The sequence below is a fragment of the Cajanus cajan genome, chromosome 6 (assembly GCF_000230855.2).
Source record: "Cajanus cajan strain Asha chromosome 6, NIPB_CcT2T_4, whole genome shotgun sequence".
NCBI classification, from domain to species: domain Eukaryota; kingdom Viridiplantae; phylum Streptophyta; class Magnoliopsida; order Fabales; family Fabaceae; genus Cajanus; species Cajanus cajan.
In genome coordinates, this window is record NC_138522.1 from 64,172,302 (window position 1) to 64,244,390 (window position 72,089).

A 72,089-nucleotide genomic window follows, 5' to 3' on the forward strand; every position below is an offset into this window, starting at 1 on the left:
CAATTCAAGCCTTAAGACATGCAGCTGGGCTAGCCATCCATTGATCAAAACTATAGCAGAATAGTTCGTTGTTGATCTTTAGCCATGACCAAACCATGTGATCAATGTTATTTTTCAACCTCTCCACGTCTACATTTTCCCCTCTGAAGATTTTGTTGTTCCTACAACGCCATATGCACCATATTACAACACTCCTTATAATATCCCACTTCGACCTTTCATGCTGGGTAAGACAGAGATATGGGTACTGACATACATTTTCAAGCGTTGATTGATGGAGAACAGTTGATATTGAGATCCAAGACCAACAATGGTGCCATACTTTATTGGTAATCCGACAACAAAAGAACAAGTGAGAGGAAGTTTCTTGTACTTCATTACAAAAAGCACAACGCCCTTGGGAGTCGCTTAATATAACACCTCTTGACTGCAAATTTTCTACTGTTGGTAGGGCGTTTTGAACCAATCTCCACATTAAAACTGCTGCTGTCGGTGGTATTCCCAGTTGCCAAAGCCCTCCACATACGCTATTTGTTTGGCTAATATGTTGTAAATTATGAAAGGCAGTATATGCAGAATGAACTGAAAAATCCCCCGTGCTATTTGCCAACCACACCCACTTGTCTTGATCTTGTTTTACTAGGTTTACTTGTGATAGTAGATGCTGGAAGGTAGACCACTGTATTTGGTCTCTTTGAAGCCAAGTCCTCCTCCAATAGAACTGCCACTTCCACTCATTTTCTACCCAGTTGTCCATGTCTGCCAATTTATTATGTTTTTGGTTAGAGTTGATATAGATCCGAGGGAATGCATTTATTAAGCTTTCACCTCCCAGCTAGGTGTATTTTATCTTTGGAGCTTGAGATATTAAAGGTTCAGCTTTGTGTATTTTATCTTGCAAAAAGGGGTTATAAGTTATCTAACTATATATAGATCCCCATTTGATTCCTGAAGTCAAAGATTGTCTAATGGATTGTAGGATGTCACGATAAACGTCCCGTGGAAGCACCAGTCGGATAGTCATTTGAAGATGACTTTTATAACTTGGTAGCTAGCCCAAAATATGAACCAAGTCATGTTAAGGGGGTTTCAGGAAACATATCAAACCATAAATGAAAGAAGAAAAGCATTGCCGAAATTATGGGGGAGGACAAAGATATTCATTCAAAAAGTAACTAGTTGTAAATTTGTGATTCTTTTATGATGATAATACAATATCTCACTTAATCCACAATGTAAGGGTTGGTGAAGTGGCCTTTGTAATGCAAATTTTAGTGTTGTAGACTATGGTATAACATAGTTATGAACCTATTGTTTGTATTACAAATAATGAACTTTAGATCAATTTTAAGAGAGTTTGAAAATATAATTTCTAAGTTATTTTTGGATAGATAAATCAAATTATATATCTAAACTCTTAAAATTGATCGAAAGTGCATCATTTGAACCAGTTTATATAATTTCATACTTATGCCAAAATATAGTTTACAATACTAAAATTTACATTACAAAGGCAACTTTATAAAACCTTACACCAATAAAATATTGTGGTTTAAGTGAGATATTATGTTATCTCTAGGGAATATGAGAATCACAAATTTATAACTAGTTATATTTTAAATGAACTTCTTTGTCCTTCCCCATAATTTTAGCAATGCTTTTTTTGCTTTCTTCTATGGTTCAACATGTTTCCTAAAATCCCCATAACATGACCAAATTCATCCAATTTTGGGCTTGTTCGCAAGTTATAGCAGTCTACTTCAAATGGCCCTTGGGCAATTGCTTCCATAATAATTTTACCGTGATCTCCAACAATTTCATCCATTAAACCATCTTCAACTCCAGGAGTTTTGATTGGGGATCCTAATAGTTAGGTAATTTATAACCCCTTTTTATAAGATAAAATGTAGAAAGATGAGCCTTTAGCATCTCAAACTCCAAAGTACTAGAATAATCAATAATTTTTGCAATCTTTTTAATATTAGAAAGTAATTGCATATGGTGGTTCAATTAAAACATCTAAAAGTAACTCTATTATACATTTTCAGGCACAATATAACTCCTTTCTTAATGCCAAAATTTTTGTTCCAATGGGAGAGTAAATTAGAACTAGTTTTCTTAGTAGCAAATGGGTGACTCAACTTCACACTCACAAACCCCTTTCAACCTTATTTACAGTTTCTTGCACAAATTATTAGCAAAAGCAATGGAGCTACTCTGTTTAACCATAACATCAAAGTTTTCCTCAAAAGGCTTAACTGTGATAGAAGGCACCAAGCAAAGGTTCCATTCCCAAATTAGGCAACTAGAAGTCTATCCTTTTGTTTAAGCTTCAATGCAATATGTGATGCATCAAATGAATCACAAACCTAGCCATACCACTAAGGATGATTCTCAATTTTGCCACATACAAAACCAACGCCAGCAAAATCACACCCTTAACCATGAAGTGCTCCACTTGTACATCCATGTTGTCACTTGTCTTTACAATTGGCACTAGTACAAAAGAGACTTTTTACGTCTGTATTTTTACGTCGGACCACAGCAAACCTGACGTAAAAACGACGCGGTGGTATTTTTGTAAATAATGCAAATTTTTTTACGTCTGGGGAGAAAGGGTCCGACGTAAATTCAAAAATCTACGTCGGACCTCAGCTACAACCGACGTGGATTTTTGAATTTACGTCTGATCCTTTCTCCTCCGACGTAAAATAATTTTTTGAATCTATTTAATGTAGCGCCTCTCCATTCTTCTCGCGCCTCTCCATTCTTCTCTTCACTTCCCGTAAAAATACATTCTTCTCAAATTTGAAGATTAGTTGTGTCCGAGATCAATAACCAACACATAGCATATGCATTCTTCTCGCGCCTCTCCATTCTTCCCGTTCTTCACCAGATTTCCTTCCCGTTCTCCATGCTTCGCACGTCATGGTTGGGAGCGCTCCATGCTTTTCTATTTTCTTTATTCACCAAATTACATGGTATCCTAATGTTTATCTTTGGCTGCAGACAGGAGCAGAGTATGACACGACTCTCAGGAGAGCGTTCTTTCTGGATCTTGAATACGTTCAAGTTAGGGACACGATTCTCAGTAGGACGGGCCGTTTTGCAAGGAGAACGGGCCGTTCTACTTGCAGAACGGGCCGTTCTTCTTGCAGAACGGGCCGTTCTCCTTGCAGAACGGCCCGTTCCAGCATAATTTTTTTTTGGGTTCTTGCAACTTTTTACGTCGGTGTTTGCCCATCTCCGACGTAAATTTACGTCGGTCCAGAACGCTGACGTAAATTTACGTCTCTCGCTTTTACGTCGAAAGCTTTTCTAACGTAAAAAGTTTAAAATAACCGACGTAAAAAACATCTTTTGCACTAGTGTGGAATCTCTATAGTCACAATATTCCCATCACAAGCTTCATATTTTCCTTCCTCCTCAATTCCTCCCCCCCATCTCTTTCCTTCTTCCCCACCAATCCCTACCAAACAATCCACATTCAAAAGAGAAGCTTTTGCTACTCTTCTCTCTAAAACAATATTCACAATGTTGTCACAATTCAGAGAGCAACCACTCCACAAAGTTAGTCAAATTGCCTAATTAGTTATTAGAATACTTAGAGAGCATTGACACACTAATGTTGCCACAATTTGTCATCTCCATCTTCAAGTTTCCTAACTTAATTTGCATTTAATGTTAAAAAAGAACCTTCAACAATTCCCACTCAATGTTCAAAATAAAACCCTACAACAAAGCAGATAGTTCAACACACATTCTAGATCGAGAGAGAGAGAGAGATAAAAAGCACTTGTAACCACTATTGTTGAGACAATTCCATATCGAGAATGATTGAAAAAACGAGCACAATCAATGGTGAATAGTTAGGGTGTATGGAGAGGGGGTGAATGATGTCGGCATATGAGTTCAACATGGCATATCAAAATAAGAGAACAAACATATCTATAGAGAGAACGTTCAGATTAGTGAAAAGGGGGACAGAAGAGAGAAGGGTGCAATAGTGACGAGAAGATGGGAAGAGGGAAGAACTAAGGAAGAGAAACTCTCACTAGTGTTAGGTGCGTCACTGAAGAAGAAAGGCAGTAGTGTTCTCTAGCGAAGAATAATTGTGAGAATAGAGTTTTGAGAGATTAAGCATGGGGGAGAAAATAACGGTATAATTATATATGTTATGATTTGATATCCTTCAAAACTCAGTTTGCCTTGTAATTGCACTAAGTAAGGCACCTGGTGCCAGATAGTACTGTATGAAACCAAATATTCATCCCAATTGTTTCACAGAAAGTATCTATCTTTTTCTTTATAAAAAGAAAGTATCTATATTATTAAATGCCTCATCCATATTATACTACTACACAAAATACATGTACAAATCTCATACAATACAAGCATTTCATCAAATAGTACAGAATACACAACCACTAATCAGAAAGAACCTATGCAGTGTCTATACCAAATTAAACATACCTTGTGTAGGAGTAAAATTAATGGAAAAATAACGCTTTGGTATCTTTTTCTGCAATATTTCTGTGTTAGGGAATACCAACAAATTCATGCCCTTTATTATTGTCTTGCTTCTCAAATCAAGTGGCTCAAACCCAAAAGCATCAATCCACGTATTTTTTACTGTTGAGACAACAGGTATGACCAATAACTCGACTTCTAGAAAGCTGAGTGCCTGGCAAATAGCAACAATAGTCATAGAAACATTAGTTAATTTTGAAGCAAAACCAAAATGATGTTTTAAAATTTTAATTTGTACTCACATCCTTAAAAATTGATGTTTTAATTTGTATTCACATCCTTGAGATAAGGGATGACAATGAGGTGAGATGAATAGTAATTCTTTCTCGCTCTCTATTTAATGTGAGTATTTATTTAATAAATATTTATGAATTTTTATATATATTCCCATGTATTTATAAGTATTTGTAGATATTTGTTAAAATGTAGATTTTTAAATAAAATAAAACTAAAGATAATTTTTTTTAAAATATAATTTTATAACATATCTATACTAAAATAAATATTTATGACATATACATTAATAATAAAAATAAATTAAACTAAATTATTTTATATATAATTAAAAATATTTTTAATATTTTTTAAGTAAGCATATATACCTACGAGTACTAATACCTTTCTGTTCCCGTTTCATTATTAAATAATATTTATTTAATTATTCATTTATAATTTATAAACATAGCGGATAAAATCTGCAAATATCTGCTGATACAAGGTTTTTAATCTATCCCTACTTGTGATTCTTAATATTGCAAAAAGTTGTAAAAAAGAGTACAATAAATGTGGCTGCAAAACAAATGGCAAAAACCTCAAAAATCATTTTTATAGCTGCACATTGATGTTGTGAACTTGAGAACAATTTTTCTTGTATAGAGCATATACATATAACAATAGAGACAGATAACGTTAGCTATGAACTCACCAATTCAATGGAGCTTAAAAGTTTGCTGCACATTCCTTGTCGCCTGTAAATCGAGCGGGTCCCAATATATGGCATCTCAGCTAGTTGGTTCCCATGGATCCTATAAATAAATTTTATAATGAGCATATACATTTCACTCTTCTCATTTACCCATATAGAAGCTTCACAAACTATGGTGGATTAGACATTTGCCAGCATGCTATCATAAAAAAAAAAAATCCACTATTATGATATGATGACATATATATTTAACCTCATCTTCAACTGAAGAAAGTAACTTAGCATAAAGGAAATTTTAAAAACAGTAAACAAGCTATATTACTGCTTTGCAAAACACTCTAAAACATGATACCTAAACATTAAATAAAAGAGAAGAAGCATTCGGAAACCAATTAAAATTACAAACAGCAAAGCTACAAGTGAGTTTTAAGCTTGAAATTTTAATAATCCTATTCTTAGCCCCCTTGCAAATAATATACATCGTTTTTAACCATATTCAAACGGCTTAATTGGATAAACTTCTCTGCATACATTTCTAGGAGAAAAAAGAAAAAGAAAAAATTAAATAAGTTTCTCTAGAGTTAAAATTAACTTATTTATAAATCAATTTTGTAAAAAAAAAATTCTTATTATCTCTTTAAAAATTATATTTTTGACTCATACATAAACTAATTTTAGTTTATAAAAAAAATTATTTTGATTTCTTTTTCTATTTTTTCTATTATAAATTTTTTAAAACAATTTTATCCAAACTTAGCCTTAGTTTAAATACTCAATATAGTATATCAAATAATCTACAAACAATACCGTAAACAAATGAAGAAGACTAACTAAAGCTATCAAATATAAATAAAATGAAATGAATACACCAAAAAATTATTATGCAGTAGTTTTCTTAAACATATTTGTACTCTCATTTTTAATGATTGCCTGTTGCAAATTTCAAGCGATTATTTTAAATAAGATAAAATTTTGATACAATTGTTTTTAGTTTGTTTTTATTTATTTATTAGAATTGAAATTTCTATCTAGTAATATACATTAGTATTTAAGATAACCTTTTGTATAATAGACATTACTACAACAATTTCAATTAGAGTAATGCTACAAGCATTCGAGAAATTACATCTAACTTTTTTACAACACATAACCTTGTATCTGCACATGCCAATGTGTAAACTGATTGAGAAAAATCTTTGAATTATATTTTTTAATTTAAATTTGTACTCCGAATTAATGCTTTTTGGCATGGGCAAATTCCCGTCTTAAGAGTCCAACAATCCATCTATTTGCAATCATATTAAGAAAGAAAAGGCATATTGACTACAAACAGATGGAAACTGAAATAAGAACCAAAAATATTAAACCAAATCTTTTAAAATCCAAGAGTAATACTTTTGGATTTCCCAATACTACAAACACTTTAACATTTTTTTTTCTTCCTTTTCTTATAACATTGTATCATTTATTGTATCTACATTTTTCTCTCTTTTATTTTTTCCAAGTATCTAGTCACATGAAGTATCCATCCATTATCTTCAAATAATCCAATAACAAAGAGCGGGAAAAAAAAAACTCCAACATCAAAGAAAATAAATTAATCATTTGTGGGGTTCACAAGATAAATATATATCCAATTTTCTTTTTGTGCACATGTATGCTAATTATTATTAATCTCATATCATTTGTATGGAAGCATTAATTTATAAGCATATTTAAAGTTTAAATAGACATTTATACCTGATAGATGCAACACTGATAATCTCATCATATCTCTGTAAAATTGCAGTAACAAATCTCTTGAAATCCAGGCGACTGATGTTTGACCTGACCACACACGATATACACATTAGATTTTCATATGCATGAAATTATGATCCCATAACTTAATTACTTAAATTAGTGTGAAAATCAAAAGTATGAAAAACATTTAAAAATAACTTTTCCTCCATGCATTTTTTTATTGTAATGCCTTGTACAACATTTAAACCTCCCCTCAAAGGGATAGTTTGCTATTCTTCATTCTCCTTATCAAGAACCACAAATCAGAACCGTAAGTGAAAGCATCCCTTCTCCATTCTCTTAAGAACACAAATATACCTCAAACCTTGTATTTATGTCTTTATCTTAAATTAAGATATTGTATTTTCTATAGATTCTAAACAACAGTAATTAGAAATATATTCTAAAATTTAAATACATTCAGATGCCTTTTATAAAAATAAATATTAAAAAAGGTTTAATTACTCATTTATTCCCTATATTTTTACTATTTTTACATTTTAGTTCCTATGATTAAAAATTACACATTTTAGTCCTGATCACTTTTAATTACATTTTAATATCTGTCATCAGTTGTCTCTTACATGTTAATTAATACTTTCACAAATTTTTACGGGGATTAAAATTACCCCTTTTTTTCATTTTTTATTAATTTTTTAGACCAATTTCTAGTGATTTAATAATGACCAAAGATTTGTGTGGTGATTTTACACCGCCAATTTCTATCTTATGGAAGCATTAGGTGACAGCTTTAAGATATAATGGACGGTAGGATCAAAATATAACTAAAAGTAATCATATAATCACTAAAACGTATAGTTTTTACTTGTAGTAATCAAAATTTAGAAATGGTTAAAGCATAGACATTACATGAGTAATTAAACGTAAAGATAAATAAAAGGATAAAGGGAAAGAAATGGGGTCAAATAAACCATGGGAGTGAAGACAACTATGTTACTTAATAAAAATTTGGATTAGAAAAAAGCAAAAAAATAAAATAAAATCCATATTATAATACTTATAGATTATAATAACACCAACAAGAAGTTATTTGTTCAACTTAGCCTGCCATGTGATCAGCCATAAGAAAAATATTAAAAATTAAGCACATAAAAAATACTGGTAATTGAGTGACCTTACCCACAATTATATATAACACTGCGCATCAGATTAATCCTGCTTTTGTTAACTATGCATGGGAGGAAGCACTCATTCATTATTGACAATGCAACACCCAATTTGGAATTACATTCAACCATCCGGGGTTCTAGCTGGGAGGCATTAGAATCAAAATCTGTCCGACAAATAAAAGACCAAGAAAACCCATCTTCTGTTTGATATTTAACACCAAGAAGTTTTTCAAGTCTCTCATATAACTAGGAAGACAAAATAACAAAATACATGTTAGTTAGATTACCATCAACATGGCCTTATAATAACTACAACCAGATCCTTTTTTCAGTTGGTGGATTCTATTACACGAACTAAATAACAACCATATATAATATTTTATTGTGAATCTTGTCAATAATAAACCATTGACATCTAATTCTATTTTAATGGTTTCGCATACAATGTTTCTCTTGAATCAAATGGAAGGGAACACTTTCCTTATCAACATTATAACACATGCACTACTTCAAGCATAAATTTAATGAGTAACTGTAAGTTCACTGCAAACTATTTGCCAAGTCGGTCTACTCAGTTATAAATCAACAGCCAACAAATGTATGGCCAGTAAATAATTATAAGCTTGTGAGGCTGGAATGTATTGTCTAAACCCTATCTCTTGTTAGTTATCATAAAACAAGCTTCCTTTTTCAGATTTTCATAAACTAAAATATAAATTATATTTAATCTCATACAAGGCATTCTTTATTCTTTTATTCATTTTTATTTGCTCATACTCTTCATATTGAATAAGATAGATAAAAAAATAAATAAAAAAAATACGTAACATAGAAAATATAGATTATTCAACTAAAACGAGTTCAGAAGAGTGAGTCATGTCTAAATCGAGCAAAGAGAGAAATCCTGAAGAGGAAAGGATATTGAAGATCCTATTTGGAAAAGGTAAAAATATTAATTTCGATCATATTGAAACATGAATCTTGCAAACAAAACAACTTTTTAAATTATATCCAGGATTGCAAAAATCAGAAGATTAACACATGCAACTTACTATGACAGAATAACTTATTTCAACATAATAAATTTACAAACAGCAATCAAGATTCAAAAACATGAAATAAATAGATTATACCTCTTTACAACTGTTTCCACATAAGAATTCCTGTTTAGAATGAGCAGTATTGGCTCCAATGGACTTGAGACAGGACTGGTGATCTACAAATTAAGATAAAAGCTAGTATCCAACTTTGATGGGGAAAGAAAATAACTTCATAAATGAGTATCTAATTGATAAAAGAATATACATCTTTGCCCGCATATACGGCATGCATTGTTCATAGACTGGTGAAAACCCTCAGAGCTGTCCTTTTGCTTTACACAAAATTTGCAAGGACAACACTGCCAGTCACCTGTTGGAAGGGTCTGCAAGATAAAAAATAAAATAAAAAAGGAAAAAAGAAAAACAGATCTTTTAGATTTCGGTACAATAAAATTTTCATAGAAGTCGCTGGACACAAACCAATTCAAAGTTTAGATAGTATCCAGCAAAAATTAGATTAATCATTAATAATATGTTCCATTAAAATTCATATTTGCCTTTTCCGGTGAATGTTGGGTAATATTTAGATAGCTTACCCTATGTAGCAGTCAAAACAAGCTTATCCTAGCCAACTTAGAGAGCATGACAGTAAATGACAATAGATTATTATATAAGAAATTTCATCTCTACTCATATTTTTTTATAACCTTTTATATGATTAAAAGAATGGTTTGAGTACAAATGTTAAAAATATAAATGTAATTAAAAAAGGTGTTATAAAAATTACATGGGATGTTAAGAGAGGGAGGGAGACAAGTAACAATAATTTATTAGAATGTTAAGAGGAACATAATATATTTTAGTAAAAGAAAAAAAGAATTTAGAATAAAAAATTAAAAAAAAAGATTTTGATTAATTTTTATTATTATAATTTTTTTTATGTTTAATATAAATATATAATAATTTTATACCGCAATGATTATAATTCATATCATAACAGTCACAATGACACAACCGCTATTTAGAACCATTAATTATATATATATATAATCTAGTAAGAAAGTCACAATTAAAAAAATATAATAGAGTAAATTATATGAAATGAAATTAAAAGGGTCCCAAAAATTATAGGCTATATAATCATGTAGGAAGGTACGTACTTGTATATCCAAGCACCTTTCATGGAAAGTTGATGGGCAACCATCGCAACAGATATTATCATTTTGGTCATCACTCTCAAGACATACCAAATTAAAAAAATTACAAGCATATTCATCTTGCATACTCCATGTTTGTGCCAGGCATTGTAAGAGAGAACGTCCTCCCCCCACATATATATTCTTCAGTGGATCACAAATTTTGCTTTTTGAATGAGCTTCAAACTCCGAAATCGACACAATTAGATAACAGCAGTCACATAGAATTTGGCCTCCAACGATATCACCACAAAGTAATGCTTTTTTGCTTTTGTGATCCAAATAATAAACCCTCTCACGTGGCTGGAGTGTTCCCATATCAACCAACCACGAAAGCACAGTTTGTTGTCCTGTGCCTGGGACATATAGCTGCTTCTTGGTCTCATTATTTCTCGAGCAAACCTTCTCAGATTTAGTCTCTCTGACAAGAATTTTATCTTTTTGTCCATTGTTTGGAAGGTTTAAGTACAAGGCCTGTCTTTGATCCTCACCACTCCCGGATTCCTTGGGCCTTCTCTGAGACCGCAAAACCTCCATTGTTTCTCAAAGAAATTAACCTAGTTCTACAATCAATTTCCACAAAAAACAAAATTTAAATAAATTATAGCACAACAAACAGATCTAACAATTTATCACAAGATCTGACTTCTAAGCAAAATCTTACTTTATTACACGCATATAGCAGATGAATAGATCGGGTTCAAAAGTGCATGCAAATAGTTTTCTGGAAATTAATTTCAATAAGAGTCAGAGAAAACAAGACAGACGCTGACCAAAACAAAGAAAAGAAAACAAGAAAGACAGAAACAGATCGAAGATGACAAAGGTTACGAAAGAGAGGAACCACAGAGAGGAAAACAAGGAGCGACATGCGATGAGTCACCGAAGTGAAGGAAAAGGAATGGAGTTAGAGTGGGAATATAGAGACTGTGCTTTGTTTTTGGTTTTGTCTTGTAAAGAAACTGATCTCTCTCATGTGTAACTATCATGACTTTTTTCTTTTTGTTTTGAGTAAAATTAAATGTGCGTTTCGTTTTAAAGTTGTGATGTAGATGATCAAATTCGCATTAATAAACCTATATATTAATAAAGCTATAAATATCGAGATATTTCGTGCTTCTAATAATTACACACAAAAAAATATTAAAAATTATAAATAATTATTTAAAAGTGATATAAATTTTTATTTTTATATTTTAAAGAGTATAATAATTCACTAAAAAGTGGAGATTAAAAGGGTGGTTAGCAATAGTTATTTTTTTTTTAATTACTTTTAATCTTTATAGTTTAAAATAAATATTTTTACTCTTTATAATTTTTATTTAATATAAAAATATTAAATAAATATAAGTTAAAATATATTTAAATTTTTATAATTTTATTTACTTTATCTTTTAATTCTATAATTTAAAATAAATCATTTTAGTATAGTTATTTTTTTTAATTATTTTTAATCCTTATACTTTAAGATAAATATTTTCACTCTTTATATATATGTAGTTTTTTTAAAATTATTTTAATCTTTGTTGTTAATATTTTTTCGTAACATTATTTTTTTATATTGACATAACAAATGTATTAACTTTGTATGGATAATGTTAAATTCATTTTGTTGAAGCTACTTTAAATTAGGTCTCTTGACGCTTCATGTCTCATTTGTACTCTCATCTGCAATATCCATTATTGAAACACTATTTTTCTTACTTTTGCAAGATTGAAGACTTATATTACATAAATACAAAACAAAAAATGTTACAAAAAAAAAATTAATGATAAGAACTAAAAACAAATTACAAATATAGGAATTAAAAAAATTATCTTAAATTATAGAGATTAAAAGAGATTGAAAAAGATAAGTATAAGGACTAAATATGTATATTTTAAACTATAGGGACTAAAAGGTACACTACTAGAATTTCTCTTATTACATGCGACTTTTCATGCGAATTTACGTAAAAATTTGTAGCAAACGTTATTCATACGAATTTTTTTGCAAAATTTTATCTCTAGGTAATAACTTCGTTGATAATGTCTTTTTAAAAACACTTAAAATTCGCAAGAAAGTTCCCTACGAAAAAATTCGCAGGAAATTTTTGCAAGAAATTCTGCAGGAAAATTTCTTACAAAAATCAAAGAAACTACAACAAATTCTATTAATAATTCTAAAAGAGATTGAAAAAGATAAGTATAAGGACTAAATATGTATATTTTAAACTATAGGGTCTAAAAGGTACACTACTAGAATTTCTCTTATTACATGCGACTTTTTATGCGAATTTACATAAAAATTTGCAACAAACGTTATTCCTACGAATTTTTTTTATCTCTAGGTAATACCTTCATTGATAATGTATTTTTGCAAATTTTAAAATTTGCAAGAAAGTTTCCTACGAAAAAAATTTGCAGGAAAGTTTCCTGCGAATATTTTTGTAAAAGAAATTTTGCAGGAAAATACAATGAATTCATTTGAAGCATTAAGAAATTTACTTTCATGCCTCAACCATGTGATACATAACCTTTTAAACTTTTAGATTGTAAATTATAAGTATAACATTCAACCATACAAATCAACTTGTACAATAAGTGTTGCCCCCAACTTATATACTCTTTAATTGTTCTATTACAATCGATGTACATGTGAGACTAGAAGTTTTTTTAAATATTAATTAGATTATATCTTTAGAAAATGATTAATTCATTATATTGAACAACAAAATTATATTATTATAAATTATTTTAACTCTTGAAATATTTAATATTCTAAAAAAATAGTTTTTTTATTAAATAACTTTATTTTAAAAAGTACCATTAAATTAAAACTTATCATCATTAATTTATGCATTTAATTAAAATAAATATTTAATTTATTAATATTTTAAATTAACATTAATTTTTATGAAATATTTATAAATAATTTAGTAAAATAATATTTTATTAAGTAAATAATTTTAAATTTAAAATTTTATAAACTATCATTAAATTAAAACTCATTATCATTAATTTATCATATTTATCAAATTTTATATATTTAATTTAGTTAAAATTAAAATTAATTATAATGATATATTTATAAATAATTTAGTAAAATAACATTTTTAATTAAAAATCTTTTAATTATTAAACTTATAAATTTAAACATTTTCATTTTTCTTGCAGATTAAAATTGGCAGAAAAAGTTACCTACAAAATTTTTCTACCATTTAGTAAACATTACTTATGAATTTATTTTTACAAGAAAATATGCAAGAAAAAAAATAAGATTCTTACAACACTTTCTACAAATGTTTACCATGGAAATTTTTTTTATAATCATTTAAATTGTAGCAAAATTTACACAATATTTTTGTAGATTATTTTTCATAAAAAGTTTGTAAGAAATATCTACAAAATTAATTTTCACAAATAAATTCGTAAAAAAAAATTGTGAAATTATTATTGCAAGAAAATTCACAAAAAAAATTTGTAAATATTTTTTTGTAGAAAAATTTACAGAAAAATAACATTTTTCTAGTAGTGATAAAATAAATAAAAATATAAAAGTTTAAAAAGTATTTGATTCATAAATATAATATTATAATTTTATAACACTAAAAATTAAAATGAAACATTATTTATAAATTATTAACATTTATTATAAATTTTATAATATAATATTTAAATTAATTTTTTATGAAACATAACAATATCTATTAATATTAACAAGTTTACATTTAAAATAAAAAATATTAAATTAATATAATATAAATTATAAAAATAAAGATATTAAATATTACAAAATAACATAAATGATTAAATCATATTTATAAGACAAGTATTAAAAAAGGTTATTCTAATTTATAAATTTTTATTAAATACTATTTTATTAAAAATATTTTAAATTAAAATTTTCAAAAAATTATTTTGACAGGTACTCCATCAAATCTACCAGTTTGATATAAAATTATTATATAGATCAATCAAACTTAAAGATGTGCAAAAAATTCAAATTGATCCGAATGGATCCGATCTGTATTAAAAAATCTGATCCATTTAGAAAAAATTCAAACCGATCCATTTTACAAAATCAATTCAGTTATCCGATCTATTTTTACAAAGTGAATCGATTTGGTTTGGTTTGACTTTTTTTAAAAAATCGATCCATATATGAGTAAAAAATGGATAACTACATTGTACCAACCATTTCAATTTCAAAAAAATTGGTCTATATTTAAAAAAAAAAATCAAACCGATCCACTTAAAAAAAAAAAATTAATTAACCGATCCACTTTTATAAAACGAATCAATTTGATTTAATTTGAATTTTTCAAAAATCCGGTCCATGAACACCCCTCCTAATCAAAGTGGTTAAGAATCAATTTCTGACCAAACTAGTTTAATTAACCGGTTCTTTTGATTTTCAAAGCCATGATATTGACTCCTCTTTACTTCAATTTTTTAAATTGACAAACCCTACTCCATAAAAACTATAATAAATGTTTTCGTATGTCTTTTTTTTATAAAGATTAAGAAAAGATAATAAATAATGAAAAAAATAATAAATTTAAAAAATCAATCTTATTATTAATTTTTCACAAAAAACAATGCAACGCAACAATATATCCTAATAAATAAAATTATCACTACAACAAAATTGTCATATAATGACACACACCCTATAGTGACACTATACATGTCACTAAAAATTACATTTACCCACACAATAACTACATATATGTTGGTATATTATTAAAAAAGTATGGATATAGACTATAGTGACATACAAAATATGTTGTTAAATCTCATCTAAAATCAACACTAAAATTGTGCATAACTATATATCAAATAGACATATACCTACATATATTATACTTATAATGACAGTTTTTGTATGTCCCTATATATAACATTTCTTATAGTATATTAGGATATAAACGAAAAAGAGGTAATAAATACTATATTAAATAGTTAAAATAATACTTATTGTAAAACTTAATTTTGCTTCTTACACAATACTTGTTATGGTACAAATGATATATTATTTAAAATTATAAATCATATTCTAATGCCAAAGGTTATTGGCACAATTGTCAAACCACTAGTACTTCTTAATCAATGAATAAGATTTGATTTTTGCATTAGACACGAAGTCGTATATTTTTGGTTAAATCATACTTTTAGTTCTTCTATTTTTGTCAATCTGTAATTTTGGTCTTTTTATTTTAAAATTAAGACATTTAATTTTTCTATTTTTAAAAAGATAATTTTGATTTTATTATTAATTTGATATTTGTTGATCATTAAATTTTAACGTTATTATATAAGAAATCTATTACTATTTAAGTGACATGATAGTTAGTGAAGTAATATATAAATACAGTAATTAAAAATAATATATAAAAAAATCTTTGTTTATATATATTTTAATGAATGATTGATATTTATTTTATTAATAAATTTTAATTGTATTATTTTTTTTAGTTTTTTATCTTCTTAGGTCATATTATTAATATCACATCACTCATAAATGAATAAATATTAAAATTTAATGATTAATAGATGTCAATTTAAAAAAAAATTGAAATTTTATATTTTTAAAATTAGTATGATTAAATCTCTCTATTTTAAAATAGAAATAATAAAATAGCGATCAATAAATTTAATCAATATTATAATCCTAAATTTAACCAATATTATAATCGATTGTCAGAGTTTGGTTGACTACAAACTTCATTCTACTTTTGATAAAAAGTTTAATTGTTATGCATTGTTTTTATACTATCAAACAACAAAAAAATGATCATTAATATATATAACTTTTACTATTTTACATTGTGAGTGTGTAGTTTTTTTTCCCTTTAATAAATTCTTCTTCCCTTAAAAAACATTACGCTAACTTTAAATAACATTCATCTTATTAAATATTTTATATGACCAAAATATTTTTATTAACTATTTTTAGTAGTGTGAGTTGAAGTAGTATGAATAAGATCTTAGGTTGAAATATTGGTGCATCAATATTTTCTTTTGATTAAAATAATATATAAATATGACTAGAGGACTAGATTTTTTTTATTAATTAACTTAAATTTAAAAGTACTTTTAATGAGTCAAGGTTTTTAATTTTTTTTCAAAAGTGTATTAAAATTTGTGATAAAAATATTCAATTCACTTTATTAAGTATTTTAATTACATAAATAGTCATTATTAAATTGATATTAAAGAAATTACTAAATACAACCATTAATGAATATTCTAAAGATATTAATTAAGAATTAGAGATTATTTGATAAGAATTGTAAGTATAAAAGTTTTTAGACAGGTAAATAATCATAAACCAAATATAATTGACATAGCTTTTAATATATATATTTTTGGTGTACAAATACAATAATGTTGAAACCAAAATATCCATACATATATTTCATTTTTTTCCATCACTTAGTAGTTCAATTTTTAACATATGTGTAACGGTTTATAATTAGATGATGACAATATCAGTTTTATTAATTAACATAAAAGTTTCAAATAATAAGGTTTTTAAATATAATTTGTTCAAAAGTGAATTAAACTTTGGGATATAAAATTCGATTCACTTTGTTAAATATTTTAATTAGTAAAATAGCAATTATTAAAATGTTATTAATGAAATTATAAAATGTAGGATATATTGTTAATGAATATCATGAAGACATTATTTAAAAATTAGAGTTTATTTGATAAGAATCGTAAATATAAAAGTGTCTACAAAGTTGTTAAGTCTCAATTATACTTCTTTTTGGACAAGACTTATTGAACAATTCTACTCATCCTTTGAATCATTGCAATATAATTGTTATCTTTTTGGTTCAATTTGTGTGTGTAACGCCTAATTCTAATACCCAAATTATACAATTTTATAATATTTTCGCAATTATATCATTAACAATATCTATATATTTATTTAATAAAAATAAAAGTAAAGAAAAGAATATCTTGTGAATTTAATACATAACATATCGTTCTAAAATATTTAGAATAACGTATTATTTTACACATTATTCCTTTTCCTTACTCTTTTAATACAATATATATATTCATAACGGAAAGAAAATTACAATTAAAATAATATGATTGACAAGTAAAGTTATAACAGATCCATCAAATAGCCTCCGTATTCCAATTTCCTTCCACGTAGGACAGCAGTAATAATAACAGCAAAATGATCTGGAATCTCAAGTTGATCCATCTATTTATAATATATTTAATTTAAAAAACAAAGAAAAGAAAGGAGTAAGAACAATATCCAATAAATACAATAATTCGAACGAATAAACATAATTATTTATAAATAAAATTTTAACATATATATATATATATAAATATATATTTATACAGATTAAATATTAGATTTTCTCGATACAATAAAATTTGAATTATACTTGTAGTGACTAGTCAGGATAAATGAGCATCATTATAACACCAACCAAAAGATATTCCACCTCCATTTCTTACTCATTTAAATCCCCAAGGTTAAACCTCCAGCTACAAATAATTCAAACTTTATCATCTATGGCCATAGAGTATTAATTATCTTTAAAATGAGTAAAAGACATTTTAACAAATTATATTAATCATAAAAAAATTACTCAAAATAGATTTAAGAATTTATCATTATTTAAGCTTTAATTAAATAACACAAATTTAAATAAAATATATTAAGAGCACTAATTAATTAAATGACAATGACAATTATTATAAAATAATTAAACAATATAAAATGTGAATATATTAATAATTATTATAGATAAGAATAATCATAGAATAAGTAATAGTAATTAAAGGTTAAACAAATATATGAGGTTAGAAACACCCCACTAAATAATAACGTAAATAAATAAACATTGTAATTAAAAGTTAAGTAGTTAAATGAGGTTAAGAACACCTCACTGAATAATTATAACAATAACATAGTAATTAAAAGTTAAGTAGTTAGATGAGGTTAGGAACACCTCACTGAATAAATATAATAATAACATAAATAAACATTGTAATTAAAAGTTAAGTAGTTAAATGAGGTTAAGAACACCTCACTGAATAATTATAACAATAACATAGTAATTAAAAGTTAAGTAGTTAGATGAGGTTAGGAACACCTCACTGAATAAATATATAAATATAGTGAGGTTAGGGTCACCCCACTAAATAATAGAAATAACATAAATAAATAAACAGGGTAATTAAAAGTTAAGGAGTTAGATGAAGTTAGTAACACCTCACTGAATAAATATAACAATAATGAGGTTAGGGGCACCCCACTAAATAAATATAAGCAAATAGATGAGGTTAGAGATACCCCACTAAATAAATATAATCAAGTAAATGACATAAATAAATATACATAATAGTATATAAAATTTTAAAAAGATAAGGTTCTCCTCCCCCTTACCTAGATAAGTAGGAGTTGAAACTAGTGCAATATCTCTCTAAAAACTTGGGCAGAATCTCTTCCTCTTTCTCCTTAAACAAGGCACTAGAGCAGAACCTCCTTTTCTTTCTCCTTCTCTCTCTCTTACTTTCTCTCTCTATTTCTCCAGAATTTACTTCTCTCTAGAATTCTGAATTTTCAAAACCTTAGGCTCCTATTTATAGAAATTTTGAAGTTACTATGCACTATGCACTATTCATTAAAATAATATTATAATTTACTATGCACTATTCATTATTATAATATTATAAATTACTATTCATTAAAAAATAATATAATAATTTGAAACAAACGTAAGTGCTTACGTTCTTGTTTTTGGAATTCACTATTTATTAAAATAATAATATATTTACTATTCATAAATACGTAAATACGTATATGTGAATAGTAAAATACGTATATATAAATAGTAAAATACGTATATAAAAATATGATAAACTTTCTAATAATCTCAATAAATATTTAAAATCAAAATAACCTGTTTTATTTAATAAAATTTGGGATATTACAATTCTCCCCTACTTACAGAAATTTCGTCCTCGAAATTTTTATTGCTTAAAATAGATAAGGATAATTTTTTCTAACTTCTTCTTCGAGTTCCCAAGTAGCATCTCCAGTGTCTTTATTCCAAATGACTTTTACCAATGCAATCTGTTTGCCTCTCAACTGCTTGATCCTCCTGTCTACGATCTGTACAGGCATTGTTTCAAATGTAAGGTTATCCTTTAATTGTACTGTATCAGGCATTATTATATGAGAAGGGTCAGAAATATATTTTCTTAACTGAGACACATGGAAAACATTATGGAGATTAAAAAGAAAAGGTGGTAGAGAAATTTGGTAAGCAACAGGACCTATTTTTCTAAGGATTTGATAAGGACCAATAAATCGAGGAGTGAGTTTCTTTGATTTCATTACCCTACCAATACCAGCTGTTGGTGTAACTTTCAAAAATACATGATCACCTTCCTGGAATTCAAGAGGTCGTCTTCTTTTATCAGCATAACTTTTTTGTCTGCTTTGAGTCATTCTCAATTTTTCTTGAATCATTTTGATCTTTTCCGTGGTTTGTTGCACCAATTCAGGACCCAAGATTAAATTCTCTCCTGTCTCAAACCAACACAAAGGAGTTCTACACCTTCTTCCATATAAAGCTTCATAGGGTGCCATACCTATGCTAGAATGGAAACTGTTGTTATAAGTGAATTCAATCAGAGGCAAGTATTTGTCCCAACTACCAGAATTCTCTAGCACACAAGCTCTCAATAAATCTTCTAGGGATTGTATGGTTCTTTCTGATTGTCCATCTGTTTGAGGATGATATGCAGAGCTAAGACGAAGCTTAGTTCCTAATGCTTGATGTAAACTTCCCCAAAATCTAGAAGTGAATCTAGGATCCCTATCAGATATTATGCTAGATGGTACCCCATGCAACCTTACAATCTCTCTTATATACAGTTCAGTCAATTTTTCTAGAGAATACCTAATGTTGATGGGTAAGAAATGAGCAGATTTTGTTAGTCTATCCACAATAACCCATATGGAATCAAACTTATGAATTGTTCGTGGTAAACCAACTACAAAATCCATTGCTATACTGTCCCATTTCCATTCAGGTATATCTAAGGGTTGTAACATTCCTGCTGGCTTTTGGTGTTCTATCTTAGCTTTTTGACAAATCAAACATGTAGCCACATATTGTGCTATTTCCTTTTTCATTTTGGGCCACCAAAACATTCTTTTGAGATCTTGATACATCTTTGTTGCCCCAGGGTGTATGCTCAGCTTGCTCTTATGTGCCTCACCTAAAATTATTTTCTTAATTTCTGAATCATTTGGTACACATATCCTATTATTAAATCTCAAAACTCCTCTTTGATCTAAATCGAACTTTTCACCATCCTTTTGACCTATCAACCTCTTTTTCTTCTGAATGAATTTATCAACTACCTGAGCCTCACCAATTTGTCCATGTAAGTCACTAGTAATTTGAACCGCATGCAATTGTATTTTATCTTGACTTACCGTAGTTGATAAACTCATGTCTCTAAATTTTTCTATCAAATTCATCTCTTGAATCATTAATGAGGAGACATGTAAGGATTTTCTACTCAGTGCATCAGCCACAACATTGGCTTTCCCTGGATGGTAATGTAATTCAAAATCATAATCTTTCAAAAATTCCATCCACCTTCTTTGTCTCATATTCAGTTCCTTTTGATCAAACAAATATTTTAAACTTTTATGATCACTAAAAACATCAAACTTACCACCATACACATAATGTCTCCATATTTTGAGTGCAAAAACAATGGCAGCTAGTTCTAGATCATGGGTTGGGTAATTCCTTTCATGAGCTCTCAACTGTCTAGAAGCATATGCTACTACCCTTCTATCTTGCATAAGAACACACCCTAATCCCATTTTTGAGGCATCACAAAATACGACAAATTGTCCATTAGGATTGGGTAAGGCTAAGACTGGTGCAGTAGTTAATCTTTTCTTAAGCTCCTGAAAACTATTCTCACATTTTTCTGTCCACTCAAAGGGTTGTCCTTTCTTGGTGAGTTGAGTTAAAGGCATAGCTATTTTAGAAAATCCTTCAATGAATCTTCTGTAATATCCTGCCAAACCCAAAAAACTACGGATTTCTGTTACCGTCTTTGGAGGTTCCCATAGTAGAACTGCTTCTACCTTAGATGGATCCACAGACACTCCATCTTTGGAAATCACATGTCCTAAAAACTTAACCTCCTCTAACCAAAATTCACACTTAGAAAGTTTGGCATACAGTTGTTTGTCTTTCAGGATTTGGAGAACAGTTTGAAGGTGTTCTTCATGCTCTTCATGAGTTCGAGAATATATGAGGATATCATCTATAAAGACCACCACAAAATGGTCTAAATACGGACGAAAAATCCTATTCATATATTCCATGAACACTGCAGGTGCATTGGTTACTCCAAAAGGCATTACTTGATATTCATAATGACCATACCTTGTTCTAAATGCAGTTTTCTGTATGTCTTCTGCTTTCACTTTGATTTGATGGTATCCTGATCTTAGATCTATCTTAGAAAATACAGTGGCTCCTCTTAATTGATCCATCAAATCATCTATCCTAGGAAGAGGGTATTTATTCTTTATGGTAAACTTATTTAATTGCCGATAGTCCACACACAGTCTAAAGCTTCCATCTTTCTTTTTGACTAACAAAACAGGAGCCCCCCAAGGTGATACACTAGGGCGTATGAATTGTTTTTCAAGTAACTCCTCTAATTGTTTCTTCAACTCAGCTAATTCAGAAGGTGACATCCTATAGGGTGCCATTGAAATTGGTCCAGTTCCAGGTATTAAATCAATCGAAAATTCAATCTCTCTGTCAGGTGGCAAACCAGGAATATCATTAGGAAAGACTTCAGGAAAATTTTGAACGACAGCTATATCTTTCAAGTTGACTTCCTCTTTAGCTTCCATAGAGGATAAGATTAAATATCCTTGAACTTTACCCCAAGGAAACTTGTTTATTGGTTTAGATAATGAAATCGATAGGTCCTTAGGATCAGAAAATATTATAGACTTTTCTGCACAATTAAGAAGAACGTGGTTGGAAGATAACCAGTTCATACCTAAAATCACATCTAATTGTGATAAAGGTAAGCAGATCAAATTTACAAGAAATTTTTTATCGCCAATAAAAATAGGACAGTCTGAACAAACCTTATTGGCAATTACAGATTTGTTTGTAGGGGTTGAAACAATCAAATTATTCTCTAAAGAAGAAATTGGTAATTGGAGGTATTGAACACAATTATTGGAGATAAAAGAATGAGTTGCGCCTGAATCATACAGTACATTTAAAGTTTTGCCTTTAATGAAACATTTACCTTGTATTAGATCATTGTTTTGAGCAGCTTCAGTTCCGGTCATGGTGTAAACTCTTCCAGTTGTAGAAGGTCTTGGTTTGGATCCGGAAGTATTCACGTGCGTCTTTGGTTGTCCACACTCAGAAAATACATGACCAGGCTTTCCACACTTGAAACAAACAGGTCCTTTGAGATGACAATCTTTAGTATAATGACCCTGTCCACACTTAAAACACTTGGCTTGATTATTAATGGACCTACTGGAATTTCCTGCAAATTGAGAAGATTGGGGTTTCCATTGTGGTCGAACATAAGGTTTTCTTTCATTATCCCTTTTCTTACTAAATTGAGGGCCAAAAGATTTTGGTCTATTATCCTTATTATGATCAAAACCTTCCAAAAATCGACACTTGTGTATTAATGTGGGAAAATCAGAGATTTCCAATATCCCTACTGCCTTTCTTAATTCTGATCTAAGTCCATCCTCGAATTTAATACACTTCATCCTCTCATCAGGGTGATAAAAGAAAGTAGAGTATTTTCCCAATTCCTCAAACTTAGAAGCATATTCTCCCACTGTCATATTCCCTTGTTTTAACTGCATAAATTCTATTTCTTTAGCCCTCCTAACATCATTAGGAAAATATTTTTCAAAAAATTTGGTTCTAAATACTTCCCATGTAATGATTATTCCCCCTCCTTCTAATAATCTCCTGGTATTATCCCACCAATATTCTGCTTCTCCTACTAACATAAATACTGCATAATTTACTTTTTGGTTGTCAGGACAGTTCATAGCTCGAAATATTTTTTCTATTTCTTTAATCCATAATTCAGCTTTTTCAGGATTGTATCCTCCATCAAATTGGGAAGGGTTATTGCTTCTGAATTCTACAAGTCCTTGTGACTCTCCTGTTCTTCCTGGTGGTTGATTCCTTAACAAGGCGGCAGCCATGTCCCTAATAGCTTGTACAGCCTCTGTTAGTTCGGTATTCCTTCTTCCTGCCATCTGTAATTTTATAGATCAGTTTATAATAGAAACATGGTTAGCACATTTCCCCAAGTTACACATGGAACGTTGCTTTGATACCATTTAATGTAACGCCTAATTCTAATACCCAAATTATACAATTTTATAATATTTTCGCAATTATATCATTAACAATATCTATATATTTATTTAATAAAAATAAAAGTAAAGAAAAGAATATCTTGTGAATTTAATACATAACATATCGTTCTAAAATATTTAGAATAACGTATTATTTTACACATTATTCCTTTTCCTTACTCTTTTAATACAATATATATATTCATAACGGAAAGAAAATTACAATTAAAATAATATGATTGACAAGTAAAGTTATAACAGATCCATCAAATAGCCTCCGTATTCCAATTTCCTTCCACGTAGGACAGCAGTAATAATAACAGCAAAATGATCTGGAATCTCAAGTTGATCCATCTATTTATAATATATTTAATTTAAAAAACAAAGAAAAGAAAGGAGTAAGAACAATATCCAATAAATACAATAATTCGAACGAATAAACATAATTATTTATAAATAAAATTTTAACATATATATATATATATAAATATATATTTATACAGATTAAATATTAGATTTTCTCGATACAATAAAATTTGAATTATACTTGTAGTGACTAGTCAGGATAAATGAGCATCATTATAACACCAACCAAAAGATATTCCACCTCCATTTCTTACTCATTTAAATCCCCAAGGTTAAACCTCCAGCTACAAATAATTCAAACTTTATCATCTATGGCCATAGAGTATTAATTATCTTTAAAATGAGTAAAAGACATTTTAACAAATTATATTAATCATAAAAAAATTACTCAAAATAGATTTAAGAATTTATCATTATTTAAGCTTTAATTAAATAACACAAATTTAAATAAAATATATTAAGAGCACTAATTAATTAAATGACAATGACAATTATTATAAAATAATTAAACAATATAAAATGTGAATATATTAATAATTATTATAGATAAGAATAATCATAGAATAAGTAATAGTAATTAAAGGTTAAACAAATATATGAGGTTAGAAACACCCCACTAAATAATAACGTAAATAAATAAACATTGTAATTAAAAGTTAAGTAGTTAAATGAGGTTAAGAACACCTCACTGAATAATTATAACAATAACATAGTAATTAAAAGTTAAGTAGTTAGATGAGGTTAGGAACACCTCACTGAATAAATATAATAATAACATAAATAAACATTGTAATTAAAAGTTAAGTAGTTAAATGAGGTTAAGAACACCTCACTGAATAATTATAACAATAACATAGTAATTAAAAGTTAAGTAGTTAGATGAGGTTAGGAACACCTCACTGAATAAATATATAAATATAGTGAGGTTAGGGTCACCCCACTAAATAATAGAAATAACATAAATAAATAAACAGGGTAATTAAAAGTTAAGGAGTTAGATGAAGTTAGTAACACCTCACTGAATAAATATAACAATAATGAGGTTAGGGGCACCCCACTAAATAAATATAAGCAAATAGATGAGGTTAGAGATACCCCACTAAATAAATATAATCAAGTAAATGACATAAATAAATATACATAATAGTATATAAAATTTTAAAAAGATAAGGTTCTCCTCCCCCTTACCTAGATAAGTAGGAGTTGAAACTAGTGCAATATCTCTCTAAAAACTTGGGCAGAATCTCTTCCTCTTTCTCCTTAAACAAGGCACTAGAGCAGAACCTCCTTTTCTTTCTCCTTCTCTCTCTCTTACTTTCTCTCTCTATTTCTCCAGAATTTACTTCTCTCTAGAATTCTGAATTTTCAAAACCTTAGGCTCCTATTTATAGAAATTTTGAAGTTACTATGCACTATGCACTATTCATTAAAATAATATTATAATTTACTATGCACTATTCATTATTATAATATTATAAATTACTATTCATTAAAAAATAATATAATAATTTGAAACAAACGTAAGTGCTTACGTTCTTGTTTTTGGAATTCACTATTTATTAAAATAATAATATATTTACTATTCATAAATACGTAAATACGTATATGTGAATAGTAAAATACGTATATATAAATAGTAAAATACGTATATAAAAATATGATAAACTTTCTAATAATCTCAATAAATATTTAAAATCAAAATAACCTGTTTTATTTAATAAAATTTGGGATATTACAGTGTGCAGATAAAACTAACCCAAATTTAGCTAACAATACCTAAATACACCTCATTTTGTGCAGGTATTGAGCTAAAGACTTGAGGATTGAAGACCTATAGGATTGGAAATCTAAGAAGCTAAGGAGCAGAGAAGAGTGACTGCGCCGGGCGCAAGATGACCCGCGCCAGGCTTGAGCGAAACAGAGTTTCTCACCTCTGCAAGTCATAGCTGCGCCGGGCGCGAGACTACCCTTGCCGGGCGTGATCGAGATAGAGAGTATCTCAAACTCTCTGGAAGGCATTGCGCCGGGCGTGTCCTGAGGCAGAGAGTACTTGACCTTCTTGGAAGGCCCTACGCCGGGCGCGAAGACTTATGCGCCGGGCGAATAACCCTAATCTGACTCCTCAAGCTCGTATTTGAAGAAACTTTCAAGAGTTTTCTCCTCATTCACACATTGGGCGCGTTTTAGGAGCTGTGGAAGGGATTCCCGGAGCTTGGAGCCATTCGTGTGTGGGTCTTTCTTTCGGTTCTTCATTCTCTCTTCATCTCTATTTTGTGTTTACCCTCATTGTTTTGAGTGGTTCTACCCATTGTTTTGTGGGGTTAGATGTAACCAACGAATTCTATTGTAATCCTTACGTTTTCAATGATATATATATATATACATGTTGTTCATTCATTATTGTGTATGTTTCTATTCTTAATGTTTGCTCTGGATTGAATCTCCTTTGCATGATATAGGTTCCATTGGGTGTTGGAAAATAACCATTGAAACTAGCTCTGAAACAAATGCCTAGTGGGAAATGTATCTAGGAATGGAGCTTGACCCATTAGTAGTCTTAAACCCTAGCCCGTAATGCGGGTGTAGATATTGGGTACTCAAGGAATTGATATTAAATATCCGCACCTAGGCTTTTGCTCTAATAGATTAGGTTTGAGTAAACTTATGGGTTGACTAAGCAATGTATGTAACAAGAGATTAAGGATTCATTAGTTTGACGTTTGGTGAAATCTGACCCCACAATCTCATAAAACCATAATACCATTTTTATCCCTTTTCCACACACAAACCAATATTTTTTATAGTTGACATTCCAGTAGTCATGATCTTCAATTAATCTTCACATGACAACTACAAATTGGAATTATTCTTTAGTCACGAATAGTTAATAAATGCTTATTTTACCTACTAATCCCTGTGGATACGATAATTTTACTACTTGAACGGCTGTATACTTGCCGTGTTTGAGACCGTTGATAGAATTAAAGTGATTTATAATGATAACAAAAGTAGTTTTAACGGGAAATCTCAACAAGTTTTTGGCGCCGTTGCCGAGGATTAGCAAGGCAATTTAGTATTTATAACTATTTGTGACTTTGTCCTTTATTGTTATTGTTATTTTTATGTTAGCAATGAATTCTTGGAGCTAACTTGTGCACTCTAGTCTTTTGTTTTCTCTTGTGTGCAAGGTACTATTCGAACTAGATTGACCAATCCTTCTGAGCCGTTGTTGAGCAATCATGAGGTTGAACACACGGTAAGGAGGAACAATAGCAACAGGAGGAGAAGGAGAATTAGAGCAATTCAAGTTGGTCACAGTCAGGCTCGGGACAGGAAACAAGCGCTTCCTAGGAGGCAACCCAGAGATCTGAACTTTGTTTATGTGTTTCTCATCTCATTCGTGTTTTAGATTTCAATACTAATGTTTGTTATGCATAGTTGTTTTGTGTTATATGTTGTTTTGTGTTATAGTTGTTTTGTGTTATATGTTGTTTTGTGTTATAGTTGTTTTGTGTTATATGTTGTTTTGTGTTATATGTTGTTTTGTGTTATATGTTGTTTTGTTAGAATCATGCTTGAGAGGGTAAATATAGGGTACATCTTGTTTGGAGTGTGAGGAATGAGGTAACTCTGTTTCTGGGTGGAGATAAGGCCTTCTCTTAAAGAAAACTTAGGCAAATTGACCATGTAAGTGGCTACACGCCGGGCGTAACTCTTTTGCGCCGGCTTAGTAATCAATTTTTGGTCTTTGGAACCACCACGCCGCGCGCGCTTACGTCACGCTCGGCGCGATATCAGATTTGGAACCTCTTGGACGTTTACTAATACTAAGCCCGGCGCATCTATTTTGCGCCCGACGCACACCACCCCTGACAACCAATATCTATCTGTTGTTAATCATGTTTCTTTATGTTCTGTTTGTGTGCTTTATGTTGCATTGTCACAGTCCATTTCTGTGTACATTTGTGTTATGCTTAATTTTGGTCTAAGGATATTCTCCATTTTGCTATATTTGCTCAGTCATCATTGTGTATATTGTTTATGCTCACCATGATTTTTTTTTTCATGATTACACTCTGCGACCACACCCGACTTCCAGGACTTTCAGGCATATACTGGTTGGCCTGGGGACCAGGCCCCTAAGTTTGGGGGAGTGAGCTGCTGATGCTGACGGAGCTGATGATGGTGGAGTAGCCCCTGGAGATGATGATGACCAGACTCCATAAACTAATGCAGATGGAGTTTACCTTAGTTTACCTTTTATGTTTATTGCATTTTATTTTTATGTCCTTTATTTTTCGTATTTAGCTTTAATGTAGTCGTTTATGTTTAAAACTCTATTATATTTAGTGTCTTTTTGGTGATTACTCTGTTGGTTCCTTTTTGTGAATATTCTGCTTTGGCACGATTTTTAATCTTGTTGATACTTGCTTTGCTTGTGGTTGATTCTGGATTGTGGTTTGCTTGAAGATTATGGTGCATGTACTTTAGACATTTTCAAGTCACGTTAGACCTTTAGTTCATGACTAGTTGCATACGGGTTTCAATGTTGATCATAGAACTGAGTTGAGTTTAATAATTTGTGGATGCATAGCCGGGTGAGGTTTGAGCCTAAATACTGATGAGTGAACTACGCTTAAGTTGCATGATAGACTTTGCTTGAGTTTCCTTGGTGGTTTGCTAGCTAGTGTTGTGCATTTATATGATCAAGGCATTCATATTCCTTTATTTTGTTAACCATCTGAGCCAAAAAGCCATCTCCACTTTTCACTTGACTCATACCTTCCTAAGCCTAAACACCACACCTTCCACTTATCCCAAACTGTGAAAAATTAACCATAACCTTTGCTGTGGTTAAGAGAGTAATTGATGACACCAAAGAAGTTTGGGGGAGTTGATGAATGAGGAACTCTGGGAAGAGGAAAGTATGTGGTCAGCCATTATAAAATAAAAAATAAAAAATTATAAAATTATAAAAAAAAAAATTAAAAAAAAAACAAAAGCAAAATAAAAGAAAAAATATTAAGATGCAAAAATGTAAATATGCATCACATAAAGGCTAATGGCTTGGATCCGGTTAAGGGCATGTGCTAAAGCGTTGTATTGGGGTATATGGAGAGGGATATCATTGTAGAAATCTCAATTGCTCTCTTAAGCCATAGCAACTTGAATCCTTGAAAAACCATAAGATTGCTACTGCTTAACCCAGATTGCCCTAATAAAGACCTTGTGATAAGTGCCTGCATTTGTTTTACCATTGGTTTCATTGGGAAACGAAGAGCAAAGTTGAACTATGTGGCGTGAGTAGTAGACTTGAGAGAAACACTGACCCTGATACACTAGTGTGCATAGAGAGAAACACTTTCCTACTAAGGATGCATTCATAGATAGTCATTAACTTTTGTCTGCTCTTTGATCTCTTTTGAAACCTTTGTTTGCACCTTGTCATGTTCCATTGCAATAATTGTGACTGAAAGTTCATCTAAGGTTCGTGCTTGCGAAAAGAAAATACAAGTGAACTAGAATGTAGGAATTTGACACACATGCATTGCTTGTTATCTGCTAGATTAATTACTTGTTGCTTCAGGACAAGCAAGGTTCTAAGTTTGGGGGAGTTGTTAAGTCTCAATTATACTTCTTTTTGGACAAGACTTATTGAACAATTCCACTCATCCTTTGAACCATTGCAATATAATTGTTCTCTTTTTGGTTCATTTTGTGTGCAGATAAAACTAACCCAAATTTAGCTAATAATACCTTAATACACCTCATTTTGTGCAGGTATTGAGCTAGAGACTTGAGGATTGAAGACCCATAGGATTGAAAATCTAAGAAGCTAAGGAGCAGAGAAGAGTGACTGCGCCGGGCTCAAGATGACCCGCGCCAGGCTTGAGTGAAACAGAGTATCTCACCTCTGCAAGTCATAGTTGCGCCGGGCGCGAGACTACCCTTCCATCCTTAGATGTGTCTTTCTAAATTATTATTTAATTTTATTAATTATTAAGTTAATTCAATATCTAACAAAATTATTTTAATTTTAATTTTTTAGGTGAGAAATTTTAAGTTTTTGAAGACAAATTTCAATTCTTTAGTGAAATTTGTCAAACAACTCACATTAATATTGGAGGTCAAAAACATTAACTAATAAGACTTATCTTATTCCTAATAATAAATGTTATTAGTGTTATTTTTCGAATTGTTGTTTTAAAAGAGTTTTTCAACCTTAATTAAATCTATGGGATTATGTAAAGAGTGGTCAAGCCAAAACATACACTAAGAGAAGAAAAAAAAACAATTAACTAAATAAAAACATCAATTGAAAAAAATAGGAAGAATTACATAAAGTAGGATAGTTACATTAATCTCTAACAACTCCTTTTATTTTTTCAAATCTATCTAAAGTATATAGTATATGGAGTGTTTTTTTTTATTCTCTCCAAACCATATTTTAATAAGATTTTAAATGGGTTTTTTCCCAATTGGGATTGTGATGTCCACCCCCTTAGAGCGCTCAAATGGCTCATTAGAGCAAGTTCTTTTGATATTCTAAAGATATCTTCTTAATTGGGTCATTTAAAATGTTCAAATGACTTATTTAGAGTGATCACAAAGTTGTTCAAAACACACTTTCCTCTCGTTCTGAATGAATGTTCTCAATGTTCATCTTTTTTGACATTTGTTTCTTCCTTCCTGTATCTCAAAACTAACAAAAGAAATCATGAAAAATACTTAAAACTAAAAACTCTAACAATTAATGAGATAAAATTAAAATACTAAAGTTCGACAAAAATAAGATCCTAAAGAATAAGATATGCAAGACAATTTATTAAATGAGATAAAAAAAAATTGACGTATTTAATAAGTATCAGTTTATAATCTTAAAAACCCTAAGAATCGGTGAGTGATGAAAGAGTAGTTCAAAAGAGAAACAATGACATGGTTTCTAATTTATGTGATGAAGACCAAAGACAAACCTTGAATTAAACCCACCAAAAGAGATGAGGAAGCAGCTATATGTTTCAAGCTTCCACATCGGGGTTTCAGTTGCTTTGGCGAATGGAATCTCTGGCAAGTGAGACTGTGAGCAACTAGGGTCAACAACAAAGGCTATCATGCACACGTTGTCGAAAGTGAGCCTTAGTAACACGTCATGAAGGTCGATGCCAATGAGGCATGATTTTTCATGCATGACACTAACAATGGTAAGTCTTTTGTGGACAAACTTGAAGAGTTATTCTAGATCTACGATTAGCTTTTTGGATGTTGCAGAGTGAACAAGCTTGAAGAGATGAAATATCAACACTCATCCTAATTTTAAGGACATGCAAGTTAATTCTCGATTCTTCAATATTTTACGTAGCTTTATCCCATCAACCACTTCAGGAGAACCACCAATGATCCTCCCTAGTAGGATGAAGCAAAGTAGAATATTGAAAAATTGAGAATTAACTTTCATGTCATTAGAATTGGGATGAGTGTTGAGGTCTATTTCATCTCTTCGAGCTAGCTTGTTCTTTCTGCGGTGTTCAGAAAACTAACTGCAGATCTAGAGTCGCACTTCGAGCTTGTCCACAAAAGACTCTAACTAGTGTTAGAGTCATGTGTGAGCAAATCACACCTCATGATCATCGACCTTCAAGACATGTTACTAAGACTCACTTTCGACACTGAACATGAAAGCCTTTGAAGTTAACCCCAGTTGCTCACAACCCCACTCGCTAGAGATTCTATTCACCCCAATGACCAAAACCCCGATGTGAAAGCTTGTAACATATAGTCACTTCCTTGTCTCATTTGTTGGGTTTACATTCAAGGTCTGTCTTTGATCTTCATCACACAAATCAAAAACCATGTCATTCCCTCTCTCCTGAACCACTCTTTTACCACTCCCCGATTCCCACGGCCCTAGATTTCAAACCCTCCATTGTTTCTCCAAGAAATTACCTTAGATCTACAATCAATTTTAACAGAAGTTAACAATATTAAATAAATTATAGCACAATAAATAGATCAAGCAATTTATTACAGGATCTGCTGACTTTTAAGCAAAATCTTATTTTAATGATACTCTTATCGCAAATCAACATATCGGATAGAAATTCATGAAAATGGTGTTGTAAAAATTAATTAGGGTCCGCGGAAACAAAAAAAAAAAACGACACTGACCAATAAAAGAAAAGAAAAGAAAACAAGAAATACAAACAGATCAAAGATTGTAAAGGTTACAAAATAGGAAAGCAAAAAGAGGAAAACTAAGAGCAATATACAAAGAGTGACCGAACTGAAGGAAAAGGAATTGGAGTATAGAGACTACGCTTTGGCCTTGGTTTTATAGAGAAATCATGGTTTTGCTTATTCACTGTTGCACTATTAAAATCAAATTCTCTCTCATTATTAACTATTTTTCTTAAAAGTCTCGTTATTGACTATTAAAAACCTTCTTTTGCTTTTAAATAAAATTAAATGCAGTTTTAAATGATTTTTTAAATAAAGAGAAATAACTCTTTTAAATAAAATTAAATGCAGTTTTAAATGATTTTTTTTAATAAAGAGAAATATCTCTTTTAAATAAAATTAAATGCAGTTCTAAATGATTTTTTTAATAAAGAGAAATAACTCTTTTTTTATTGGATCAATTTTTATAGAAGTAAAGAGATATCTACTCCGTTTAATAACTCATATTCTACATTAAATTTTAATGATATAACTGTTGAATTTAAAGTTTTTAACACTACTAGAATTTCTCTTATTACATGCGACTTTTCCTGCAAATTTTTCATAAAAATTCGCAGGAAACATTGTTCCTGCAAATTTTCCTGCAAAATTTTATCTGCAGGTAATACCTTCGTGGATAATATTTTTTTGCGAATTTTAAAATTCGCAGGAAATTTTCAAAACAATTCGCAACAAAGTTTCCTGCGAATTTTTTTGCAATAATATTTTTTACGAAAAAATTAAAGAAATTACTATAAATTCTATCAATAATTTTTCAACTTTCAAATGCTCACAATGAATTCATCCGAAGCATTTGTTTCCATGCCTCCTACATGTGATACATAATCTTTTAAATTATAAGCCTAACACTCAACTATATAAATCAACTTGTAAGGTAAGTGTTGCTCCAACTTATATATTCTTTAATTGTCTTATTTTCAATCGATGTGGGACTTGAAGTTTTTTTAAAATATTAAACTTATAAATTTAAATATATTTTTTTATTTTTCCTGCGGATTAAAATTTGCAGGAAAATCCGCAGGAAAAGTTAAGCGCAAAATTTTTCTACCATTTAATAAACATTACTTGAGAATTTATTTTTACAAGAAAATCTGCAATAAACAAAATAAAATTCTTACAATATTTTTTACCATAGAAAAAAATTTCTATGATTATTAAAATTGTAGCAAAATTTGTAAGAAATATCTGTAAATTATTTTTCACAAATAAATTCGCAAAAAATTTCTGCGAATAATTTTTGTAGGAAAATTCGCAAAAAAATTTATGCGAATAATTTTTGGCAAGAAAATTCGCAAAACAAATTTTGCGAATATTTTTTTGCAAGAAAATGACACTTTTCTAATAGTGTAATGCATAGATCAAGTTTGTAAATTGTTAAAAAATTTGAAAACCAATATTTCATTTCATTAATTCAGATTGACATATAATCATAAAACTACTTTATATGTTAATTAAATTAATGAAACAAAGTATCAAATAATTTTTAAAATTTTTTAAATTTTGCATACTTAATCTATGCATTAAGAATTTTAAATCCAACTATTGGATCATTGAAATTTGATGTAAGACATGAGTTATTAAACGAAGTAAGTCTTTATAGACTTACTTCTAAAGTAAATGAATCTCTCTTCATATACAGTGATGGATCCAAAAAATTTGTTAAGTAGGGACAATAAAATATTTTATATCATTTTTACTAAAAAAATATAATAATTTTTTGAAAAATATATTATAATGGTAAAATTTAAAAAATATCTTATTTTTATAAATTACCAATTTCTTATAAATAGAGCGATAATTTTTCTTTTTTCTCTTTTTGTCTGAGATTATATTTAAGTGTCACTTTATAATTTTTTATGACTTATTTAAGATTAGAGGAATAAAATGGTAAAATCTAATAGGATAAAAATAATAAAATTATTAATTTGTTTTCTTTCGGTGTCTTCTAAATGTCTACACTCATTTAAAACAAAAATGTTTTATGAGTACATTGTATTTTTTTTTTATATAAGAATAAATTTCTTTATTTAAATATATTTAAGTTAAAAAAATTGTTTGACAATTACTCTCATTCTTCTTAATGTGAATCTTATCCTACCAACACACAATATACATATACATGCTCAAAGGATTAAAAAATAAAATAAAAATTAAAAGAAACCTATATTAATAAACTAAATTATGACATATTTAATTAGTAAAGAAGTAATAAATCTTTTAGCCAAAAAATATAGTATATTTTAATAATAATAATAATAATAATAAAGTTGGAAGGATCTACTTATTTCAAAAGTAAATTTTGATAGACTTATTTCACTCAGTAATTCATATTTTACATCAAGTATTCAATCGTTCAATTAAAAGTCTTTCATATATAAATCAAATAAATAAATTTTTAAAAAAATTAAAAATTATTTAATATTTCATTTTTTTAATTTAAATTAATAGATAATAAAAAAATACTTTATATCTTATTTTGAATCTATCTAATGAAGTATTATATGATTTTTATTTTAAAAAAAATTGATATATACATTAAAAGTTTTTAATTTAATAGTTGAATTTTTAAAAATTTGATATAGATTACTCACTGAGTAGAGTAAATATCAAAACTTATTCTTGGACTAAGTGAATTTTTTTCTCATAAAAAATTAAGATAATTAATTTTATCACAAAGTGAAAATAATTAAATAATAAAATAAAATAAATATTAATACATTTTATTATATTAGATATAATAAGGTAATTAAAATATAATTAATAATATATTTTACAATATAATTTATAACAAAATAAATAATGAAAAATATTTTAGTGAAGACAACTGTCCCCAATAGCAATAACATAAATTCGTCTCTACATATATATATACACATCACTTTTAAGGGGGTGTATTGGATTGAGATTTTGAAAGACAATTTTAGCATGAATTTTTTTTTTTTAGATTTAAAAGATTTTGTAGAGATGTCATGACTTTTAGGATTTTTTTAAAAAACTTTTAAAACTTGAATTTTAATCCAGACTTTGTAATTGAGATTTTAATGGATTTTGATCAATTTATATTATAAGATTTTAAAATATTTTATGCATTTCATAGGAAAACATGGATTTGTAATACTACAAGATTTAATAAAAAATATATAACATAAATAATAATGAAAAGTAAAATCAACACAATTTTTTTATTATCTTTTGACAAATAATTATCTCTATATAAATAATTGAATTAGATAAAGATTCTTGTTTAATATATTATAAGTTTATTAAATTCATAAAAAGAAAATTGATTTAGATAAAAAAAATTAAAATAATCTTTACAAATGACCCGATTAAAAAATAATTTTTAAAAACATTAATGTTTAATATGTAGAATTAATTTTAAACCACTACGTTAGCTTAGTTGTGAGTGGATATATTGAAAAATATACATGAAATTATTATAAGTTATATGAATTATAATTATGATTATTTGATTGTGTTCAAAACTATTATACTTTCGATTTTTTATCAAATAAACTCTAATTCTTAACTAATTTCTTTAGAATATTCATTAATGATATCCAAAATTTAATGATTTCATTAATTAAAATTTAAGTTATTAAATATTTAATAAAGTGTATTAAATATTTATATCTCAAATTTTAATACAATTTTGAAAAATAAAATTCAAAAATCTTATTTTGACCTTGGTTTTGTAGAGAAATCGTGATTTTGCTTATTCACTGTTCACTGTTGCATTATTAATTTACATTTACTCACATTATTAATTATTTTTTTTAGAAGACTCATTATTAACTATTAAGAACTTTTTCGTTTGCTTTTAAATAAAATAAAATGCGGTTTCAAGGAATTGATGGAAATTGATATTTCTTTTATGCTCAAGTGAGAGATAAATATCTTAATCTTTAGTTAAGAAACATAAATGTTGAATCACTTATACTAATAATATTTTATGGTAAATGATATATTAACTCTTCTTTGTTTGTTTTGGATTATTTTTGGTCTGGTTTTCTTAGTTATATCTTGTAGGTTACTTAAGAAACTAAATTTGTTTATCTAGTTTTTGTTATTTTTTGTAACTGTTTATAAGTTGAAGTACCTCCTGTACTCCCTTTTAATATATTTCATTTTGCCTAAAAAAAAACTCTTCTTTATTCTCTTCGATTATATTAAATGGTAAATCCTATTACCTTGCCTAAAAAAATCATTTCTAATACTCCTTTCATCCAAAATACTAAATTTTTAGCATTTAATAAAAATATATATCAAAATGAATTTTGCTTTATCATAATAAAATATATATCTCAAAATGTCTGATGTTCTCCATTTTTATTGTAATATTAATTTTATTTTTTTTTAATTTACCTTCTCATAAATTTTTCGGTACCACAATTAAAAGTAATGTATTTATTAAGAGAGTGAAGTTATTTTAAAAAAATTGTATAAAATTGATATATTTATTATTATTCTTAATCTTCATAAACCATTAACTATTTATTTGTAGAAATATTTAATATGGTATAGTAAATATTTTTAATTGCATAAAATATATTCCCTCCGCTTCTGAATATAAGAGAAAAAATTGTTTCTGTGACACCCTCTACCCCATTATTAATATACAACAAATGTAACAATAAAATATTTCTTTTCTTCTTTTTGGGTAAATAAAATGTTTCATAGTTGACAAATATTTCAAATATTACAAGGTAGAAGATTCACATTCGTAACTCATAAATCATAACTGCAGTGTAGAAATTATAAAAGAAAAGAAGTTAAGATTTTCAATACAATTTAGTGAAAAACAAGAAATCATATATATACAAATAATAATAAAGGAAATATAAATTAACTCCAGTAAAGGTGGCAGTGCCTCCTAGTTAGGGATTAATTTATACTCCCAAATCATATAATAATAAATATAACAAAGATGTACATTTTGGTCTTTTCTCAAGAACGTTCAAAATTACATAAGAAGAGAAAATTAAAGCTTTTAAAACAATAACATCCCTAAAAAAAACAAGCCTAGCTATGCCCGATGTCACATCCTATCAGAGCATGCCCCACTGAAGCCTTAAGCCTCATCACCAACATCCCCATGATGCTGATCATCTGCAACACAATTTGAAACATATACAAAAACAACAAGGGAGTGAGAAACATCTCACTCAGTTTCAGGTGCAGAAATAACTGCTAGATAGCACACACACACACAACATATATAAGTCACATGTAAACAATACATAAATAGTCAATATCACATATATATACTCATTTATCATGCTTATGATGTCATGGACTCAACTCATAAATGCATGCATGTGGCGCCATACGGAAGATTCACAATTCATCGTTGGTGACCCTAAGGTACACCTGGTTACATCACTGGTGACCCTAAGGTACACCTTGTTAGCATGTTACATCGTGGGTGACCCTAAGGTACACCTTGTTAGTCGTGGGTGACCATAAGGTACACCTTGTTAGCATGTTACATCGTGGGTGACCATAAAGTACACCTTGTTAGTCGTGGGTATGCGGCCTCAGCGGCACACCTGGAGTAATATATGCATATGATGCATGTCATACATTTATAATCTCATTAACTCAACATTTAACTTATTACATAATTTCATTTAGTACATCATATCATTATTTGTCATAGTATCATAATCATAGTTTGTCTCAATAGTCCATTCTTAGGTCTCATGTCATTTGTCCATATTTCACATGGTCATGTCATCAATACTCCTCATAAGGTCCGCACAGGAATTCACAGAGATCCAGAGAGCATTCTTGTTCATATTAAACCTCATTTATTATTAACATTAATTTCATATTCATTTATTACTTTCAACAAAGAACAAAGTAGAATAAATAGAAAATCGGACAGAACAACGGCACCTTCAACAAAAACAAAGTAGAGTAAATAGAAAATCAAACAGAACAACGGCACCTTCAACAAAGAACAAAGTAAAGTAAATAGAAAATCTGTAACAGCCCAAGCAACCCGCATGTGGATATTGTCCGCTTTGGCCGCAGCCCTCACGGTTTTGCTTCTGGCAATGGCACGCATGCCACCCCAAAAGGCCTCCACACAAGGAAGGTATCCACACCCATATATATGGCATGCTTCGTTCCCCTTCCTAACCGATGTGGGACTATATCCACCCCCCCTCAAGGGAGTCCAGCGCCCTCGCTGGCACACCGGTCCGGGGTCCCGGCTCTGATACCAAATATAACAGCCCAAGCAACCCGCATGTGGATATTGTCCGCTTTGGCCGCAGCCCTCACGGTTTTGCTTCTGGCAATGGCACGCATGCCACCCCAAAAGGCCTCCACACAAGGAAGGTATCCACACCCATATATATGGCATGCTTCGTTCGCCTTCCTAACCGATGTGGGACTATATCTTGAATCTTTAGCTAAAGAGATGATCTCTTGGAAATCTTATGTCTTCATAAAGAGTTGTAGCTTATTCACTTAACTTTCGTTTGAGATAGGTTTGAAATCATTTGGACGAATACAACTCTGTGTGTCAGGTAGATATATGCTATCATGATATTTTGAGTTGTTAGGCATAAAAATAGATTTAAACTAGATTGTCTAAGTATGAATTTGGATTGTATGAGGTGAGTATTTTAGACCATGAAATTTCTTGCGGAGGAAGATCTACCTAAGTTGTGCTTAAGTGAGAGATACTTGAGTCAATTAGTAAAATCAGGAGTCTTGTTTGATAGTTTATATGAAAATTCAGTGAGTAATTTTTTTAACAGCTGTTCATGGTTTAAACTGCTCTCATTATAAAAATTGCTTTTGCCTTCGTTTCTTTGGTTATTAAGATGTTTCAGTTCACTAGGTTGTTTCTTGCCTACCCTTGGAATCAACCGTAAGGATAATCTATATCAGGAATTCTTGAACCTATGTATATTTTTAACTACCCAAATCATTTCGTTGCTTACTTCTTTGAATTACTTACTATTACCTTTGACTGAATTGACTAGAAAGGAGTTACATTAGTATGGGATAACAATTGAGGAAGTAGTTTTCAAACTCTTAAGGAAAGATTGACTAGTGTTAATATTACTAGATTTTAGTAAGATTATTGTAATATATAAATATGTCTCTGAAAATAGGTTTAGGAAGAATATTGTGGCAAGAAGAAAAGATAGTAGCTTATGTTTCTAAGAAATTGAAAATTCATGAGAGAAATTACCTTACCCATAACCTTGTTAGCGACTTTGTCATTTATATTAAGATTTGGAGACACTAACTATATGATTCTATGGTTGAGGTATTTAGTGATCATAAGAACCTTAAATATATTTTGACCAAAGGGGACAATATCTGGCCATGTGGGGTCGCTGCGCTACTCTGATGGGGAAGGCAGGACTTGCCTTGGTAGACGCGTTTAGGGATGCCATGAGGGCATTGCCTAGAACAAAATCCTGAGGCCTGAGGGCAAAGCGGACAATATCCACATGCGGGTTGCTTGGGCTGTTACATTTGGTATCAGAGTCGGGACCCGGGCCGGTGTGCCAGCGAGGGCGCTGGACTCCCTTGAGGGGGGTGGATATAGTCCCACATCGGTTAGGAAGGCGAACGAAGCATGCCATATATATGGGTGTGGATACCTTCCTTGTGTGGAGGCCTTTTGGGGTGGCATGCGTGCCATTGCCAGAAGCAAAACCGTGAGGGCTGCGGCCAAAGCGGACAATATCTACATGCGGGTTGCTGGGCTGTTACATTTGGTATCAGAGCCGGGACCCGGGCCGGTGTGCCAGCGAGGGCGCTGGACTCCCTTGAGGGGGGGTGGATTGTGAAGTCCCACATCGGTTAGGAAGGGGAACGAAGCATGCCATATATATGGGTGTGGATACCTTCCTTGTGTGGAGGCCTTTTGGGGTGGCATGCGTGTGACACCCTCTACCCCAACATAATTACAATAGATATAAACCATCTATATATAAATTCTTTCTTAGTCTAATATAAAATAATTATCTCAAGTATCATTGGGTAAAAGATGCACATTCATAATTTTCAACTATAAGTATCAAATTGTCAAGAAATAATAAAATAAAGATTATAGATTAATCCCAGTAAAGGTGGCAGAGCCTCCTAGTTAGGAATTAACTTATAATCTTTTAGTAAAATTATAATATGACAAAAATACACACTTTCAACATAAATAACATAAAAATTACAAAAGAAAAATAATAATAATTTAACAATAAGTCTAGCTAATCCCGATGTCACATCCTATCAGAGCGAAACCCAAACAGAAGCCTAAGCTTCACCACCAACATCCTCAGCCTCATGCTAATTATCTGCATCATAATTTAAATATACACAAAAATGACAAGGGAGTGAGAAACTTCTCACTCAGTTGCAGATATAGAAATAAAAGTTAAATAGCACACACACACGCAATATAATTCACATATATAATCAATCTCACATATATGCTTATGTATAATGATTTTCTTGACTTGACTCACTAATGTATGCATGTGGCGCCATACGGAAGTTGCAGAATTCATCACTGGTGACCCGAAGGCACACCTATACAATTGTCGGTGACCCTAAGGTACACCTATCATTGGTGTTCATACACCTCGTTAGCATATCGTGGGTGACCCAAAGGTACACCTTGTTAGTCGTGGGTATGCGGCCTCAGCGGCACACCTGGAGTAATATGTGCATATGATGCATGTCATACATTCACAGACTCATCCTTTAGCATGTTACACATATCATATTCATATTTCATAATTAAGAATTATTTCAATAATCCAATTTAATAGTCCAATAGTCCAACAGTCCAAACAGTCCAACAGTCCAAACAGTCCAACAGTCCAACAGTCCAACAGTCCAACAATCCAACAGTCCAGAGGTTGCTTAGGTATCATATTTTTCAATAATAATATATTAAGATCTTTTAAGTAAAGTAGGAAGCTTAAAAGGTAATATAAGATAATAAGGAGGCTCAGCCTTCCATTTAAATAATAGATTACAAATTTATAAATACTTAGGAGGCTTAGCCTTCCATTCAAATAACAGATTCTAATATGTAAATAAATAAGATATAAAACAAAACACATCAATAATACATATTCAAAGAAATAAACAACAGGCAAGGGATCGGGAGCCAATCCAACAAACAAACTATTTAACAATTATTCCCACATCCCCAAGCGAGGTTTCCCACTCCCCCCTTACCTGGGTTTACAGAAATTTGGGCAGAATCTCCTCCTCTCTATCTTTCCTTAAAAGGAATCGGAATTAGGGCAGAATCTCTTCCTCTTTCTCCTTAAACAAGGCACTAGAGTAGAACCTCCTTTTCTTTCTCCTTTTCTCTCTCTTACTTTCTCTCTCTATTTCTCCAGAATTTCCTTCTCTCTAGAATTCTGAATTTTCAAAACCTTAGGCCCCTATTTATAGAAATTTTGAAGTTACTATGCACTATGCACTATTCATTAAAATAATATTATAAGTTACTATGCACTATTCATTAAAATATTCAAATTAATTATAATTTTGAAACTTAAGAATCCGCAGCCCCTCTTAGCCGCCCCTGCGCAGCCATTCACTATTTGCATAGTAAAACACTATTCATAAATACGTATATATGAATAGTAAAATATGTATACATAAATAGTAAAATACGTATACATAAATAGTAAAATACGTATATGTGAATCACATAATAAATACATAAAAAATATTTCTTTTCATTGACTAAAATTTGGGATGTTACAATGCGTGTCATCGCCAGAAGCAAAACCGTGAGGGCTGCGGCCAAAGCGGACAATATCCACATGCGGGTTGCTTGGGCTGTTACATTTGGTATCAGAGCCGGGACCCGGGCCGGTGTGCCAGCGAGGGCGCTGGACTCCCTTGAGGGGGGGTGGATTGTGAAGTCCCACATCGGTTAGGAAGGAGAACGAAGCATGCCATATATATGGGTGTGGATACCTTCCTTGTGTGGAGGCCTTTTGGGATGACATGCGTGCCATTGCCAGAAGCAAAACCGTGAGGGCTGCGGGCAAAGCGGACAATATCCACATGCGGGTTGCTGGGCTGTTACAAAATCAAACAGAACAACGGCATCTTCAACAAAGAACAAAGTAGAGTAAATAGAAAATCAGACAGAACAACGACAAGGGATTGAGGGCCAATCCGACAAACAACTATCCAACAATTATCCCCACACCCCTGAGCGAGGTTCTCACTCCCCCCCTTACCTGGATAGGCGGAGTTGGAACTTGGGCAGGGTCTCCTCCTCTGGATCCCCTTTTTCTTCCCTCTCTTTCTTTCTTTCTTTCTTTCTCTCTCTCTCTCTCTCCTCTTTCTCTCTAAGATTACCACTTCTTGCTCAATATAAATTTTTCACCCCCCTTGGCCCTATTTATAGGCAATCTGACGCACCCGGAACGGCCCGTACTGATTTCGGAACGGCCCGTTCCGGATCCTTGAAATATGGGCAAATTTCTCAACTGGAACGACCCGTTCCAAAATCGGAACGCCCGTTCCCAAAAAGCAGAACGGCCCGTTCTGAAACCAGAACGGCCCGTTCTCAATCTCAGCAGAACGCCCCGTACTGCTTCCAGAACGGCCCGTTCTCCATACCAGAACGGCCCGTTCCAGGCCCGTTCTGGGTCTTTAAAAACAAGCATATTCCTTCTTTTGGAACGGCCCGTTCTGCATTTGGAACGGCCCGTTCCGACACCCAGAAATATCTTTATTCCTTTATTAAAATTACGAAAATGCCATCAATAATTACGAAAATGCCATTACTAATAAAAATATCCTTTTAAGGAAATTAGGGTGTTACAGTTTCATGATAAATAAGAAATTAAATTAGTTTAAATCATTTAATTCCACCAATCCTATTAAAAAAAATAGCTCATTTTCTTAAACTACACTTCCTTAGAAATTGATATCAAGAATAAAAAACAACAATGAAATTATAATCTCAATTAAATGAAAGGGTATTTCAGAGATGATAACATTAAATGGGTGAACAATTAAAATTTGTTTATACTATCTCCCTTCATATTTATAAGATCCAACTTAAAAAGAATTATTTCTTCTTTTATATAAGGCCAAATTATATTATCTCATATTAATTATTTTTAGACTAAAATATTCATAATTAATGTGTTCTCTTAATTTGATAAAATACATTAATTATAATCTTTTTAAAGAGTATGTACTCTAACTAGTTAGGAGAAATATGTATATTAATTAAGAAAGATAATTAATATAAGACATGCACTTTAATTTGTAAGAAGATATATGAATATTAATTAAGAAAGAAAAATAATATAAAGATAATTTTAGAAGAAAAAAATTAAATATGAAAAATTTATTATTATCAACTAAATTAATTACTTTTCTTATTTTTAATAAATTAGATAATTGAGTCTTATATATAAAAACGAAAATAATATTTAATACCAACAAACACGTGGTTTTTTTTTTCCTTGTATTCGTAACTACAGGAAGTAACAAGTATCAATTGATAATTTTCACATTATTAATGTAATAACTTATTATTAGTTAGTTTTCATGTATTAATAGCTAATTGATTTGAATCAAAAAATATACTAGTGAAATTAATAATATTTCATTAAACGGTGAAGTATATGCTAAATATATTTTTATTTATATTAAAAATAAGTCATAATGTGCAAAATAATAAAAATCACACTTGTTTTAATAATATAGTTTCTTTTCTTCAACCTCCATTTTTATGCATGTTATATTTATTTTAAGAGAATTAAAATTTTCTAATTTAAGAAATTAAATTAGGATTATTGAGATTTAATTTGTATTTATAACTTATGATAAATTTTAACTATATATAATAAAGATTTAGTCTATGAAATACATAGATTAAAATATAAATTATATATATAAATAAACTAAATAGATGCTGGTTTACGATTTAACGATAACAATGTGAGTTTATTAATTATTGAAAACGTTTTGATTAGTTAAGGTTTTATCCTATTCAATGCTATTATTTTCAAAATACTCTTTTATTTAATTGAGATTCTAATTTCAATGTCCTTTTTTTATTTTTATATTAAGTACTAAGGAAAGATAATTTAGAAAAATGAGCTATTTTTTTTAAATAAAATTAGTAAAATTAAATTATGTAAATTAATTTAGTTACCATAACACAAACAACTTATAAAAATAACTTCATTCCCTCAATAAATGTATGAATTTTGATTATAGTGTCTGAAAAATTTATAAAAATTCAAATTAAAAATAAAATTAATATTATAATAAACACTGTGAACATCAACTATTTTGAGATATATTTTATTATGTTGAAACAACATCATTTTCAAATATATTTTTAAATGCTAAAATGGTAGTATTTTGGGATGAGAGGAGTATTAAAAATGAGTTTTGAGTCTAGATAATAGAATTTACCAATTGAAAGAATGGAAGTGAAAAAAGAAAAGTAAGTATATCATTTGTACTCGAAAGTTGCCTGTAAAAATGATTCATCATTTATGCTTTTTAAATAAAATATCCAATCTCTTGCTTGGACATAGAATCCCAATAGTAGGTTTCAATTTACCTCTATAAAGATCGACTCAATAGGAAAGATTTATTCCTTTTTATTAAAAAAAAAATCTTTTGAAACTGCATTTAATTTTATTTTAAAAAAAAGAAAAAGTTATTAATCTATACTAATATATAAAAGGAATACTTTTTTTTAGTAATTACTTTGTTCTCCATATTTTTGTTGACTATTATATTTTTTATTTTAAAAAAATAAAAAAATAATTTTTTTTATCAAAATCAAGACTTTAAAATTAATGGACTAATCATAACACTAGATTAACATATATTCATTATTTTATTTATATTTTTATTTTATTTTTAATAAAAGTACGAAATATCTTGATTTTACTAATAATTATAATTAAAATGAATCGAAAACAAAAATAATAGATCTAACATTAAATGAATGTGATGCACCTTTACATTCACATTTTCAATCAATTCAAAGATGAAAAGTGGACGATGATTGATTAGGGTGATTTTTTTTATGTGATTATGCATTCTTGTAGTTAATAATGAAACTTCTAAAAATATAGTTAATAATGAGAGCGAATGTAAATTAATAGCGCAACAGTGAATAAGCAAAATATAGTTTCTACACTCCAACTCCATTTCCTTTTCCTTTAATTCAGTCACTCTTCGTGTATTGCTCCTAGTTTTCCTCTTTTTGCTTTCCTATTTTGTAACCTTTGCATCTTCGATCCGTTTGTGTTTGTTGTTTTCTTTTCTTTTTTGTTTTTAGTCAGTGTCTTTGTTTTTTTTTTTTGACCCTAACTAATTTTTAGAACACCATTTGCATAAATTTATAAATCTGATCTGTTCATTTGTTATATGTTATATGTGTTATTAAAGTAAGATTTTGCTTAGAAGTCATATCTTGTGATAAATTACTGGATCTATTTGCTGTGCTATAATTTACTTAATATTGTTAACTTTTGTTGAAGTTGATTGTAGATCTAAGGTAATTTCTTAATGGGGGTCAGTGTTAGATTTTTATAAATATACCGGTTGTTGCAAATAATAAAATAGACAGAAGTTTAAGTATTAAATTAATAAGAATTTGTGTAATAATTAATTATTCTAATTGAATACTAATTAGAAAAAGAAAAAAAATAGATTTATTTGAAGAATACAATAAAGATAAAGAACATATTTTATAAGGATTTAAAATAATAAAAGGATTGAAAAGATAATTACAATTTTAAAAATAAAGATATCAAAGATTGATTTCATTAACCTTCTTAACATGCATTCTTCTTAATTATTATTCAATTTCAGTAATTATCAAGTCAATTCAACAACCAATAAAGATATTTTAACTCTAATTCTTTAGGTGAAAAATTCTAGATTCTTGAAGAAAAATGTCAATTCTTTGGTGAAATTTGTTAAGCAACTTTCATTAGGATCAGAAGTCTAAAACATTAACTGATAAGACTTATCTTATTCTTAATAATAAATGTTATTAGTGTTATTCTCCAAATCATAGATTTAAAAAAGGTTTATCAATAACCTCAATTAAATATATTGGATCATGTAAAAGGTGGCCAAGTCAAAACACACATTAAGAAGAAAAATCAATTAAATAAAAAATATCAATTGAATAAAAATCAAAAGAATTACATGAAGGTAGTTACGTTAATCCCCAACAACGACTTCCTTCATTCTTTCAAACTTATTTAAAATATATAGTGTGAAGTGTTTTTCTATTTTCTTTAAACTCTATCTTTATAAGATTTTAAAAGGACTTTTTTCCAATTGGACTTGTGATATCCACTCACTTAGAGCGTTCAAATGACTCATTTGAGCAAGTTCTTCATGGTGTTTTAAGAGTATGTGATATACATTTGACAAGTAGACCAATTGATGTAGTAGTAAAGAAGACAAAAGTCCAAGTATTAAATCCATAAAGAATTGCACTACAATTAATTAATCTAATTTAACACTAATTAGAGAAAAAGAAAAAGATAAATTTATTTGAAGAAAGCAATAAAGACAAAAAAAATATTTTTAGGGATTTAGAATAATAAAAAGATTGAAAAGATAATTAAAATTTTATAATAAAAGATGTCAATGACTGATTTCACTAACCACATATCCATCCCAATTTTTATTCAATTTCAGTATTAATCAAGTTAATTCAACAACCAACAAAAATATTTTAATAATAATTTCTTAGTTAAGAAATTATAGGTTACTTAAGAAAAATCTCAATTCCTTGGTGAAGTTTGTTTAGTAACTCGCATTAAGATCAGAGATTTAAAAGTCAACTGATAAGGTTTATCCTAATTAATAATAAATGCTATTAGCATTTTATTTAGGTCATAATTTTAAAAGTTTTTTAACCTCGATTAAAAGTTATAAAATCACGAAGAGGTTGATCAGATCACAACAAACATATTAAGTACAAGAGTAAAATAGTTAACTGAATAAATATTTCATTAAATAAGAACAGGAAGAATTATATAAGGTAGAGTCAGCTACGTCAATTCCCAACAAATGACTCCCTTTATTTTCTCAAAAATTAAGCTACATAATATGTGGAGTGTCTTTCTATTATCTCTAAACCCTAATTTTATAAGATTCTAAATGGATTTTTTCAATTGGGCTTGTGATGTTCACTCGCTTTAAGCGAGCATGCATGATCTTCGAGTGGTGCTTTCTGACTTGACTTGCTTAAAGTGAATTTTTGGTCGATTTGAGTGAATTTTTCTAACTTAAAGTGCCTTCTTGAGCAATGTTTTCCCGTTTAGACTTAAGAACTCTACTAATTAATGAGATAAAAATAAAAATACTAAATTTTGAAGAAAAAAAATAGGATCCTAAAGAATAAAATATACAAGATAATTACTAGAATTAGATATAAAAAAATATTGACATATTTGACGATTATTAATTTACAATCTTAACGAGGTGGTGAAATATAGTAGTTTAAAAGAGAGGGAATAACATGGTTTCTAATTTATGTGATGATGAAGATCAAAGACAAACCTTGAATCTAAACCCACCAAAATGAGATGAGGAAGCAGCTATATGTTTCAAACTTCCACATCAGGGTTTTAGTCGCTTTGACGAATGGAATCTCTGCTGGCAAGTGGGACTGTGAGCAACCAGGGTCAACAACAAAGGCTATCATGCACACGTTGTCGAAAGTGAGCCTTAGTAACACATCATGAAGGTCGATGACTATGAGGCGGATTCGTTCACGCATGACACTAACAATGGTAAGTCTTTTGTAGACAAGCTTGAAGAATTACTCTAGATCTATCATTAGTTTTTTGAACATTAAAGAGTCAACAAACTCAAAGAGAGAAAATAGATCTCAACACTTATCTTATTTCAAAAGTCATGCAAGCTAATTCTTCATTCTTCAATATTATAATTTCTTTATCTCATCAACCACTTCAAGAGGATCACCAACAATCCTCTTCTAGTATAGGATCATAGAATATTGAAAAATCGAGAATCAACTTTCATGTCTTTAGGATTGGGATGAATGTTAAGGTCTATTTCATCTCTTCGAATTTGTTCTTTCTGCAATGTTCAGAAAACTAACCGCAGATCTAGAGTCGCACTTCGAGCTTGTCCACAAAAGACTCTGACTAGTGTTAGTCATGTGTAAACAAATTACGCGCCATAGTCATTGACCTTCAAGACGTGTTAGTGAGACTCTTTCGACACCGTGAACATGAAAGCCTTTGGTGTTGACCCGGTTGCTCACAACCCTACTAGCCAGAGATTCCATTCAGCCAATGACCAAAACCCCGATGTGGAAGCTTGAAATATATAGTCACTTCCTCATCTCATTTGTTGGGTTTAAATTCAAGGTCTGCCTTTGATCTTCATCACACAAATCAAAAACCATGTCATTCCCTCTCTCCTGAACCACTTTTACCACTCCCCGATTCCCACGGCCTTAGAGATTTCAAACCCTCCATTGTTTCTCCAAGAAATTACCTTAGATCTACAATCATGCCTTAGATGAATTTCAACAACAGAAATTAACAATATTAAATAAATTATAGCACAATAAATAGATCTAGCAATTTATCACAAGATCTGACTTTAAAGCAAAATCTTTCTTTCAATGATACGCATATCGCAAATCAACAGATCAGATCTTGACATTCATGAAAATGGTGTTGTAAAAATTAATTAGGGTCCGAGAAAACAAAAAAAAAAACAACACTGACCAATAAAAGAAAAGAAAAGAAAACAAGAAATACAAACAGATCAAAGATTGTAAAGGTTACAAAATAGGAAAGCAAAAAGAGGAAAACTAGGAGCAATATACGAGGAGTGACCGAACTGAAGGAAAAGGAAAAGGAGTTGGAGTGTAGAGACTACGCTTTGGCCTTGGTTTTATAGGGAAATCATGGTTTTGCTTATTCACTGTGGCCCTATTAAAATCAAATTCTCTCTCGTTATTAACTATTTTTCTCAGAAGTCTCATTATTAACTATTAAAAGCTTTTTCTTTTGTTTTTAAATAAAATTAAATGCAGTATTAAAGAATTTTTTTTAATAAAGATGAATAACTTCTTTTTTTTTTTTTTTATCAAGTCAATCTTTAGAGTTTTTTTTTGTTGTTGTAAAGATAGAAAAAATTACAAAGATGGTCGCAATGAGGATTGAACCTAAGTTCTCATGTTTCTAACTACCCCAACCCCTCCCCACCCAACCTTTAGAGTTAAGTATATATAAATAAGAGTTAATTACCTATACACTGCTAATGTAAAGTTTTTTTACATTGACATTATATCTTTTAATTCTGTCATGTCACTATTTACTTTTAAGAGTGACAGAGCAGAATTAAAAGATATAATTGATTGTCGGTGTAAAAAAATTTTACACTAGCAGTGTATAAGTGATTAACTCTATAAATAAAAGGTCAAATATCTAGTCTTTAGTTAAGAAATATAAGTGTTAAATTATTTATACCTACAATTTTCTAATTACAAATAATATATTTATTTTCTTTATTCACTTTCATTATTTTAATTGGTAAATCCTATTATCTTGACACAAAAATCATTTCTAATACTCCTTTTATCTCAAAATACAACAAATCTAAAATTTAAAAAAATGTCTCCAAATGATCGTTATTTTAGTATGATAAAATATATCTCAAAATGACTAATGTTATCAATTTTTATTATAATATTATTTTTTTTAATTTGACTTCTTATTAATTCTTGAATCATCATAATTAAAACTAATATATTTATTGAGATAATGAAGTTATTTTAAAAATATTGTATCAAAGAATGATGTATTTATTATTGATATTAATCTGTATGAAACATTAAATATTTATTAAAAAATGTTTAATATAGTATATTAAATATTTTTTATAATTGCATAAAGTATACTCTCTCTGGTTGTAAATATGAGGAAAAAAATTGTTTCACGGTAACTAAGTTAGTTTACATAATTTTGTCCCATTAAAAAAAATAACTTATTTTTCTAAATTATCATTCCTTAAAACTTGATATAAAAAATAAAAAGAAATATAGTAACTAAAATCTCAATTAAATGAAAGAGTATTTTGAAAGATGAAAACCTTAGCTATTCAAAACTTTTACAATATTTAATAAACTGACATTATCATCATTATCAAATCATAAACCTATATATATATATATATATATATATATATATATATATATATATATATATATATAAAACTTATATTTTAACATATTCTTTCACTTTATTAATTATATATAATTAGAATTTATAATATATACAAATAATATAACATTTAAATATGTAAATTATATTTTAATTATAAGATAAATAATTTATATCACAACATATGTTTTAACTATTGGTAATATATTTTAAAAATATTAAAATATAATTTATAAACAAAAAATTTGAATTAGATAAAAAGTTAAAAGAATTTCTATAAAAGTTTCCATCAATGAATAATTCCTAAACATATTATTCTATTATATAATCAGTCTTGTTTAATATATATATATATATATATATATATATATATATATATATATATATAGAGGTTAATTAAATTCATAAATAGAAAAATAAATTAAATAAAAAATTAAAATAATCTTACGAATACATCCGTCAAAAAATAGTTCTTAAAAATATTTTTATACAAGATAATCGTTTAGTATATAAAAAATTAGTTTTAAACTACTGCGTTAGCATAGTAGTGAGTGGATTGAAAAATACCCATGAGATTTTAAGTTTAACATCATTATATAAAATAAAAAAAATTGTTATGAATTATAATTTATAATTATTTGAATGAGTAAAAAGTTTAATACTTTCGATTCTTATCTAATAAACTCTGATTTTAAACTAATTTCTTTAGAATATTCATTAATGATATCCAAAATTTAATAATCTCATCAATTACAATTTAAGTGATTAAAATATTTAATAAAATGTATTGAATATTTTTATCTCAAATCTTAAATACACTTTTGAAAAAAAAACAAATTTTAAAATCTTAACTCATTAATAATATCTTTAAATTGAATCTAATTAAAATTATAGTCCTTTGATCTCTCTCACACTCACACACATATATATAATTAAAATTTATAACAAATTATATATAAAAATACTATATTTAAATATATAAATTATATTTAAAATAAATATACATAAATATATTAAATGTATAAATTATATTTTAGATTTATAATAAATAATTTATATTTTAAAAAAAATTATTTATTGATAATTTATTTTAAAATATTTAATTAATAAATCATTATAATAAATAAAAATTGAATTAGAAAAAAATTTAAAAATTCTACAAACCTTTCCGTTGATGAAAAGTCTATAAAAAAATACTCTTACCGTCAAATTAAAAATACTCTTATCGTCGAATTAAAAATACTCTTTCCGTCAAATTAAAAAAATTGAGATTCATTTTTAATATATAGGAATTATTTTTTTTCTTGAAGTCTCATTATTAGCTATTAAGAACTTTTTCTTTTGCTTTTAAATAAAATTCAATGCAATTTCAAGGGATTTTTTTTAATAAAGAGGAATAACCCTTTCTTATTGGTCAATCCCTAAATTGATATCTCCTTTATGCTCAAGTGAGAGATTAAATATCGTATTTTTTAATTAAAAACATAAATGTCAAACCATTGACGACTTTTGATTGTAATTTGTAAATGATATATTTACTCTTTTTTATTCACTTCCATTGTTTTAATTTGTAAATCCTATTATTTTGACTCAAAAAATCATTTTTAATACTCCTTTCATATCCCAAATACTACAATTTTAGGATTTAATAAAAATATACCTCAAAATGATTGTTGATTTAGCATGATAAAATATATATCAAAATGATCGATGTTCTCAGTTTTCAATGTAATATTTGTAACAGCCCAAGCAACCCGCATGAGGATATTGTCCGCTTTGGCCCACGGCCTCACGGCTTTGTTCTCGGGAATGGCCAACACCACCCCAAAACGCGTCCTCCAAGGCAAGTCCTGCCAACCCATCAGAGTAGCACAGCGACCCCACATGGCCAGATATTGTCCCCTTTGCCCTAAGGCCTCAGGGTTTTGTTCTAGGCAATGCCCTCATGGCATCCCTAAACGCGTCCTCAAGAGTAAGGTATCCACACCCATATATATGGCATGCTTCGTTCACCTTACTAGCCGATGTGGGACTTCACAATCCACCCCCCCTCGGGGAGCCCAGCGCCCTCGCTGGCACACCTGCCCGGAACCAGGCTCTGATACCAAATGTAAAAGCCCAAGCAACCCGCATGAGGATATTGTCCGCTTTGGCCCACGGCCTCACGGCTTTGTTCTCGGGAATGGCCAACACCACCCCAAAACGCGTCCTCCAAGGCAAGTCCTGCCAACCCATCAGAGTAGCACAGCGACCCCACATGGCCAGATATTGTCCCCTTTGCCCTAAGGCCTCAGGGTTTTGTTCTAGGCAATGCCCTCATGGCATCCCTAAACGCGTCCTCAAGAGTAAGGTATCCACACCCATATATATGGCATGCTTCGTTCACCTTACTAGCCGATGTGGGACTTCACAATATTAATTTTATATTTTTAATTTTACTTCTCATAAATTCTTTAATCTTCACAATCAAAAGTAATGCATTTATTGGAAGAATGAAGTTATTTTAGAAAACTTGTTTAAAACTATTTGGAAGTGGAAGGGCCCTGAAAGGGTTCGTGTATTCTTATGGAGAGTAGCACATGGAAGTTTATTGACAAACTCTTGTCGTGCTCGATGTAGAATGACAATGAATCCATTGTGCAGTGTCTGCTTACAAGGTGAGGAAGATAGTCTACATGTGCTCAGGGATTGCAGATTTGCCCAAGAAGTGTGGTTCAAGTCATGTAGAGATCCATCTTGGATGCTTGCAGATCAAGATTGTACCGGTGGATACCCCTTCGGTCACGCAATAGGCCGAGAGGGGTACCCGAACCGGAGGACCACACCATATAGCACCCCCTCGGTCAGACAATAGGCCGAGAGGGGGGCCCGAACCGAAGAGTCGTACCACGTGGCACCCCCTCGGTCAGATGATAGGCCGAGAGGGGGGCCCGAACCGAAGAGTCGTACCGCGTGGCACCCCCTCGGTCAGACGATAGGCCGAGAGGGGGGCCCAAACCGATGAACCACGGCACCCCCCCCCCCTCGGCACCATGCCTAGCCGAACACCCCTCGGCCTCAGGCTAGGCCGAACACTCTTCTGGTCCTTTGGGAAACACCCAAAGAGTAGTAGTTACCCAACAACGTCCCTTCGGCCCCAAGCTTGACCGAACACTCCTTCGGTCCCAAGCTTGACCGAACACTCCTTCGGCCCCAAGCTTGGCCGAACATCCCTTCGGCCCCAAGCTTGACCGAACACTCCTTCGGTCCCAAGCTTGGCCGAACATCCCTTCGGCCCCAAGCTTGACCGAACACTCCTTCGGTCCCAAGCTTGGCCGGACACCCCTTCGGCCTTATGCCTAGCCGAAAACATAGTGAAAAACCCATGGTGAACACGTGGCAAATCAAACACTGGTGAACACGTGGCAAACCAGATACCTACTTAGATACTAATCACCAGGCCAGATTAAGACAGGGTTAAGGTTAATTCACATATTACCCGCATCCCAAGAATGAAGGCCCACCAGGCCCAAATGTGTCGCTATAAATATACAGGTGATATGACATAAATGAGGTACGTTACTATTCCCACCAGCACATTTATTGCTCTAAACCGAACACTGACTTGATCGTCGGAGTGCCTTTGCAGGTACCCTCCCCACCATTCGGAGTTAGTAATTCGGTCGGCACGGAAGACTCGGAAAGACTCGAAGGCAGCTAAGAAAGAAGTAAGGAGACAAGTGTTCTCACGCAGGAACATTTTGGCGCCCACCGTGGGGCCGAAGCTAGAACGGTTTTCGACCCCGAAGCTAGAACGGTCATCGACCCCGGAGCAGGATGGTACTTACGAGAAGTCAGCAAGAGAACGTAGCAACCGAGCATCCTTACGGGATGCCCCGAGGTACTCCCATACGACGAACCGATCAGAACGACGGAATGGAAGAATCATACGTGGACCGATCCCAGCAACCTAATCCCTCCTCGGCCCTCGAACAGTTAAGAGCCGAAATGATGGAACTCAGGAGGCTCCGAGAAAAGGACGCTCACGAGTTATCAGCTTTAAGAAGAGAAAACGCCGAGCTTAGGAGTGATAACCGGACGTGGCAGCCCACGCACGACGCACAAAATCAGTCAACCCGGGAACATGGCGAATCCTCGGGATGGTATAAGGAAGTTAATATTCCTCGGCCGTCGGGAGTGCCGACCACCGCAACGCAAGATCAACAAAGAAGGCAGGGAAGAACACCATTCACACCGAACATTGCCGGGTCTCGATTACCCGACAATTGGAAAAACTTAACCCTGGAGAAGTATGATGGAACTGCCGACCCTGAAGAGCACATCGATGCATTCGTCACACAGGTCGGATTGTACACCGATGACGATGCAATCATGTGCAAAGTCTTTCCTACTTCTTTGAAAGGACCTGCGCTCAATTGGTTCACTCGGCTTCCACCCGGGACGGTAGATTCTTTCACATCCTTATCTTCCCGCTTTGTGATACAGTTCGCTACAAGCCGACCTCATCAACTCACGTCCATTGCGTTGATCAATATCCGCCAAGAAAAGAAGGAGCCCCACAGAGCCTTCATGGAAAGGTTCGGAAAGATGACTTTGTCCATTCGAAATCTAGATCCCGCGGTGGCCTTGCACCACCTCACCACAGCGCTGCGACCAGGCCCATTCGTGAACAGCTTGTGCAAAAAACCACCTAGGGACTTAGATGAGCTTCGACAAAGAGCCACGAAGTACATGCAGATGGAAGAATTGGCCGAGTTCCGAAACCAGAATCGGTCCGACTCTTTTATAGGAAGGAAGGAAGCTGAGAAGGAGCACAACCCAAAGCCACGCCCGAAGGATGTCCCCGACAGGGAAAGAACCCACAGGGGGCCCCGGTATACGCAGTACACACCGCTCAACGCCACCAGAGCTAAGGTGTTAGAGCAGGCGCTAGCCCAGAAATCCTAGCAGTCCCACGTCGAGCCATGACTCCGCCCCACGCGGATAAAACAAAGACATGCCATTTCCACAGGAACAGGGGACACACCACCGAGGAATGCACGGCTCTCCGAGACCGCATTGAGGACCTTGTCAAGTCTGGCCATCTCCAGAACTTCACCCAGCCGTCGGGAAGGAGGAGATACGACAACTCTCGGGAAAGGAGAGGAAACAGTGATAGAGCACCCCTAAGGCATCGATCTAGGGAAAGAAGCAGGACCCCCGAAAGAAGTGACCGACAGCCTGAACGAAATCAACCCAGGAGGGTGATAAATACAATCGCCGGAGGATTCGCGGGAGGAGGAAGCACGTCCTCCGCCCGAAGGAGGCACTTGAGAGCAATTAAGTCGGTAAATGTCGTGGGAAGAGCAACCATTCACATGCCTCCTATCACATTTACCGACCGAGACTTCAAAGGGGTAGATCCGATACAGGATGACCCAATGGTCATCAGTGTCGAAATCAACAATTGCGTGGTTAAGAAGACGTTGGTTGATCAAGGAAGCTCGGCTGACATCCTATATTGGAAAACATTCGAACAGCTCGGCATCCCCGAACAAGAACTAATACCTTATGGTGAGCCCTTAGTCGGATTTTCTGGTGAACGAGTGGATACCAGGGGAACAATCGACCTGTACACCTACTTTGGGGACGACCACCATAGGCGGAGAATAAAAGTCCGATATGTGGTTGTGCACGCCAACACTTCATACAATATTTTGTTAGGCCGGCCATCCTTAAACAAACTCCGGGCCATCGTATCCACACCTCACTTAGCCATGAAATTCCCCTCGGAAGAGGGAGCGATTATCACCCTCCACGCGGACCAGAAAACGGCTCGAGAGTGTTACTTTGCGAGTTTAAAAGTTCCACCGACGCCGAGGCCTTCCCGAGATGTCAATGTCATCGGAGACACCAGCCAACGAGACCTAGTCGATGATTTGGAGTTGGACCCGAGAGTGGCAGACGAGGGCCGGGTCGAGCCGATTGAAACAACAATTCCTTTTCAACTCGGGACGAAAGAGGGGCAGGTCACATTCCTGAGCTCCCAACTATCCGAAACGGATGCGTATAAGATCAAACAAGTCCTGGTACAGTACGCTGATTTGTTCGCTTGGACTGCCGCTGATATGCCGGGAATTGATCCCAGCTTCCATTGCCATCGGCTCTCTGTGTGTAAGGACGCCAAGCCCGTTGCCCAGAAGAAGAGGAAAGTGGGTGGAGAAAGAGCCCAAGCAGTCAAAGAGGAGACAACCAAGTTGTTACAAGCAGGTTTCATCCGGGAGGTCAGGTACTCCACCTGGCTGGCCAATGTAGTAATGGTCAAGAAGTCGAACGGCAAGTGGCGGATGTGCACTGACTATACCGACCTCAATAAGGCATGCCCTAAGGACGCGTACCCTCTCCCTCACATCGACGCACTAGTCGATGGCGCGGCCGGCCACTTTAGACTAAGCTTCCTGGATGCCTATTCCGGGTATAATCAGATACCCATGTACCCCCCGGACGAAGCTAAAACCGCGTTCATCACTGATTCGGCAAACTATTGTTACAAGGTAATGCCATTCGGCTTAAAAAACGCGGGGGAAACCTATCAAAGGCTCATGGACAAGATTTTCCGTAACCAGATTGGGATAAGTTTGGAAGTGTACGTAGACGATATGGTGATCAAGTCTGCCTCAGGACCCGACCACATCAGAGACCTACGCTCCATCTTTGATGAAGTGCGACGTCATCACATGCGACTGAATCCGGCTAAGTGCACGTTCGGAGTGGCGGGGGGAAAGTTTTTAGGTTTTATGTTGTCGCAAAGGGGGATAGAGGCGAACCCTGACAAGTGTCAGGCTATCATCGGCATGAGAAGTCCGATTAATGTCAAAGAAGTACAACGCTTGGCAGGACGAATAGCTTCATTGGCTCGGTTCCTGCCTTGCATGGCAGACAAATCACGACCCATTATGTCCCTTCTAAAGAAAGCCACCAAGTTCAAGTGGACCGACGAGTGCGAATTAGCCTTCAACAGCTTCAAGGCGATGCTCGCTACCCCGCCGTTGTTGGTTAAGCCCGACCCCCAGCTGGACATGATCATGTACATATCAGTGTCCGACAAGGCCATCAGCACCGTCTTGGTGCAAGAAAAATCAGAGCAGATGCCGATTTATTTCATCAGCCGAGTACTGCAAGATGCCGAAGCCAGATACCAACACCTTGAGAAAACGGTCCTCGCCCTCGTCCACACCTCTCGACGCCTCAGACACTACTTTCAAAGTCACCGTATGCTCGTCCGAACTGACACTCCCATAACCAAGGTTCTACGAAAACCCGAATTGGCAGGACGAATGGTCTCCTGGTCCGTCGAATTGTCACAGTTCGACATCCGATTCGAACCACGAGGGCCCATAAAAGCGCAAAGCTTGGCTGATTTCTTGAACGAATTCACGTTGACGGCGACCCCCGACGCACACCTTTGGACCTTACATGTAGATGGATCGTCGAACCAACAAGGCAGTGGAGCGGGTATCATCTTGGAAGGACCGGGCCACGTAGTTGTCGAGCAGTCACTTCGTTTCGGTTTCAAAGCGTCCAATAACCAAGCTGAGTATGAAGCCCTTTTGGCAGGTCTACGACTGGCAAAAGACTTGGGCATCTCAAAATTACAATGTTGGAGCGACTCACAAGTAGTGATAGGGCAGGTCAGCGGCGCCTTCCAAATCAAAGAGCCGACCCTGCTGTTATACTTTCATGCGTTCAATAAGCTAAAGGCCGATTTCGAAGATGTCCAAGTCAAGCATACGCCTCGGGAACTCAACGTAAGAGCTGATCAATTGGTCAGGCTAGCCAGCAGCAAGAAAGTCAGCCACTTACGAAGTGTGATACAACAGGATTTGCCGAAGCCCAGCATCGCCAAACCAGAGTGCTTACAGGTCCAGCCTGAAAGCCCCGACTGGATGACAGGAATAAAGGGGTACTTGACAGCCGGAACATTACCTGATGACCCATTGGAGGCAAAAAAGATGAGGATTACGGCGGCGCGATATACCCTGATCGCGGGGGACTTATACAAAAGAGGGTTCTCGACCCCCCCTGTTGAAATGTTTAACACCGGATCAGGCGCACTATGTGCTGCGAGAAATCCATGAAGGCGTATGTGGAACTCATTCGGGAGGCCGAACCCTAGCAGCCAAGGTTCTCCGAGCAGGGTACTATTGGCCAACTTTGGTTGCGGACTGTTCGAATTTCATTCAACAATGCAAGCCCTGCCAACAGCACGGACCTTTAAATCACCAACCCCCCGAGGAGTTACACTCCATCTCCACTCCTTGGCCGTTCTCCATCTGGGGTATGGACATTCTTGGACCATTTCCACCTGCAAAAGGCCAAGTCAAGTTCCTCGTTGTCGCCGTCGACCACTTCACAAAATGGATCGAAGCGGAGGCATTGGCCACCATCACAGCCGGCAACATACAAAAATTCTTTTGGAAAAGCGTTATTACCCGGTTTGGGATCCCGTACGCCTTGATCACGGACAACGGACTGCAATTCACCGATCGACGCTTCAATGAATTTTTGAACGGATTAGGAATCAAGCACCGAATGACCTCGGTGGAGCACCCCCAGTCCAATGGTCAGGCCGAGGCAGCGAATAAGGTTATCCTTAAAGAGTTGAAACGACGTCTCGGACAGGCTAAAGGAACATGGCCGGACCAGCTACCAGAGATCTTGTGGGCATACCGATGCACGCCTCAGAGTTCAACCAAGGAGACCCCCTTTCGGCTAACCTACGGCACAGATGCAATGATACCAGTTGAGGTAGGAGAGCCTTCTCTCAGGCGAATACAATTTGACGAGGATAACAACCGGGAAAATCTCAATATTGAGATGGACTTGGTAGACGAAGCTCGAGAACAAGCATTGGTGAACATGGAGGCCTGTAGAACCAGGTTGGCAAAGAGAATTCGAACCAAGGTGAAACCGAGGGAGTTTCAAGCCGGGGACCTCGTGTGGCGAGTTACCGGTGAAGCAAGGAAGGACAAAGCTCAGGGCAAACTCGCACCTAACTGGGACGGCCCTTTTCGCATAATGCATAACTTAAAGAACGGTGCCTACAAGTTACAAGAGCTCTCGGGAAAGGCTATTCCCCGAACATGGAACGCAACGCACTTAAAGCATTATTTTAGTTAACAAATTGTAATTGTTTCGGTGTACTCTTTTCCTTCCTCAGGTTTTACCCTCTTATAAAAATGTGAAGGAGGTTTTTCTGGGAAAGGTTTTTAACGAGGCACCATATCAAATGAAACAACCCCCTTCTGAATCACTTATCCGTCCAATTTAATTACAAGTCAAAAATAATTCCCTCCCGAGCAATTTGCTTGGCCAAGGTTGAAAAAACAAATCCCTCCCGACCAACTTGCTCGGCCAAGGTTGAAAAAACAATTCCCTCCCGAGCAACTTGCTCGGCCAAGGTTGAAAAAACAATTCCCTCCCGAGCAACTTGCTCGGCCAAGGTTGAGAAAACATTTCCCTCCCGAGCAACTTGTTCGGCCAAGGTTGAAAAAACAATTCCCTCCCGAGCAACTTGCTCGGCCAAGGTTGAGAAAACATTTCCCTCCCGAGCACCTTACTCGGCCAAGGTTGAAAAAACAATTCCCTCTCGAGCAATCTTGTTCGGCCAAGGTTGAAATCTTAACTGGCTTTCATGCAATCTCACTTCAAGGTATACCTCACTCGGCTAAAGAAAATTCTATGTTGTGTTAAAATGGAAACAGGTAATGAAGGTACAATATCTGTAAATAAACAAGAGCAAAAGGAAAGCCCGAACGGGAACTAAGATTTCATTCAAGATAAAAACGGCACTAACGGCCGGGGGGGTACAATCAAATTTGGCTCATTCGGCCTAAGGAATCAAAAAAGAACAAAAAGTATACCCTATCCCTATACATCATCAACAAAACAGATGTATCAAAAAGACGAGAGCAAAGGCCGCCTAATCGGCATTGGTTGTCTGCTCGGTCTCGTCGTCGTCATCGTTCAAAGTCGTCCCAGGGTCTTCGGCCGGGGCCGATCGAGGCGGGGCCGCATTATCCGGCTCAAGGTCATCCGGCGCCTCGGCAAAATCCAGGAACTCTCCCCGGAAAAAGTCCTTGCTCAACTCAAACGAAAAGTCGGATGGAAAAGCACCGAAGTGGGTTGCCTGCCGAACGGCGTGCCAAAACCCCTCCTCGTGCTCCTTCACAATTTTATCCTCGCATTCAGCCCGAAAAGCGGCCATAGCAGCATCGGCCTCGGCTTTCATTTCCTCCTCCCGAGCAGCGGCCTCTTTTGCCTCTCGGACTCTTGCCTCCTCAGCCGCCAAGGCCCGAGCCTCCATCTCCGCGAACGCCCCCTTTAATCGGACAATCTCAGCATCGGACGCGGCCTGGTCGTTGGAAAGCGCCTCTTGTGCCGATAGGGATTGTTGAAGGGTCGCCTTAGTATCCTCCAAACTCTTCTGGAGGTTATGAAGATCACCCATCGGCTCCAAGGCCATCTTCCTAAAAATGGCCGTTGCCCGCACATGTAACTCACAGGCCATAGCCCATCGTGCCGAGGGAGAGGCCGAGTCAAGCATCGTGTGACCTTGAGCCGACAGCAAATCCGACGACATCATCCTCGACGGCCGGATCTCTTCAGACAAAAAGTCTTTGGCCACAATGGCCGAAGGGACCGCCAAGTTCGACGAAGACCCTTCAACCCTGCGCTGCTTCGGCCGTGGCACCTCCGGACCGGCTGCGTCAGTTCTTCTCTTCCCTTTGTCTTTCCTCTTCCTGCTCTTTGGGTCGGGAAGAGCAATAACAGGGGGCGCCGGTTGGGGAGCCTCCATCACTTGCGGCTGGGAATCAATCGCGACACTGCGATGATCTTCAGCAGAGGACCCAGCCGGAGCCCTGCTCCTCATTAACTGCCGATATGACAAGCCCAAACCTTGCTGCGCCATCCAACCTGCAAAAACACACCAAGTCACAAATCAACCTAACAAGCACGAGCAAAGGGAAATAAAACAACACATACCCTCTAATTCAAAACGGGGCCGAGGCGATTTGGGAAGCAGCACCAGAAACCGAGACGGGATGCACTTCGGCAATCCCTTAAGAACGCTTAAGGCCGACAATTCGGCATCGGTCATCATATCCTCGGGGAAGTCATCGTACTTCCGAGGCTGACGAGTCCAATAAAAAGGAAAAAGGGGCTCCCCATCGGCATCGTAAAAATAATTTCTGCCGGCTACAGGGTCTATGATCACCTTCACAAACCCTGACTTGAAGCCCTTAAAGGACGACGTAAAGGGTGTCAACAGCGGTCGGTCGGGGTTCCGAATCAACGACAACCACTTCATCGTCTTATTAGACGGACGTGTACAGAAGAAATGCAAAAACAAACCTACAGTCGGCTCTACGTAATGGTATTTACATAACACCCGAAACGCTTGCATATAAGCCCACGCGTTCGGGTGCAACTGGGTCGGAGCTACGTTTAATACACGAAGGACCCCCATCTGAAAATCATCAAAAGGAAGCGACAACCCTAACTCCCGGAAGAAACACTCGTACATGTAAAAGAAATCCCCCTGACCTTCCCGCTTCGCAAGGAAAACCAGATCGAGCTCCCCAGGGCCTTCGGCCCGGCATCGTCGAAGCATGATCGGATAAGGGTCCCAACCTTCCCATCGGCCCAACGTGCAAAGGCCAAGGAGGCGTACCACGGCGGCCCTCTCATGAAAACGGGAGAAGTAGGCCGCCACTTCACCATCAACCCAGTCGTACCCGGGGACCTCACAGGGGGGAAATTTTTGCCTATAATCCCCGGGACTCATTTCGGCATCGGGCAATTCCGACCCAGAGGAACTCCCCGATTCCCCACTTCGCTCGGGGCCCGACTCACTAAGACCCCCAATCGCCTCTACTTCGGCGTTAAACGCCAACATCTCGGCATCCAGATTTTGGGCCGATCCCCCCTCGCTGGCCGAGGACCCTGACGACAATGTAACACCTTCGGTGGCCATTATCACTAAAGATCAAAAAATAAAACCAACCTTTTAGGAGTATTCGGCTCAGAGAAGAAAGACTAGAGGCAATGCAGAGAAAGTATAAGGAAGGGAGCCCCACCTCAACACCTTATATATAAGTCACTCACGGCAACCCTAGAGGCTCATAATAAATGCACCTGCACGCCAAACGACACAACCCCAAGGCACGAAACCCTAAGGCGGCGGCAGCATGCAACTGTCACTATCCACTCGACACGACTCCCGAAAATGCACGTCCCCCCATATTTCAAACCCTAAATATCCCCGAACCTCTTTCACAAAAAACCCCTTCGTCTTTCATCCTCGGGCTTGGGGGGGTAGTGTACCGGTGGATACCCCTTCGGTCACGCAATAGGCCGAGAGGGGTACCCGAACCGGAGGACCACACCATATAGCACCCCCTCGGTCAGACAATAGGCCGAGAGGGGGGCCCGAACCGAAGAGTCGTACCACGTGGCACCCCCTCGGTCAGATGATAGGCCGAGAGGGGGGCCCGAACCGAAGAGTCGTACCGCGTGGCACCCCCTCGGTCAGACGATAGGCCGAGAGGGGGGCCCAAACCGATGAACCACGACACCCCCCCCCCTCGGCACCATGCCTAGCCGAACACCCCTCGGCCTCAGGCTAGGCCGAACACTCTTCTGGTCCTTTGGGAAACACCCAAAGAGTAGTAGTTACCCAACAACGTCCCTTCGGCCCCAAGCTTGACCGAACACTCCTTCGGTCCCAAGCTTGACCGAACACTCCTTCGGCCCCAAGCTTGGCCGAACATCCCTTCGGCCCCAAGCTTGACCGAACACTCCTTCGGTCCCAAGCTTGGCCGAACATCCCTTCGGCCCCAAGCTTGACCGAACACTCCTTCGGTCCCAAGCTTGGCCGGACACCCCTTCGGCCTTATGCCTAGCCGAAAACATAGTGAAAAACCCATGGTGAACACGTGGCAAATCAAACACTGGTGAACACGTGGCAAACCAGATACCTACTTAGATACTAATCACCAGGCCAGATTAAGACAGGGTTAAGGTTAATTCACATATTACCCGCATCCCAAGAATGAAGGCCCACCAGGCCCAAATGTGTCGCTATAAATATACAGGTGATATGACATAAATGAGGTACGTTACTATTCTCACCAGCACATTTATTGCTCTAAACCGAACACTGACTTGATCGTCGGAGTGCCTTTGCAGGTACCCTCCCCACCATTCGGAGTTAGTAATTCGGTCGGCACGGAAGACTCGGAAAGACTCGAAGGCAGCTAAGAAAGAAGTAAGGAGACAAGTGTTCTCACGCAGGAACAAAGATAATTTACAACCCTGGTTGTTGAAGAACTTATCAAACTCTAATCGTTCCCCTCCTGGGTGGAACTATAGATTTGCTATTACATTGGATTCATTATGGCACTGCCGAAACAAAGCCATTTTTCAAGGCCAATCCATCACAGCTAATCAAGTAGTAGATGAAATAAATGCTCGAATGATATCTGCTACCACATATGGTCTTAATCAACAATCACAAGTTGGGGAAGTTAATTATAGCTCTAGACTCAGTTGGATGAAACCTCCAGAAGGTATCTTAAAACTAAATTGTGATGGGGCTGTGTTTAGAGAGAATATGGCCTCATGTGGGGGAGTGATCCGGGACTCAGATGGCAGGTTCGTGGTGGCATTCACAGGGAAGTTAGGTATGTGCTCCATCCTTAAATCGGAGCTATGGGCCATTCTACATGGATTGCGCATTCTAGTTAATAGGAATTTGGGTCGTCAGGTGATAATTGAGTCGGATTCTTCCACTGCAGTGAGGCTTGTTTATGAAGGTTGCTTTGGTTCTCACCCATATTTTGACCTTGTTCAAGAGATAAGAGAGCTGAGTAATCAATTCTCCTTGTTTTCATGTTACCATATTTCAAGAGAAGTAAATTTAGTTGCGGACACTCTTGCTAAGCGCAGGATGGTTTTAGAGGAAGACTTTTTTGTTTACGAGTCTCCTCCGTCTTTTATTTATCACTTGTTATTAGCAGATAATTCTGCTTTTCTTTCAATTTATTGATTATTTGATTGGGCTTTAGCCCCCTATTTTACCAAAAAAATTTAATATGTTGTATTAAATACTTTTAATTACATAAAATATACTTCATCCAGTTCTGAATATAAGAAAAAAAAAATTCATGATAATTAAGACAGTTAGTTTACACAATTTAATTTCATCAATTCTATTAAAAATATTGTATTTTCTTAATCTACCCTTCATTTCATTAGAACTTGATATCAAGAATAAAAATGAATATTAGAACTACAATCTCAAATAAATGAAAGAGTATTTTGGAGATGATATCATTAAATAGGTTGAAATTAATTAAAATTTGTTTATACTAAACCTTCATTCTTATTTATAAGACCTAATTTAGAAAAATTGTTTCTTCCTTCGTATAAGACTCAATTCATATTCTCTCATATATTAATATTTTTAGACTAAAATATCCTTAATTAATGTGTGTTCTCTTAATTTGGTGAAATACATTAATTATAATCTTTTAAATGTTAAATACTCTAATTGGTTAGGAGAAATATGAGTATTAATTAGGAGAGATAACTAATATAGGACATACACTCTAATTTGAAAGATATATAAATATTAATTAGGAAAAAGAAATAATGTAAGAATAAATTTAAAAGAAAAAAATTATAAATATGAAAAACTTATTATTATCAACTAAATTAACTACTTTTTTTAATCTTAATGAATTAGATAATTGAGTCTTATATATAAAGCCGGAGAAAGATATTTTTTTTTTGCTTGTATTTAAAACTAGAGGGAGTAACAAGTATCAATCCATAATTTTCAAATTATTAATGTAATAACTTCTTAGTTAGTTTTAATGTATTAAATATGTAATTGATTTGAATTAAAAAATTTACTAGTGAAATTAATAGTATTTCATTAAACGTTGAAGTATATGCTAAATATGTTTCATTTTTATTAAAAATAAAAGTCATAATATGTAAAATAATATAAAAAAATCACACTTGTTTTAATAATACAGTTTCTTTACTTCAACCTCCTTTTTTATGCATGTTTTATGTATTTTAAGAGAATTAAAATTTTCTAGTTTAGAAATTAAATTTGGATTATTGAGATTTTATTAAAATAGTGTGATTTTAAAAAGAGAAAATTCACAGGAATGTGAATTTAACTGTTTTTGTAGAATGAGAAATTACTAAAGATTTCTTTTCAAATCATTTATATCAGATAATTAAATATTATGTCACAAAAGATTAATTAATTTATTTCTTTAGACTTTTTCAAATCATTTATATCAGATAATTAAATATTATGTCACAAAAGATTAATTAATTTATTTCTTTAGACTTTTTGATGTAATTGTATAGTGGTGACAAAAAGAAAATAACCGGGTAACATAAAGCTATAATATTGTGGATTACTATACGTAGTTTGGGCTGGTCATAATAAAGTGATCCAACAATAAAGATGGAGAAATTAAAGAAAGGCAGATGTTAAACACATCTCCACTCTCGTATAAACACACTCTATTTTTTAAAAAATATATAAAATGTCTAAATTACCCTTTTACAAAAAATTTTAATTCCTAAATTTACACCTCTCTTCTCCGCACCCCCTTCCCCGCACCCCCACACCCCACACCCCTCTTCTTCCTAAAGTCTCTTTCCGCTCAATGTCACTAAGAGTAATATGAATATACTTTTACAGTCATTTTGAATAGAAAAAAAGGATTAGCCCCACCATAACTAGCATAAGAAAGGCTCTTTGCCGGTGGAGGATTTGACTCTGGTAAGTATCCTTTTTCACATACTTTTTTTTTCTCTTTTAGTTTTCACATGCTACCAAAATAGGTGTAGTGAAAGAAAGGTAAGGGGTGCATGTAAAAATTAAAAAAAAGATGAAAGATATGTGAAAAAAAGTACTAAATTAAATATTATGGATATAAAATTTAAAATTTAAAATTTAAAATAAAAAAATTAAGAATATTTTAAAATTTAATTATTTTTTTTAAAAAAGGCGGTGTACTTATAAAAAAAAAGGAAGTGCATGTATCACAAACCTTAAAGAAAATAGATATTAGATTTGGGCTGCCCAAATCCAATAAGAAGAAGGTCTGAAAAATTCATACCGTCCCTCAAGTGACCCTAAACCCAACAACCAATTAAAGAAAAATCTAAGGGATAAGGGGGGACGGGCCAACACAACATTTGAAGGATCTTTGGGGAGGATTTTGCTTCTGAAAATAGATTGCATACTTACACGCACTTGTGTGTGTAGTTAACTACGTAGAAGAACTAGAACTCACTCTACTGGCTCTTGTTACCACCCACCTTCAACCCTCTCTAAAAGCACCTCCTAACCATCTTTAAGTTCTAAAAATTTTCTAAAGCGTACATTGAGAATCTCGTTTTTGTTGTGTCACGTCCAAGGAGAAAGTATTGGGGAGGGGGTTTCGTTTCACTTTGATCTTGTTTCTACGGGAGAGATAAGAAACGTCTTGGCTCCCAAGATCGTCTCATTCTAAGTGGTTCTTATGAACTCCTAAATGCATGTGAATTTTGTCCTTGCATGTGTAATTTGTTTGGTTCTTCTCCATCTAGTTGTAAATCTAGAAAAATGGTGTTTGAATGTACATAACTATATTAGTTATTGTTAAGAAATTCTTAGTCAAAAATTTGATCAGCCGAATAAATAAAGTAGGCAAAATCTATTTGTAGTTAGTGATTGAACTTAGTAGGAACACAATTTCAGACTAGTTAAAATTTATTCCGATAAAAATATGTGTATTAGATACCTTTGTTAGGGATGCTAAATTGATCAAATATATTATCTTTTCCAGTTCATCATTTTATCTTGCCAAATTTATAGCTTTTTGAATTTAAATTCTTGTTATCTTTATTGTTTTCAAGTCAATTATCCGCATTTTATTTAGATTACCTATCAATCAAGTTTTTTTTTAAGGAACCTGAAGAATCATATTTAATTGAGAGGCAAATTTCCCCTCTCGAAATTCAAATTGCTTGATCTAAAAATTCTAATTTTAAAATCGTTTTAGATCTACACTAAAAGAATTAAATTCGGCTACACACAATTACTCATGTTACCTCTCTAGTTATGTTAACCACACATGTTGTCTAACTCTTTAGCTTTTCAACTAAGAAAACAAATCCAAAATAGATCATTAAGTTAGCTTTTCAACACCTTGTTCTCCTCCTTCAACCGTCTTCATTGCCTCTGATTAAAATTGTTTGCTTCCATGCACGTGAAGTGACGGGGAAGGTGGTGGTGGGAATTGTGATGGTTTGCGTTGGGGCGGTGTGGCATCACATAAAGCACTCGAGGAACTGAGGTCACACGGTGGCTATATATGTATAGTGACTCTCCACTCCACTAATGCAAAATTTGATATTCTTTGCTTTTCTTTTACCTTCTTTTGTGGAAAATTGTTACATCTGTTTCACCCAACAAATTTGTTTAGATAGGCACATGGCACCTAACAATTGTTGCTCTCTTTGAATTTTCACATCGAGGACATAATTCATGTTGTTAGCATTGTCATGGTGGGCTATATAAGGAGACAAAGAATTGATTTCATTTTCAGGAACATAAACCCCTCGCCTACCTGTGTAGGTCTCTTGATTGCTTTTCATGCCATGTATCAGTCTCTCCAACAAACCGAGATAACCATATAATAGTAATTCCCTACGTGGTATGGTATCCAACTCCTTTATAAACGATTGACTTCATCGGAATTAAACAGCCTCTTAACTCCCCACGCCCAAAATCTTCTTTCCATTGAGACATTGCCGGTGATCATATTGCAACTGTGAAAATTATTCACAACTCTTAGCTTCTATCTCTAATTATATATTGTTGGTTATTTTATTGAAGGAAAGGTTGAGAGAGTGGAACGGAGAAAATTGAGTGTGGAACAGAGGAATATGAAACTGCATGTATTTTATTGAAGAGTGCAATTGCTTTTATAAAGCACATAAGTGAACGGAAATGTACGTAAATGTAGGCCACTATAACCACTAACAAACTAGTGCTCTTAGTGCCTAGAAAATAGCAAATAAATCCTACTAGTCAACATGACTTTTATTTTCCTAAAAAATAGCATAACATATAATTTAATTTTTTTTTTAATATTTCCAATAGTCATCAATCAACACTCCTCCTTGACTTTGGAACTGCAAACTCCAAGCTTTTGTCTCAAGAACTCAAATCTAGATTTTGGAAGTGTCTTGGTTAGGATATCAGCCACTTGATCTTCTGATTTGCAGTAAACTAGTTTCACTTGTCCTTCTCTTTGAACTTCTCTTAAAAAGAAAAGTTTTATCTTGAAATGCTTTGTTTTGCCATGAAAAACTGGATTATTGGCAATTGAAATTGCAGCTTGATTATCCACAAAAATCTTTGTGCTGTCTTCTTGTTCTATGTGTAAATCAGCCATGATCTTCCTTATCCAGACAGTTTGATTTACAGCAGCTGCAGCAGCAACATACTCTGCTTCTGCTGTTGATTGGGCTATAATTTCTTGCTTTTTGGAACACCATGAAAAAACTCCAGAACCAAGTGAGAAACAATAACCAGAAGTGCTTCTCATATCATCAACACATCCTGCCCAATCACTATCTGAATAACCATGAAAACTTAAGCTTTCAACTTTCTTGAACCATACACCATAATCAATTGTGCCTTTAACATATCTAAGAATTCTTTTTGCTGCTTGAAAATGAATTTCACTAGCACAATGCATGTACCTTGATAACAAACTCACTGAATGCATGATATCTGGTCTGGTGGCAGTTAAATACATTAAGCATCCAATTAAGGATCTAAACAGCTTTTCATCAACCTTTTCAGCACCATCTTCTCTGCAGAACTTTTCTTTTTGGTTCATTGGAGTTGCAGCTGACTTACACTCTCCCATGTTGAACTTCATAAGCACTTCCTTTGCATACTTTTCTTGGCACACAAATATTTCATTTTTCTTTTGTTGCACTTGCATACCAAGAAAAAATGTCATCTTTCCAAGGTCTGTCATTTCGAAGACATTTTCCATTTCTTCTTTAAACTTGTCAATCATCTCCTTACAATTTCCTGTAACAAATAAGTCATCAACATACAGAGATATCATAAGTATATCTTCATTCACCTTTTTAATATATAAGGTGTACTCACTCAGACTTTTCACAAAGCCTAAGCTCATTAAATGTGCATCAATTCTGCTATACCAAGACCTTGGTGCTTGTTTCAGACCATATAATGCCTTTTTCAGTAGATAAACCTTGTCTTCTTGTCCTTGAAGAGCAAAACCTTCTGGCTGTTCCACAAAAATTTCTTCCTCCAAATATCCATTCAAAAATGCTGATTTTACATCCAATTGATGTATAAGCCAGCCCTTTTGTGCAGCTAGTGCTAGCAGCAACCTTATTGTGTCTAGCCTGGCAACTGGGGCAAATGTTTCAGAGAAATCCACCCCAAACATCTGAGCATATCCCTTGACAACAAGTCTTGCCTTGTACTTGTTCACAGAACCATCAGGATTGAACTTGGTTCTATAAACCCACTTTACTCCAATGGCCTTCTTATGACTAGGTCTATCCACCAACTGCCATGTCTGATTTTTTTCAATCATTTTGAGCTCCTCTTCCATAGCATTTATCCACTTTTTGTCAGTTGCAGCCTCTTCATATCCACCAGGTTCCATGACAGCAACATTACACCTTTGATAGATGTCAGAAAGCAATCTTGTTCCTCTGACAGGTTCATCATCCACATCTTCATTCTCCTCCTGCAATCCAAGCTCATTGTTGCCTTTCCAGTCCAAACAATCAATTTGTTCAAGGAATTTGTTGTCTTTCCAGCTCCAACAGTCAAACTCCAAGAATTTCACATCCCTGCTAACAATGACTTTGTTTTTGTGTGGAAGATAGATCCTGTAGGCCTTTGAAATCAAGCTATAGCCTACAAAAATTCCAGGTTCTGCTTTCTTGTCCAATTTGTCTCTCTTAATATGAGGAATATAAGAGAAACACAAGCAACCAAATATCTTTAAATTAAAGAGCTCAGGTTTGTAACCGTACCATGCTTCAAAAGGTGTTTTCTGTTGTAAAGCTTTTGTTGGCAGTCTATTGAGTAAAAACACTGCAGTATTTACAGCCTCTGCCCAGAATTTTTTAGGCAAATCTTTGTCATGAAGTAAGCACCTAGCCATCTCCATAATAGTCCGATTTTTCCTTTCTGCGGTGCCATTTTGCTGAGGTGAATAAGGGGCTGTAAGCTGGTGTTCTACACCTGTATCTTCACAAAACTTGTTAAATTTTTTGGAAGTATATTCAGTTCCATTGTCGGATCTGATCATCTGCATTTTGCACTTGCTTTGATTTTCCACCAAAGTTTTAAACTTCCAAAAAATGTCAGCAACTTCATATTTAAACTTCATAAAATATATCCAACACATTCTTGTCATGTCATCAATGAAAATAATATAATACCTACTGCCATTCAATGATGGTGTGCTCATAGGACCTCCAACATCTGTATGTATCAATTGTAGATTTTGTATAGCCCTCCAAGTCTTGTTTTGTGGAAATGGGAGTCTTGTTTGCTTTCCATACTGACAGGCAATGCATGTAGGAGATTCTTCTTCAATATCAGATAAGCCTCTGACCATGTTATTCTTCTTCATGAATATTAGAGCACTGTGGTGAAAATGGCCCAATCTTTTATGCCAAAGTATTGTATTGCTGACCTCTTTGTGCACTGCAGCATGTTCTTCACTCATGAAGTCCAAAGCAAAGCTTTTTCCTTTCATTCTGACTTTAAATACTTCCTTGCCTGCTGAATGTTTGATTATGCAGTTTTTATCTTCAAACAACACCTTATAACCTTTTTCAAGCAATTGAGGAACACTCAACAGGTTTTGGTTAATTTCTGGAACATATAAGACATCTGAAATTAGTTTCAAACCTGTTTGACCTTCAATTGCCACTGTTCCTTTGCCTTTTACTGCAATATATGCTCCATTACCCATTCTGACTTTAGAAAGTGCAGTTTTGTCAAGTTCTTTAAAGAGCTCTCGATCATAACTCATATGATTTGTGCAACCACTGTCTATGAGCCAACTTTCGGTGGAGCTATTGGCAGCAAAGCATGTAACAGCTGTTGGGATTCATCCCAAGTCCCACA

The 72,089-nt window shown here is 33.2% G+C and overlaps 2 protein-coding genes and 2 long non-coding RNA genes across 5 annotated transcripts; 1 reads left to right on the forward strand and 3 right to left on the reverse strand.

Moving 5' to 3' along the window:
- Positions 1-4,276: 4,276 nt before the first annotated feature.
- LOC109796006 (increased DNA methylation 1-like) lies at positions 4,277-12,148 on the reverse strand. 2 transcript variants are annotated; one of them, XM_083076422.1, is made up of 8 exons: positions 11,448-12,148; positions 10,568-11,327; positions 9,673-9,790; positions 9,501-9,583; positions 8,378-8,613; positions 7,196-7,282; positions 5,456-5,555; positions 4,277-4,684 (listed from the first exon to the last, which is right to left on the reverse strand). In XM_083076422.1, exons 2-8 carry the CDS (start codon positions 11,138-11,140, stop codon positions 4,454-4,456), a joined length of 1,428 nt encoding a protein of 475 aa, XP_082932548.1. In that variant the 5' UTR covers positions 11,141-11,327; positions 11,448-12,148; the 3' UTR covers positions 4,277-4,453. The 2 variants fall into 2 exon arrangements, with proteins under 2 accessions (XP_082932548.1, XP_020211191.3); XM_020355602.3 differs by having other exon boundaries at positions 10,568-12,148.
- Positions 12,149-37,440: 25,292 nt separating this feature from the next.
- LOC145958884 (uncharacterized) lies at positions 37,441-42,963 on the reverse strand. Its single transcript, XR_014434429.1, has 2 exons — positions 42,863-42,963; positions 37,441-37,733 (listed from the first exon to the last, which is right to left on the reverse strand). It is a non-coding gene; the product is annotated as an uncharacterized LOC145958884 (long non-coding RNA).
- LOC145958883 (uncharacterized) lies at positions 40,571-42,172 on the reverse strand. Its single transcript, XR_014434428.1, has 2 exons — positions 41,838-42,172; positions 40,571-40,945 (listed from the first exon to the last, which is right to left on the reverse strand). It is a non-coding gene; the product is annotated as an uncharacterized LOC145958883 (long non-coding RNA).
- A 12,834-nt stretch (positions 42,964-55,797) lies between the features above and the next one.
- LOC145958814 (uncharacterized) lies at positions 55,798-58,950 on the forward strand. Its single transcript, XM_083076362.1, has one exon. It carries the CDS (start codon positions 55,798-55,800, stop codon positions 58,948-58,950), a length of 3,153 nt encoding a protein of 1,050 aa, XP_082932488.1.
- Positions 58,951-72,089: the final 13,139 nt, after the last annotated feature.

Coding starts and splice junctions, on each gene's coding strand:
- LOC109796006 (XM_083076422.1), bottom strand. CDS start 11,140: ATGGAGGTTTTGCGGTCTCAGAGAAGGCCCAAGGAATCCGGGAGTGGT. Junction 9,791..10,567: donor AAAGGTGCTTGGATATACAA/GTACGTACCTTC, acceptor TTTATCTTGCAG/ACCCTTCCAACAGGTGACTG. Junction 7,283..8,377: donor AGTGTTATATATAATTGTGG/GTAAGGTCACTC, acceptor GTGTGTGGTCAG/GTCAAACATCAGTCGCCTGG.
- LOC145958814 (XM_083076362.1), top strand. CDS start 55,798: ATGACTCCGCCCCACGCGGATAAAACAAAGACATGCCATTTCCACAGG.